Source organism: Schistocerca gregaria, chromosome 6 (assembly GCF_023897955.1).
Source record: "Schistocerca gregaria isolate iqSchGreg1 chromosome 6, iqSchGreg1.2, whole genome shotgun sequence".
Taxonomy (NCBI): Eukaryota; Metazoa; Arthropoda; class Insecta; order Orthoptera; family Acrididae; genus Schistocerca; species Schistocerca gregaria.
This window is the reverse complement of record NC_064925.1, coordinates 237747060-237819148: the sequence shown is the minus strand read 5'-3', so window position 1 is coordinate 237819148 and position 72089 is coordinate 237747060. Positions and strand designations below refer to the sequence as shown.

Genomic DNA, 72089 nt, shown 5'->3' with positions numbered 1-72089 from the left:
GATGTAATCTCTCCGGACTCTGCTCCACTGTTTTGAGTGTGTTGCATTCTGCAGTAATTGAAACACCAATATACAGGTCATCATCCCTATTTTTCAAAAAACATCGATATTTTTCGTCTTTCCTCGACTCTTTTGTATTGGCAACGGCAAAAAAGTGATTTTTACCCACGAACCAGTCTCCGAGGCAACTATATTCCACAACACCATCAAACGTTTCACTCATTCCGGCACATTTCTTGTATGTTATGTTAAATTTCTGATTTGTGATCAGAAACTGTGTACCAGCAGTCTGACAGGAACGGACCATAGCGTCTGGGTGGTTACATTCCCCTGTAAAACGAAATCGATTCTGATAACCAAACTGCCAAACGCCTTCTAAACTTGAACGGCAATTAACTGGTACATAATTTTCATCGAAAAGTGTTATCAGTTGTTGGTCGGGCTTCAAATCTTTGCAGACATTCTCCACAGTTGCCTCTGTTTCGAGAGGTACAGTAACACACGAAGTTTCCATCTTTTCCAAAACGTTAACTGTCCTGACCAATAATTTCACACAAGTATAGCAACTTGAACCCTCCTGCTTAAATATAAATGTATAATTAACATGATATTCTTCTTTCATGTCTATACAGTACCCTTTCCTTGACATGGAATCCGCATTTATCTCAGTCGTCGTACTTCTTCCATTTTCCCAGGAAAACCACGAACCGCGGATAACAAGAGGAATGTTGCAGTTTTGTTTAGAGTAGGTCGGAGTAATTATAAAAAATGTTAACACGACCATTAACCTTGCCATCTCTCTCTCTCTCCCAGCAACATCCATCCGAAGAGTCACGCCCACCTTTGCCACTATCCAAAAAAACCAACGCACTAGAGGAATACGTCGTCTGCTGCAGTCAAGGAGATTAGATGCATACTCTACCATGTAAATCTATGGAATGGGTATCGATACGCGCAAGAAAGGACCTTTTTGTCTCTACATACGTTAACTGCTAGATCACGAAAGGTTTACCTGTAACAATCCGCTGTATTTTAGATTTCCACTGCACTTTATCGTATTGCCAAATCCCTCATTTACATTGCGAAAGTTACAAACTGAAACACATCGAATGAGTAACTACAACACACGGCAAATAAGCGTGTCATACTTGTCAATTACGGATTTCAATTTTTCTTCTTTTAATAGGCCAACTCACAATAATATATTACATTTTATCGTATATATTTCATGCATTTTATGTGTAAATATCGACAAAATTATAGGAGAAAATATTTTGTAAAAATCTCAAAAGTTTAAGAATTGAACAGCAAAACAAATTTTGATGTATATACTGCGCAGCAGTTTTTCTAAGTTTATGGAGGGACTATGCTAACGGAGAAAGAGCAAATTAAATTGTACTCATGGATTTATATGACTGTACTGCTCTTTCGTTTGTCTTTGTTCGTCCAGAGTTTGGAAATGTTGAAAATAATAAACATCAAACAGTTTATGTGAGAAGCGAAAGCGTGTTTTCTACCAAATTTGAAGACACCGCCGCGATCAACTGAGTGAATTGCGACGCACTTTTGGACATCTAATATAAAACTTTTCCCACGAACTTTACTAAGCGCCTTTTAGCGTAGATTAGTAGAACCGGAACGACGCAAGGAGAAATCTTTTAATATTGTGGCGAAAGGAGAAATATCCGACTAAAGTGGAACTATTTAAGAGTATGTTATATCGTGTAACGCCGACTTGGATAGCGCAACAAGTTTACCCAAGCATTAGGTTTGGTACTCTTTTAAGTTTCTTTAGGACTCTTTTGGAACGTTGCGACGAATGCAACAAATTGGTAAATCTATAAATGGTAACGCGCTAGGCAAAAATCAAATAAAAATGTAACCTCTGCACCGATTAAAGTTATTTATTAAATCCTTATAAAAGCGAATTTCGCAAACAGTTCCAGAGGATGGAATAAATCTGAAATGTTTGTGGGAATTTTGTAATTAAATGCTGGCTAACTTGAAATAAATTTGTGATTAAATGAAGTCAGAAATATAACTGTGAGCAGTCTGCTATTATGGTACGAAAAATGAAATAACTGCCGAAAGTTATTTTTATTTATCCAACATTCACAAACGAGCAAGGAAAATTAATGACGATGTAGAACATAATGATTCCAATGAATAGGATGCAATACAAACGGTTAGTGAAGAAGGATGGAGTTTTCTGGAGAAGATAAAAGATTCAGAAACATGACAAAAGTGAAACAATTTTCATCATATTCATGGAATCAATGCTGAGTAAGTTCTACACAGCCCTGGTGCTCAAAAAATGGTTCAAATGGCTCTGAGCACTATGGGACTTTTAACATCTGAGGTCATCAGTCCCCTAGAATTTAGAACTCTTTAAACCTAACTAACCTAAGGAAATCATGCACATCCAGGCAGGATTCAAGCGTGTGACTGTAGCGGTCACGCGGTACCAGACTGTAGCGTCTAGAACTGCTCGGTCACTCCGTCCGGTCCTGGTGCTCAGCTAGGTCTCTACCAACACAAAGTGAACTAAAGAACAAAGCAAATGAAGTTATCACACATTGAGAAAAACAACTCTTATAAACATATCAATGTTGGTTTAGTAAAGGCTTTTTTCCCCATTACGTAATAGTCAAAAATGAAGCAACACACAGTGTATGTCTACAATAATCCTATGATAGAAAAATCCAGAGGAGAATGCCTCAAATTCCGTTCCACTGTACATCACCTATCTTCACCAATGTTTTGGAAATGAAGCATTATGTATACTTATGCTGCCAAACTGTGTGATGAAAATGTACATTTTATGAATGTATACCATTTGTTTTTCTGTCGAATCTTTAAAACAACTGTGCAATTGTAGAGATGTGAAGAAAATTATTGCTTTCCCTGTTTTTACATTGAATATCCATGAAACATGTTTAACTCATCAACTGTAAAATAACAAGTTTCTTGCCGAACACTATTATGAGAAGGAAAGTTGTTACCATATAGCAGAGATGCCGAGCACAACAAAAAGATTTTCACACTTAACGCTATTGGCCAATGGCCTTTGCCAACAACACACACACACACACACACACACACACACACACACACACACACACACACTCTGTAGTCTCAAGCAACTGGCGGTGTGGTTTCAGTTGCCTGAGACTGCAGAGAGAGAGAGAGAGAGAGAGAGAGAGAGAGAGAGAGAGAGAGAGAGAGAGAGAGAGAGAGTGTGTGTTTTTTGTTGACAAAGGCCATTGGCCAAAAGCTTTAAGTGTGAAAATCTTTTTGTTGTGCCTATCTGCAACTCAGCATCTCCGCTATATGGTAAGTAGCAACTTTTTTTCTCATAATTTTGTCACATTCCATCCTGGATTTGCCATTGTTTAAGTTTCTTATTTCATCTACAAAGTTCTTGTGTACACCTAATAATCCCTCCCCCAGAAAATTATTTGCAATGCCATATTTTCAGTTGCCTTTCCTTTTCCTGCTCTTAAAAAAAAACAGCCTTGACCCCATGGCCCATTAATTACCATTCTGCACCAACTGCACTCTGGAAACTGGGCTAAAATAAACAGCACACGCCTCATCTGACTTTCACCAAGAATGCTTTTTTTTTACAAACTCTTGACAATCTGAATCTCCCACTTCTGTCACTCATTTCTGGACAAGACCTGTATATACCACAAATATGGATGAAACCATTGACTCATATACACAGTACACTAATAAGAGGTTGCCTTAACTGCCAGATTTCCTAAACATGTAGCAACATGTGAATTATTCATAAAATAGGATTTAAACTACCATGATAATGTATGTTGTATTTATCATGGTTGCACTATCCAAATTAATACAAAAAATATCACCAACTTGTTTAAGTGAGCATATGTTGTTTACTTCAAAATTAACATTGGGCATTCCTTAATGTTTGTAGAAGTTGTGTGGACTGCAGAAGACATAATGTAAAAGGATTTAGATTATGGTTTGCTAGTGGTATAGAGAGAGCCAAGTAGCCATCAGACAGCTTTGTGCTGTCAATATGAAAGGCTCCAATCTAGACAAAAATCTAATTGGGAGTATCCAAATCAGGAGCTAGCAAGCCCATACATACAACTCCCAGAAAATCCACCATCACATGTGGAACAATGGGCTAAATTGGAGGAAATGGTTAAACATTACAGCAATTTTCCCGTTGAAGAACTAAGTGATCCGATACGAAACTTAAATTTAAACAAATCATCTGAACTGTCGGCATCTAGGTGAAAAGAAAATAACTGACAGCAGATGTTAAAAATCACAATTTACTGAGATAGAGAAAAGGAACTTCTTTCATACTTCAGTGTACATGCTGAAGTTCAGCACTGCAAGAATATCCCTTAACTAATCAAAATACCAGACTCAACAAGGTGCGTGTAGGTTATTTTTTTTGGGTGCGTGTAGATGTTACGTACATATGCAGACTATAGAGACAAATGAAAATTTGTACCAAGGCTGAGATTCGAACCCAGTTCTCCTGTTCACTAAGCAGATGGGCTAACCACTAGGCCATTATGGCACAGTGACTTTGCACGAGTGCACAGACTACCTTAGGATGCCTCCCTCCTCAATCAGTCTATGTATCTACATCATGTATGTGTGGCCTCTAGAACCATGTAGTTTCATTTGAGTTTTATAGATAGGTCCTCAGGAAGCTTGCAATATGTTCTATTACACAATGAGAACTACTATGAATCTATTTCAACAGCTCATTCAACAAAACTATGAGGTATGTGAAAATCTCAGGACGGTCCTGCACAAACTTATCAGCACAAACAGCTTATATGGCTAAAACGTTACTGACAAAATGGTTAACTTCTTGTTTGGCAACAAGATGCATATTTGAAGTACTTACATTTCATATGTAAGTGCAATATAAAACAACAGTATCATAGGTTAAAGATAACATAGTTACAACGGCAAACATGAAAATTGGCAGATCCAACATCAAATGCACCATTGGTTAACATGGAAAAAAATAGTACTGTCATTGCATATAAAATCAGGCATAATTATGCACTTTCTCATGGTCTTGCATAGAAATGGAAACTGATTCAGTTACATCTGCAAACCATTTCCTGGATACTGTTCAAACAACAAAGCAGGGACCTTAAATGATCCTCATATTCACAAGCACATCAATGATACCAATTTCACTTAATGTACTTAGTTGCCTGTTTTAAGGCACTTCTAGGGAAATCATAAAGCACACAGTCAGAAAGAACTGAGCTACAGGATATTAAACTTTCAGAATATGAGAATTAAGATGAACATGAGTGTATACTTTCTTCACGCCAGTCACGAAGATTTCATGAAAACCTTTGATTTTCCATCAGGGTGTAAAAATGATGGAGATAAGGCATAAAGATAGATGGTACACAAACATGATGACAGCCATGTGACAGACCCTGAAAGGTGACTCCTAGCAATCAGCAGATGAGAATGGGATTTCACATGCAAAAATTGTGAACTTTGTGTTCTAGACAGACTTGATGGTTCATACAAGATATTCAGTTTGTAATGATTTGGCAGGTTCATACAGAATATTCAGTTTGTAATAATTTTGCAATGCTTTTACATTTTTAGTAATGAGTTTTTTCATTTATCTATGGATTATCTATAATTACACATTTTCTTACAAATCAGAGCCAATCAAGTAAAACCGCAGACATTTGGCATCAACATCATGAAGGTATCCTGAAGAAACTTTAAAGCATCCTCCCACTCTTGTTCAAATTTAATCTGAGCACTTAACAGGTATGAGCTCATTGTTAATAACCTAGAAATACTGCTCTCCATATACAAAATCGACACATGAATGAACAGTAATGTGATGTGTCTTCTACTTATGAGATATTGTAAAGTAGGATAAGCTTCCATAGAGTGGCGGGAAATATAAGGCACTCTTGAACCATGTTTAAGTAATGCAAAACTTTGACCAATACAACCAAACCCGCTAACACATCCAGGAAGTACATTGTATCCTCTTCAATACCAAACTTGATGCAATGGAGATTTAGACTCCACATATGGTCTGTGCTCTATTTGTAAGAAGCATTTTAGTCACAGTTGTCACTCAGCACATTCGGGATCAGCAGATGTCTACAAGTTCTCAGCAGCTCAGACCTACCTTTTACTTGCTGTAATATGCATTCAAAGAAATAAATATACTATTAGCCAATGGCAATTTATCTGAATAAAGATTAAACTGAAGGCAGAACATAATTCACCGAAATGTGCTTATCTCAACTATGTATTTAGGCAAAGAATGAGTGAGCCCGTGGGAAATGACCATTGAAAGGTGATAAATTGCACATGGCTTCAGGATGAAAATTAATTGTAGAGACATTGAAATAACTTTATTATTCACTAAATAACAAGTTTACATGTGTCCTCCAAGGGATCAAATGAAGTACAGTGCCACAAATTACAAAAAAACAACAGAACAAAAGGAATCCCAATAATCTCAAATAACCACAGTTATATTGATCTGTTAACATGGAACAATTTCTCAATTGAAGAAATAGATTTACACTGTCATGAAGAACGGCTAAAAATCATATAAATAGAATATTATATCAAAGTGCACCAGCAGGCAACATTCTTCCCATAACTTATGTTCCAGTGTAAAAAATGGTCATCACAGTGAAATAAGACAATGGTGTACCACCCAAAATGGAATCATGAAAATTTCAGACAATAGCCTTGCAATAAAACATATGAATCTAGCTCCAGTGACCAGCAGAAGAATACTACTTGAATAGCATGCCTTGTCTCTGTCCACATGGATGACGTACCTCAAAATAAGCTTTTCAGCTTATTAGGAGAATATAATTAGATCACAGATACAAAGTACGAAAAAAATTTTATATCGTTCACTAAATTCAGTACTCAATGAACAGAAAATTAATAACCTATGTACCTCAACAGTCGCTGCAGTAAAATAACACAATATTTTTTTCAACTTTTCACTCAAGTACATTTTTGCACTGCAAGCACTTCACAGTAACAGGTTCTTCTGTGTATATTACAAACAGGTTTCTTGCACATTACACAACAGAATCTTGTTTTCCGATCTTTGTTTCTCTTGCAATCTTGACATCATTGTGGCGTTGGTAACTTTGAACACTGGGTCTGGATCACTGCTGCAGGAATTGCAATACCACAAGCTTTCAATGCATCTTGTACATCTTTATGAAGACTGTTTATACTTTTGGCTCTTTCTTCCATGTTGCTTTGCTGAGTCCAAATTCCAGTTCAGTTGTGAAGAATTTATGCCGGCTTCAGTTATTCTTCTGCCATTCAGGAAATCTTTGAGTGTACAGAATATATGCATTCGGTGCTGCAATATCTATCATTTCCATGAAGATTCTTAGTGGCCACCACCTCATTCCTCTAACACAACAGTATTCTCTTGTCATTTTGTCCCCATTTTCTACAGCACCTTTGGTTTTATTGTAGTGCAGTATGATTCCAGGTTTGTGTTCACTTTCTTCACCGCTCACCTGTCTCATTATACTGAGTAGAGAGTAGTATTACTGCATTTCCCTTCTTTGGAACATAGAAAACTAGGGTCAAGCCATTTGTGAAACAAAACATTGAAGAGTTAACTTCTCTCTTTCTGCTTGACAAGAATTCCTTCGTAACCTCTTTCTTATTGGAACGCAAGGGACCAACCAATGCATGTTTCGTTTTTAGTAGTTTAGCAGCCAGTGGAAAACTAGTGAAAAAATTATCAGTTGTTACACCATGACCGTTACTCAGAAATGGTTCCATCAGATCCAAAACAACCCTCTGTCCTTGATTCACTTCCTGAAGATTGTCCACCATTCCTGTGTAAATTTGGATCCATAATAAGTAAGATGTCTTCACATCAGCACAAACTCAAATTCTAATGCCATACTTGCCAGGCTTGCTCTTCATATAAACCCTAAAAGGGCAGTTTCCTCAGTACATTGCTAATCGTTCATCAATAGTCACGTATTCGTAAGGATAGAAGTTCTTGCACAAGTTAGACTGAAATTTGTTGAACACTACCCTGATGGCTTGTAGCTTGTCCCTGGTTTCTTTAATTCTCTGTGCTCTTGTGTCTCTGTTGTCAAATCGCAAGAATTTCAGTATAGACAAAAATCGGTTTCTTGACATGGCAGCAGAAAAGAATGGTTGCCAAATGGCAACATTAGCTCCCCACAGATCAGAAGCACTTGTGCGATGCCCATGAGTTTGACAAGCTCCTATTAGAATTGCTAATACAGAATACACTTCAGCATTTATATCTCTCCATGTCGTTTTGTTTGAAGAATAAGCTGTATTCCACAAAGAAATTACTTGTTTGGCTTTCCCTGTTTGTTTCTTCTAGAATAATGCCCACAATTTCCAGTAAAATAAATAATAAAATTGACTCTGTTATTGTTTTGATAGTTTTCCCATCATTCACTGGGCCAGGTGTTACTTTCAAAATGTTGCGATGTATATGCCGCCCACATTTTGGTGGTTCACTAGAAAATTTTAGTACACTTCTAGAAAAAACAAATCTCCAGTGTCGTCGTCTTCTTCTTCTAAACTACTACTACTACTACTACTACTACTACAACTAGTTCACGTGAATGTGTAGTGTCTTCTGATATTTCATGATCAGCTTCATCTGATGCTATGATATGATCTTTGTCAAGAGATTCCATATATTCATTCAGTTCATTATCAATGTCTCATTAATTTTCATCACCACTGACATCATAATTTTATAGAATTTTCACCATCTCTTCGCTAGAAAGTCCTTTGGACATCCTTACTTGCAGATGAAATACTCACTCGTGTAATGTCAGCTCAACAGTGAACATCAAATTCAACTCAACAATAGTAATCAGCAACAATAACAAACATTGGTTCTATGGCAAAATTCAACAAAGTAGGTGAATGACATATCTTTCCCAAAACCATCTTTTTCTATAAATAAGAAAATAAGACGTTTCATACCAAGTGGGGTAGTCTCACAGTCCCACCAATAAATGACCAGAATAACAATGGTAAAGCCAAAAAAGTACACAGTAGTAAGTGGGAATTCAACGTCAATCATTTTAGTACAAAGTCATGAAACCAAAGGCATGTGGCCCTTCAGATAACATTATTATAGGGAAAAATTCAACCTGTGGTAGTCAGAATACCCCGCTTGGAAATGCGAGGGTTAACAGAATTCATAAGGTGATGGAACTGTGAGATCATGATTTAAGCAGTTGCCACATTTCTAGTCTTCATACTGGAACACTTACATATAAAATTATGAAGCTTTAGCGTTGTTGTTGTTGTTTTCAGTCCTGAGAATGGTTTGATGCAGCTTTCCATGCTACTCTATCCTGTGCAAGCTTCTTCATCTCCCAGTACCTACTGCAACCTACATCCTTCTGAACCTCCTTAGTGTATTCATCTCTTGGTCTCCCTCTATGATTTTTACCCTCCACGTTGCCCTCCAATACTAAATTGGTGATCCCTTGATGCCTCAGAACATGTCCTACCAACCGATCCCTTCTTCTGGTCAAGTTGTGCCACAAACTTCTCTTCTCCCCAATTCTATTCAATACTTCCTCATTAGTTACGTGATCTACCCATCTAATCTTCAAGATTCTTCTGTAGCACCACATTTCGAAAGCTTCTATTCTCTTCTTGTCCAAACTATTTATCGTCCATGCTTCACTTCCATACATGGCTACACTCCATACAAATACTTTCAGAAATGGCTTCCTGACACTTAAATCTATACTCGATGTTAACAAATTTCTCTTCTTCAGAAACGCTTTCCTTGCCATTGCCAGTCTACATTTTATATCCTCTCTACTTCGACCATCATCAGTTATTTTACTTCCTAAATAGCAAAACTCCTTTACTACTTTAAGTGTCTCATTTCCTAATCTTATTCCCTCAGCATCACCCGACTTAATTCAACTACATTCCATTATCCTCGTTTTGCTTTTGTTTATGTTGTTCTTATATCCTCCTTTCAAGACACTGTCCATTCCGTTCAACTGCTCTTCCAAGTCCTTTGCTGTCTCTGACAGAATTACAATGTCATCGGCGAACCTCAAAGTTTTTATTCTTCTCCATGGATTTTAATACCTACTCCGAATTTTTCTTTCATTTCCTTTACTGCTTGCTCAATATACAGATTGAATAGCATCGGGGAGAGGCTACAACCCTGTCTCACTCCCTTCCCAACAACTGCTTCCCTTTCATGTCCCTCGACTCTTATAAATGCCATCTGGTTTCTGTACAAATTGTAAATAGCCTTTCGCTCCCTGTATTTTACCCCTGCCACCTTCAGAATTTGAAAGAGAGTATTCCAATCAACATTGTCAAAAGCTTTCTCTAAGTCTACAAATGCTAGAAACGTAGGTTTGCTTTTGCTTCATCTTTCTTCTAAGATAAGTCGTAAGGTCAGTATTGCCTCACATGTTCCAGTATTTCTACGGAATCCAAACTGATCTTCCCCGAGGTCGGCTTCTACTAGTTTTTCCATACGTCTGTAAAGAATTCGAGTTAGTATTTAGCAGCTGTGGCTTATTAAACTGATTGTTCGGTAATTTTCACATCTTTCAACACCTGCTTTCTTTGGGATTGGAATTATTATTTTCTTCTTGAAGTATGAGGGTATTTCGCCTGTTTCATACATCTTGCTCACCAGATGGTAGAGTTTTGTGAGGACTGGCCCTCCCAAGGCCGTCAGTAGTTCCAATGGAATGTTGTCTACTCCGGGGGCCTTGTTTCGACTCAGGTCTTTGAGTGCTCTGTCAAACTCTTCACGCAGTATCGTATCTCCCATTTCATCTTCATCTACATCCTCTTCCATTTCCATAATATTGTCCTCAAGTATATCGCCCTTGTATAGACCCTCTATATATTCCTTCCACCTTTCTGCTTTCCCTTCTTTGCTTAGAACAGAGTTTCCATCTGAGCTCTTGATGTTCATACAAGTGGTTCTCTTTTCTCCAAAGGTCTCTCTAATTTTCCTGTAGGCAGTATCTATCTTACCCCTAGTGAGATAAGCTTCTACATCCTTACATTTGTCCTCTAGCCATCCCTGCTTAGCCATTTTGCACTTCCTGTCGATCTCATTTTTGAGACGTTTGTATTCATCTTTTGCCTGGTTCATTTACTGCATTTTTATATTTTCTCCTTTCATCAATTAAATACAATATTTCTTCTGTTACCCAAGGATTTCTACTAGCCCTCGTCTTTTTACCTACTTGATCCTCTGCTGCCGTCACTACTTCATCCCTCAAAGCTACCCATTCATCTTCTTCTGTATTTCTTTAATGCCTTTTGTATTTAATGTATTTCTACCGATTCTTCTTCTACTGTATTTCTTTAATGCTTATTGTATTTAATGTATTTCTAATGCTTTAGCATTAGAGCTAACATTAACTGTAATTTATATGTTAATGCAAATTCACATATTTCAATATTTATTAATAGAGAGCTTTATTTTATGAAATTTAGAGTAGGAAAGCTTTGCAATTCATACAACAGTTAACTGAAAATATACTTCTATTTTCAGTTGAGAGTATTAAAAGAAATACTTTTCGACAAGCATTTTTCTTTCGTTGTAAATTATGTGAAGTATCAACTATAACAATGCTGTAAATGTGACACTTTGCCAAGATTCTTTACAAGGGTTGATGTTAAACCTGAAAGGGGAATTGTTAAAGTACTAGTTCAGCTGTTAAAATAAGAACTGTTGAGTTACTGTTAGAACATGTAATAAAGCTGAAAGTGGAAAACCTACCGATAAATAACACTGTGGAATTTATTTGCGAGAAGATTGCTTAAAAATTAAAATACTAATGATTATGTAAGAATGCAGAATAATATAAGAAGTTATCCAGGGACATATTCAGCGATCAAGAGTGATTTAGCAGATCAATGAATGACTCCTACCATCTCCAATTTATGAAGTCAAAGTATCTTTTCCGGTCCCAGAAACATTTTATCATTTACAAGTAGTTTTGTACAAAGAAGATATCATTGGAATTCATTAACTGAAACTTTCAATAAATTTGTGTCTTCTTAGTGAGCAGGAACATATGAAAATTTAATTGGATGGTTTCGATCAATCCGTAGTGCCTTGGCTACAGGACACAGGGCCAACTAGCACAGCTCAGACTTCTGGATTCACTGAAGAACTGTACTGGATTTTTGGCACTCCTTTTGTACTGGTTTTGAGAAAGGCACATTTTATTACATTAGAGAACAGCCACATTTTATCTGCTTGTTTAGTTCTGATACTATCATGGAACCACAACTTTAGTTGAATGACCCTGAATATGTACACAGTAAATTAACTACTTACGAAAAAAAAAAAAAAGTTACAACTCTTACTCCTGCACTTTTCAGCTGACATTTTTGCCTTAAAATGCAACCGAAGTATATGTGGATAATCTAAGCAAACTAACAGTTGTCTGGGAAATTACATCTAATGTGAACATTATTATAGATCAGAATTTACATCTTGTACCTCAAATATTTCTGATTCTTATGGGAGTGGTAAGTAATTTACTTCTTTACATTAGTTTTTAATCCACAGAGATTTCCAGTTTCTCTCCAATATCTTCCAGCAACCTGTTTCAGACTTAGTTTGTTACTAAGCCCTAGGTAGTCTCACACAGCCTATATATAGATTTTTATTTTTTTACTTGAAAAAGAGCTAGAGCTCAAAAGCTAGTGAACAATTTCCTGTTACATGTGTGCATACAACACACATCAGTCCACTATGCTTGAGTGGTTTCCTTTCCCTTATTTTAACTAAATGAAACATTTTTAATTCTAATACAGCATTTTGGTTGTGAATTTCAGTCCATCCAAATTCATCATTATTAAAAATGAATGTCATTACAGAGTAATTGTATTAGCACATAGGTGTAAGAATTCAGACACCACGTCTGTCTAATCGTGCCTTATCAATCCCCCTCTGCTTTTTCAGAAAGGAGCTAAAGTTCAAAAAGCAATATTAGTTCTTCCTTCTTTCATTTGTGTGTATTGGCAGTCCTAAGATTCCAAAATGAGATTTTCACTCTGCAGCGGAGTGTGCGCTGATATGAAACTTCCTGGCAGATTAAAACTGTGTGCCCGACCGAGACTCGAACTCGGGACCTTTGCCTTTCGCGGGCAAGTGCTCTACCATCTGAGCCACCGAAGCACGACTCACGCCCGGTACTCACAGCTTTACTTCTGCCAGTACCTCGTCTTCTACCTTCCAAACTTTACAGAAGCTCTTCTGCGAACCTTGCAGAACTAGCACTCCTGAAAGAAAGGGTATAGCGGAGACATGGCTTAGTCACAGCCTGGGGGATGTTTCCAGAATAATATTTTCACTCTGCAGCGGAGTGTGCGCTGATATGAAACTTGTCCTAAGATTGTTAACACTTGAAGATAATTACTGTCAATCATTTGATTGTATGCTTTTCTCAAGTGACTTTTCCTTTTTACACAAAACTCATTTGTTTCTCTTTTATCACTGGAGTAGTTAGGGAGTAATATGTATTTACACCTCAAGGACATAGAAAGCATTAAAAACTTGTTTTCAAGTAGCATATATTTATTTATATTTTGAGAGTGCAGTAATACTCCATATATATACATGACACACCTTCTAACATGCATAGTATTAACAATACAAATAATAGGTAATTACAGGACAGATAAGTCTTAAAAGAAATAAGAAGTAACCATGACACTGTTCAAATGGTGTTACTGTTGGACACCTAACTTTTTTAGCTTCTTGGTGCAAGTTAACATGAGACGTTCTACATCCTGCGCAAAATTGGCTTCGGCCTTGTCCTGAAAATTAAAAAAAATTCTTGATACTTCAAAAGGAGGCCACAAGACAATATATAACTGAAAAAAAAGTATTTTAACTTGTTAACCACCAATTTACAAGACAGGAAATTTCAGTGAAGGAACAAAACATTGAGTGAAAATGAGTTTTCTTATTTGACACTGAGAAATTAATTTTTTCTCCCTAAGTTCCATTTGAGTTACTGTCTTTTGAAATAAGGCGAAAGAATGTAAGAAACTATTTCTGAAACAAAGATTTATACATTAGAGAATTTAGTTCATTCACTAGAGTAGCTCCCAGTCGTGCACAAGTAGTAGTGGAGAATAAAAATAATTAAAAAGAGTAATGCATTTAGAAGAAAAGGGTGGTGGGGGTGGTAGTTCTGGAGTGTCTGTAGTACAAAATATTGCCTAATAATTGTCCATTTGGATTCCTGCATGCAGTGCAACAGCTCTTCCATTCAGTAAGTAGTCAATTTTCTCAAACATATTTACATTCTTTCCTGGATGTTCCATATGTGTAATATGTTATTGAGTTACACATACATTTTGTAAGTGTCGTCACCAACACAGTTTTTCCCTTGACTCTGAATATAATGCAGTAAGTAAAAAGTTGTGTTTATTACTGACTCATGTTCATCTGTTTTCCAAAATGGAGCAATTTCTTTCAGTATGGATGATCCAGGAATTATGTCTGATAACCAGTATGCTTTTTCCATTTTGTCACTTTACAATGGTTGGTCGATTCATTTAAAGGTGGGAGAAGGGACCAAACTAAGAAGTTATCAGTCCCTTGTTCCTAATAAAATAATGCCACAAGTGTGAGAATAAAACGGACGAAACATATAACACAAAACGGAAAGAAAGTAAAAACCACAAGAACAAAGGGACGCCAACAAACGCTACTAGAACAAAAGAGGACAAGAAAACAATGGAGATATGCTAGAAACAGAAGAGAGTAAAACATTAAAGCAGATTAAAATGGCTGGCCAACCATGCGAATAAACAGGGAAAGCCAGCTACTATGCAACACATTAAAACCTCCGACCTAAAAGCACTAGGGTGGAGGACAGAGAGCGACAAAGGACGTGCACTAAAACCTACATAGAAGTATAAAACCCACTCTCGCGGACAAAACGTAAAACTAAAGCTGCTGTGGAGGCACTGTCACCGAACACCGAAGGCAGGGTGCTGGGAAAGTTAAAAGAGTGCCGCAGAGTGGCTAAAAGTGGGCAGTCCAGCAAGAGGTGGACGATTGTCATTTGGGAACCACAATGACACTGAGGTGGGTCCTCACGACGGAGTAGGTAACCATGAGTTAGCCACGCCTGGCCAATGCGGAGCCGGCAGAGGACAACTGACTCCCTGTGAGAGGCCTGCATGGAAGACTTCCACACATTCATAGTCTCCTTAATGACACACAGTTTGTTGTGTGTGCTGTTACACTGCAGGGTTTTCTGGCTTTGGGAGACGGAACGGTGTAAGACAGAACACAGGTCAGCTTCAGGGATGCCTATCTCCAGAAGCTGTTTCCGTGTAACCTGTTTGGCCAGCCTGCAGCAAGTTTGTTGCCGGAGATTCCAATGTGTCCTGGGGTCCACACAGACACCATGGAACAGCAGGACTATTCCAAGGCATAGATGGGCTCCTGAATGGACACTACCAGAGGGTGGCAAGGGAAGCACAGGTCGATAGCTTGTAGGCTGCTAAATGAGTCAGTACACAGGAGAAATGACTCGCCAGGACATGAGCGGATGTACTCAAGACCACGAGATATGGCCGCCAGCGCTGCAGTGAAAACACTATAGGAAAAATGGCAAGGAGTGCTGCTCAATACGTCCTCCATGAACATATGAAGCCTACGTGACCATCAGCCATTGAGTCGTGCCGTCGGTGTAATCAACTTCAGAGCCCTGGAACATGTCAAGAATCGAGAGGAAGTGACAGTGGAGAGCGGAAGGGTTAACGGAGTCCTTAGGGCCATTCAAAAGGTCCAGACAAAGTTGCGGCCGAGGCATACATTATGGAGGTGTACGTGAACAGACCGCAAGTAGAGGTGGTAAAGGGAAGGACTCCAGTTTGGAGAGAAGGGACCGCACGCTAACCGCAATCATTAGCCTCGATCTGGACAGACAATGGGGGAGATGGACTGCCGTGGGCAGGAAAAGGAGCCGGTAATTCGGATGCTCAGGGGAACTATGAATGTGTGCTGCATAACGGGCGAGCAGTTGCACACGTCTGATCTGCAGTGGAGGGACACCAGCCTCCACCAGTATGCTGGTCACTGGACTCGTCCTAAAAGCTCCTGTCACTAATGGAACCCCAAAGTGGTGCACAGGGTCTAGTAAATGCAGTGCTGCAGGTGTAGCCGAACCATAAACCACACTCCCATGGTCAATTCAGGATTGGATAAGGGCTCTGTAGAGCTGCAACAGCGTAGAGTGGTCTGCACCCCAATTGGTGTTGCTCAGGCAACAAAGGACATTGAGGTGCTGCCAACACTGCTGAGAAAGATAAGGGAGCCAAGTCAATCAAGTGTAGAAAACCAGTCCTAGGAATTGATATGTCTCCACTACAGAGAGTGGATCGCCATTAAGGTAAAGTGCAGGTTCAGGATGAACAGTATGATACTGACAGTAGTGCATAACATGACTTTGCGGCTGAAAACCGGAAGTTGTGGGCTAGAACCACGAATGCGCCTTGTAGATGGCTCCCTGGAAGCGCCGCTCAGCAACAACAGCACTGGAACTGCAGTACAAAATGCAGAAGTCATCTGCATACAGACAAGGTGAGATAGAGGGCCCAACAGCTGCTGCTAGACCGTTAACGACCACTAAAAATAGAGACACACTCAATACATAGCCCTGTGGGTCACTATCCTCCTGGATATGGATGGAACTATGGGAGGCACCAACTTGGTCATGGAAAGTATGGAGCAACAGGAAGTTTTGGATAAAAATCGTGTTGTATGCTTCACGGAAGTCAAAAAAGATGGCAATAAGGTGTTGCCGTCTGAAAAGGCTGTTCAGATTCAGACTTGATGGACACAAGATTATCAGCATTAGAGCAAACCTGGCAAAGGTCGCCCTGACGTGACTTGAGGACCCAACCCAACAGTCGACATACGATATGTTACAGCAGCTTACAGAATACGTTGGCGAGGCTGACAGGCCGATAGCTACCCACATCAAGCAGGTTTTTAACAGGTTTGAGCACAACATTCACTAAAGCAAAACAAGGATAATGGAATGTAGTCGAATTAACTGAGGTGACGCTGAGGGAATTAGATTAGGAAATGAGACACTTAAAGTAGTAAAGGAGTTTTGCTATTTAGGGAGTAAAATAACTGATGATGGTCGAAGCAGAGAGGATATAAAATGTAGACTGGCAATGGCAAGGAAAGAGTTTCTGAAGAACACAAATTTGTTGACATCTAGTAGAGATTTAAGTGACAGCAAGTCGTTTCTGAAAGTATTTGATGGAGTACAGCCATGTATGGAAGTGAAACGTGGACAATAAATAGTTTGGACAAGAAGAGAATAGAAGCTTTTGAATTGTGGTGCTACAGAAAAATGCTGAAGATTAGATGGGTAGATAACATAACTAATGAGGAGGTACTGCATAGAATTAAGGAAAAAGATGAGTTTGTGGCACCACTTGACCAGAAGAAGGGATCAATGGTAGGACATGTTTAGAGGCATCAAGGGATCACCAAGTTAGTATTGGAGGGCAGTGTGGAGGGTAAAAATCATAGAGGGAGACCAAGAGATGAATAAACTAAGCAGGTTCGGAAGTATGTAGGTTGCAGTACGTACTGGGAGATGAAGCAGCTTGCACGGGATAGAGTAGCATGGAGAGCTGCATCAAATCAGTCTCAGGACTGAAAACCACAACAATGAGCACCAGAATGACGGTGATCCCCCACCATTGTAATGGAAACACGCCATCGCACCAGAGCCGGTTGAAGATGACGAGAAGATGTCGCTTGTAGTCAGATGAGATATGTTTAATGATCTGGCTGTGGATGCTATCAGGCCCACGAGGTGTGTCAGGGCAATGTGCAAGGGCACTGAGGAGCTCCCACTCTGTAAATGTGGCGTTATAGGATTCACTGCAGCGTGTAGCGAATGAGGGGACATTCCCTTCCAGCCGCCGTTTGAGTGTGCGAAACACTGGGGGGATAATTCTCTGACGCAGAGGCTCAAGCGAAGTGCTCGGCAATTCGATTTGTGTCGGTACATAACTCGACATTTATGGTAACACCAAATCCTGCTGTTGAGGCCTGGTACCCAAGAAGACGTTTGATCTTTGCCCAGACTTGGGGAAGGTGACAGGTGGCATCCAATGGTGGAAACTTATCTCTCCGAACACTCCTTCCATTGTTTGATAAGGTAGCGAACACGGGCATGGAGCTGTTTAAAGCCTATGAGGTGCTCCAGGAAAGGGTGCCGCTGTAGAGCTCCCCGACGCTCTATAATTGCTTCAGCAACCTCTGGCGACCACCAAGGGACTGCCTTACACCTCTGGCACCCTAAAGAGCGAGGGATCACGTTTTCTGCCGCAGAAACAATTGTGCTAGTCACCTGCTCAATCATCGCATCAATGTTACTGTGTGGGGGAGATTCAGTGGTGACAGCAGAGGTGAAAGTTCTTAGTCCGCCTTGTTCAAAGCCCATCTGGGCAGGCATCCGTGCCGTCATGTGCTCTCCAGTGGATAGATGAGAAAGTCCTGGACTGCAAATTGATAAATCAATGGCCAAGTAACTTCCATGAACCACAATGAAGTGTGTGGCAGCCCCATTATTTAAGAGGCAGAGGTCGAATTGTCACAAAGTTTCGACATCTCTGCCTCGGCCAGTAAGTATGGGACCACCCCACAAGGGGTTATGGGCATTAATCTCTCCCAGAACTAGGAAAGGTTTACAGAGTTGATCGATCAGTGCAGCTAATACATTCAGGGGTACTCCATCATCTGGAGGGAGATATACACTGCAGACAATTATTTCCTGTGTGGTCCTTATTCTGACAGCTACAGCTTCAAGAGGGGTTTGAGGGGACACATGTTCACTACAGACCAAGTTTACATAAATGCAAACTCCACCTGACACACTATTATAGTCACTACAGTTCCTGTATTATACCTTACAGCTGTGGAGCGAAGGTGTTTGCATTGCTGGGAACCAGGTTTCCTGAAGGGCAATGCAGAAAGCAGGTGTAAAGCTTAACAGCTGCCATAGCTCAGCCAGGTGGTGGAAAAAACCGCCGCAATTCCACTGGAGGACGATATCATCGTGAGACTGGGAAAGCATGGAACATTCAATGAGGCAGTTTACGCCTCAGAGTCACCTGCTGCCACTGATTTATTGCCTGAGCAATCTATGTCCATTGTGTCTGAGGGTCTGGCGAGATCTAGGCCCTCACCAGACACCAAAATAATCATCCCATCCTCAGCCGCAGAGCTTGTAGGTAGTGGTGGTGCGAGTGCCACCGCAATTCCCTTGGTCTTATGGGTTTTCTCTTTTGATTTCTCTCATTGCTCCTTGGGTTTCCCTGGCTGGGAGAACTTCACTGACCCAGTCTCCGGGACTGAGGATGAGCATGAAGCCCTACGACCAGCTGCTTTTGGGCTCTTCATACTCTGTCAGGTGTCACCTTTCCCCCTAGCAGAAACTTGGAAAGGGAGTGACCCGAGGGACCCCTTCCTAGGGAGAGGAGCCAAAGAAGCTTTACGCTTCTTTGGCTCAGAAGTGGTGATTGAAATCCCTGATGGTTGGGGAGGGGGTGTTGCTCCCGAAGTGGGTGGTGCAGGAGCAATAGGGAGGGAAGTGCCCCCCACCATCAAGCGGGCAGGTGTAGTCTTCTGGCTCTGAGAGGTGACCTGGGTTGGCGGAACTGATGGTGCCAGAACTGTTGTAGCGGTAGCATAAGACGATGTCATATACACAGAATCCAGTCGCTCAAATTTTCTCTTAGCCTCAGTATAGGTCAGTCGGTCCAGGGTCTTCTACAACAAAATTTTCCTTCCTTTCTGGAGAATCCTAGTCAAGCAAGGCGAATGGTGCCCTCTGCAGTTGACAAAGATGGGAGGCGGGGCACATGGAGTATTGAGATGTGATGGGCATCCACCATCTCGGCCTGTGACGCTGAAAGTACAGCGGGAAGACGTAAGACCGAACTTCCAGCACTTAAAGCACCGCATCGGAGGTGGGATATAGGGCTTTTCATCTCAACAGTAGAGCATCACCTTGACCACCTCGGGCAATGTATCACCGTCAAATGCCAAGATGAAGGCACTGGTGGCAACCCGATTATCCTTCGGACCCCAGTGGACACACCCGATGAAATGGACACCTCGCCGCTCTGAATTGGTGTGCAGCTCATCGTCGGACTGCAAAAGAAGGTCTCTGAAATATGATACTCTGAACCATATTTTTGCTCTTATTGGGCATGGTGGTTACAGCAACATCCCCCAGCTTGTCACAAGCAAGTAATCCCCATGACTGGGCAGAGGATGCTGTTTTGATTAAGACTGACCCAGATCTCAATTTTGACAAGCCCTCCACCTCCCCGAACTTGTCCTCTAAATGCTCAACAAAAAACTGAAGCTTCATCATGAAAGATTGCCCATCAGCTCTCGAACATACAAGGTACTGGGGCGAATAAGATCCGCTGTCATTCTTAGCCTGACATTCTTCCCATGGTTCTGCCAGTGAAATATTACTGTATGTCATTGCCCCATCAGAACTCCTCGGAGAGCATTAAAGATAAACACCAGTCCTAATTGCCTGACTTTAAAGTGGCCGGTTTCCAAATTACCTACAAAAATAACCACTATTTCAGTATACATATAATTCGAAAATGATGCTTTGCTGATTAACATTGTTCTTATGTGAAAAACACAATATAAATGTGAAATTAATATTGTAACTAATCTAAAGAAATGTAGCACATTGTCAGAATGTACCAGTAAACCTATCATTATAAAATTACTACAACAATTTAAATAGAACATATAAATAAAGAACGTTAATTGAATCTCCGATATATGTTAGCACTAAAATTCAGGTACTAGTTTATTAGTTATAAACAAATTTAGAAATGTAATTGTTACCTGTAACATAATTAGTCAGAAAATGTTATATTAACTCGTAACTAAGTTGAAAATAGGTTCACCTTGTTCAGCACTGGGATTGTAAAATTTTAGCAATGTGTATCTCATATTCGGTTTAACTTTTAATTGTGATTTTACATAAAATTATAATTTTCATTGTAGGTAACTTAACAAAAGTATAACTAGAGGTCACACAGGCACCTTGGGGCACTCATCTTTGGCTAGGGTTGCAAGCAAATGTATTGTAGGCTCACTCGTTTGTTGATTATTGTGAATTCTGTGTCAACTTTGGGTACATGTGATGTAACCGGTACAGTTCACCAGGCTCAGACACCAAAGTCCTGGAAATATATTGGTGTTAACACTGCACTGCACTGCACTGTACTGTACTGTACTTTGGAATTTATTTGGGAGTCTTCCGCAATCCTTTTCATAGGCTGTACAGCGACGAGACAAATCCAGGAATTTTACAACACCCAGAGAACTAAAAAACTCTCACTGTTGGTATAATTGACGTGAAAACAACAGCACATCGACTGGGCATTTCACTCAAAAGTCAAAACATTTGCAACGCGGAGGTGGGAAAATATAAACATCTCACCAGGGAGGGGAACGATTCGGGGTCTTTGTGCGTTGACTTGAGCTCATGATCGCTTAGACACTGCTGGTGTTTCACTACCAGCAAGAGTTGATGGACTATGCTTCATGGCGTGTGATCCACTCTGATGCCAGCCACTCCGGCAGGGACCTCCCCACGGGTGCCACCCAGCCGTAGCAAAAGGCCACCTGGTAGGCTGGCCATTGCCGGGAGTCCCGATGCCCCAGGGGGATGGGCATCTACCCCTTGGCATACATGGGGAGTTAATAGCACAGGCATCAGCAGAGTGATCCCTGTGTGGTCAGCCACACCACAACGGACTGGCCACCATGCTGGTTATCACATGCAAAGAAGTTAATGGTCATCTTCGACACATATCGACACTGCATAGTGCATGATGAAAAACGCACCCAGGAAGATGTCCTCGCCCAAGAGATGGAGAATAGGCAGGACTGCAATGAGACTACAACAAAGTGGGCTAAAGATCTCAATGCATGATGGACACGATGCACCTTGTAAGGTGCCCTTCCCCAATCAGCTCGCTATTCGGGAAAATTTTGAAGAATGGAGTTCAAACCCAACAGGTGACCACCACATAATGGCCAAAATATGTAAACCCCTTTTAGTCGCTTCTTACGACAGGCAGGAATACATCAGGCTTATCCTGACCCCTGGACACGCAGGGGGATCACTTTACAATGTAATGAAAAACTGCAGTCCATGAAACTTCTGAATTCTGAGGGGAAAATATGGATCAAGCAACACACATGTGTCTTTAGGTATGTGCTACTGCAATGGCATCAGAGCAATGGTATTACTGAACACTGAAACCAACAATGTGTCCAATATACTTGAGCAACATGCGAAATATTGTAGTGTACCATTGAGCTATTAACTAACCATGCTATGACATTTCCACTGCTGTATCGAGAAGACAGCAAGTATGCAAAATGCAAATACACTGTGATACTACAGTTGCTTAACAACAAAAGCAACATTTTTTACCTAATTAAACCATAAATTTCATGTAGTATGTGTATAGAGACTTGATGAAATTGAACGTTGCCTGGTTTATGCTTGTCGAGATGAAAATGCCAAACACTTTAAAAGTCAAGATACCACATGTGTGTATTAATGTAAGAATTCATTTGCACTGCAAACCATGTACAATGAAAGTACAACAATGCAAATTCTGAAGTTTGCTCTGGTAAATACAGAGCATCATCAATTATGCCCCAATTTCTGAGTATTACTACTTTTGAGCTTTTCAGAATTACTCACCAACTGTGCAAGAATGAAAGCTTGAATCAGATCACAGAATTCAACTGTTGTCAGCTGAGTTTCAATTTTCTTCTTTTGGGCATAATAACAAGTATTTCTATGCTTCAAATGTTCAGCCCTGTAAAATAAATAAATAAATGAGACCTCTATCATTCACCCACAAAACTTACACAATACATGAAAGAGAAACAGACTAATTACACAGAGAAAGGGCCATTATATAATTCTGAAAAGGAGAAAGCATTGAGAATAAGCAGGTTTTCAATTATTAAATCCCAAGCAGAATAAAAATTCTGCAAGGGCTCAGTCAAAGCACCAGAAACACTTTATACTGTATCTCATGAGGTGAGCATTCGGTTTGACTGCAGTAAGATGCAAACACCTGAAAGAAAAACAGCTTAAGAAGACTATGCTAACAATTTTGTGGTATCACGAGGAAAGGAATTTAAATTTTCATCCAACCATCTAAGATTATGTTTGCGTTCCTTTTGAAAGGACACAGTCATTACTTGGCCAACCTGAATTTGGCTCTCTCTAATGAAATCATTGTTGATGTGTCGAAGCCTAACCTCCTTTCTATCAGATGGTCTATGTGAAACTGGCTTTGTGAAATCATGCATCCTAACATATGTGGACTACTTTCGAGGAGCTAACATGTGAATTAAGCTGTCCAAGTTAGAAATGTAATGTCATTTGGATAAATGTTATTGTAGCCTTAGGAAGAGCTGAAGAGAGAAAATATTTATTCAAAGGGTAAAATAACGGGCTTGTTTACTTGCTTTCTGCTACACATGTAAGTAAATTGATACAAAAATCCCAGAGATACTGAATAGGCACTCACCTTACAAAGTAAGATTTTAAAGACAACTCTGGTAAAGTCTGTTCAGTACTTCACAGGCGCAGATTTAGCAGACAGACAACATTTCAAAAAAAAAATAACATACTTTTGAGCATCATGGTTACAACGTAAACTTTGTAATTGTAGACCATTTGAAAGAAAGTATAGGCTAATGGGCCTTTTTAGCTATCCACATCAAGTGGGTTTTTACCGGGTTTGAGCACCGAAACGACAATGCTCTCCTGCCATTGCAATGGAAGGACGTAATCGCATCAGATCCGGTTGAAGGTGACGAGGTGATGGCACTTGTAGTCAGATGAGAGATGTTTAATCATCTAACTGTGGATCTGATCCGGCACAGGAGCTGTGTCGGGGCAATGTGCAAGTGCGCTGAAGAGCTCCCACTCCATAAATGGGGCGTTACAGGATTCATGGTGGCATATAATGAACAAGGGGACTTTCCTTTTCATCCGCCGTTTGAGAATGCAAAAAGCTGGGAGGTAGTTCTTCGATGCAGAGGCTAGAGCATAGTGCTCAGCATCGTGCTTGGCAATCTCATTTGCATTGGTACCTAGCATGCCATTGGTGGTAACACCAGGGACACCTGTTGTGGGTCTGGTACCCAAAAAGACATCTGATCTTCGTCCAGACTTGGGAAGGTGATATATAGCACCAATGGTCGACACGTACCTCTCCCAACACTCCGGTATTCATCATTATATAAGCTGGCATACACAGGCACAGAGCCGCTTTAAGGCTATCAGATCCTCTAGAGAAGGGTGCCGCTTATGTTGCTGTACAGCTAGCCGACGCTCTGTAACTGCCTCAGCGACTTCCGGCAACCACCAAGGAACTGCCTGTCACCGGGGGCTCAGTTAAGAGCTAGGGATCGTGTTTAGTGACACATAAACAATTGTGGTGGTCACCCACTCACCCATCACATCAATGAAACCATGTGGGGGAGAGTCAACAGTGGCATCAGAAGTGAAAGTTTCCAGTCCGCCTTGTTTAAAGCCCACCTGGGCAGGCGGCCGTAGGCCTGATGCCGGGACAGTGATATGAAGACTGCAAATTGAAATATTTAAGAGGCAGAGGTCAAACTGAGACAGTAAAGATTCAGCATCTCTGCCTTTGTCAGTAAGCACTGCATCACCCCACAAGTGGGTTATGGGCATTAAAATCTCCCTAAATTACGAAAGGTTTAGGGAGTTGATCAATCACTGCAGTTAATACATTCAGGGGCACTCCAACACCTGGAAGAAGAAATACATTGCAGAGAGTTATTTCCTGCATCGTCCTTATTCAAACAGCTACAGCTTTAAGAGGGGGCACATGTTCACTACAGACTGAATTTACATAAACGCAAACTCCACCTGACACACTATTACAGTCACTACAGTTTCTGTAATATCCCTTATAGCTTTTTTTTTTTTTTTTGTGGTTTTAGGGCGCACAACTACAATGGTCATTAGCGCCCTGACTAATTTAGGAATGTACCGCGAGGCACAAGGTTAAAACAGCAACTAAAAGGGCGAACACTATAAAAGGCGTATTAACAGGCATATAAAACGAAGAACGCGAGCAGCAGCTCCTGGGTCATCTGCTAAAATGGCATTCAGAGTACATGGCAGGCCAAGATCAAGACGCAGCGTAGTAAAATCAGGACAGGACGTTAAAATGTGGCGGACCGTCAGCAATTGCCCACATGGACAGAACGGCACCGGCGCTGCCGTCGGCAGATGGTGATGGCTGAACTGGCAGTGTCCAATTCGTAGCTGGGCCAAAACGACCTCCTCCCACCGAGAAGGACGTGAGGACGACGTCCAAGCTGCGGGAAGAGGTTTCAAGGCCCGAAGCTTGTTGTCCCTAAGTGCAGCCCAATCGGCATGCCACAGCGATAAAATGCGCCGACAAATGACCGTGCTACAATCTGATGAAGGGACACAACAAGAAGCCGTCCGAGGCTGGAGGACCGCAGCCTTGGCTGCGGCATCTGCAGCTTCATTCCCAGGGATACAGACATGGCCAGGAACCCACATGAAGCTAACTGGAGACGCGTCATCCACCAGCTGCTGAAGAGAGCGTTGGATCCGGTGCACGAAAGGGTGAACCGGATACTGATCACTGAGGCTCTGGATGGCACTCAGAGAATCGGAGCAGATGACATAAGCAGAATGTCGGTGGCGCCAGATGTAAAGAACAGCCTGGTAGAGGGCAAAGAGCTCAGCTGTGAAGACCGAACAATGGCCATGTAGCCAGTATTTGAAACTTTGTGCCCCGACAATAAAAGGTATAAATGAAGGTCATATTAATGAACTTCGAACGAAGTTCGACAAAACGAGAGTGGTATACTGAACCGGCGGTAACCTCCTTTGGGAGCGAGCGGAGGTCAAGGTGAACGCGAACCTGAGCCTGGAGCCAAGGTGGCGTGTGGCTCTCGCCCACTCTAAAGGTTGCAGGGAGTGAAAAATCAAGATGTTGAAGGAGGCGACGAAAGCGAACTCCAGGGGGTAGCAGGGCAGAGACATACAACCCGTATTGACGGTCGAGAGAGTCGTCAAAAAAGGAACGATACGATGGGTGGTCGGGCATTGACAGAAGCCGACAGGCGTAACGACAATGCAGTGTATCGCATCGGTAGGTGAGTGGCAATTCACCGGCTTCAGCATGAAGACTCTCGACGGGACTAGTATAAAACACTCCGATCGCAAGCCGTCAACCCCGATGTTGTATGGAGTTGAGGCGGCGTAAGACGGACGGCCGTGCAGAGGAGTATACAAAGCACCAATAATCTAGCTTGGAGCGGACGATCGACCGATATAGGCGAAGTACGACTGTTCGATCCACTCCCCACAACGTGCCATTGAGAATACGGAGGACATTTAGAGAACGGGTACAACGGGCAGCCAAATAGGACACATGTGGAGACCAACTAAGTTTCCTGTCATATGTAAGACCTAAAAATTTTGTTGTCTCCTCGAATGGGAGAGCAACGGGGCCGAGTCGTAAGGACCTTGGGAGAAACTCTTTGTAGCACCAGAAGTTAATACAGATAGTTTTCTCGGCAGAAAAACGGAAGCCATTGGCGACACTCCAGGAGTAAAGACGGTCAAGAGAACGCTGAAGACAGCGCTCCAGGAAACATGTACGCTGCGCGCTGCAATAGATGGTAAAATTGTCCACGAAAAGGGAGCCTGATACATCATCTGGGAGGCAATCCATTATTGGATTGATCGCTACGGCAAAGAGAGCGACGCTCAAAACGGAGCCCTGTGGCACCCCATTTTCCTTGCGAAAGGTGTCTGACAGCACAGAACCCACACGTACCCTGAACTGTCGATCCATTAAAAAGGAACGAATAAACAGAGGGAGGTGACCACGAAAGCCCCATGTATGCATGGTGCGGAGCATGCCCGCCCTCCAACAGGTGTCTTAAGCCTTCTCCAAATCAAAGAACACAGCTGCGGTCGGGCGCTTCCGCAAGAAGTTATTCATAATGAAGGTCGACAAGGTAACCAGATGGTCCACAGCAGAGCAGAACCTACGAAATCCACATTGTACATTGGTAAGTAGGCGTCGAGATTCGAGCAGCCAAACCAAACAAGAGTTAACCATTCGCTCCATCACCTTACAGACACAGCTGGTAAGCGAGATGGGTCGATAACTGGAAGGCAAGTGCTTGTCCTTCCCCAGCTTAGGAATCGGTACAACAATAGTCTCGCGCCAGCATGCGGGAACATGTCCCTCAATCCAGATTGGATTGAAAGTACGAAGAAGGAAACCTTTACCCGCAGGAGAAAGGTTCTTCACCATATGAATATGAATAGAATCAGGCCCCGGAGCGGAGGACCGTGACCGGGCAAGTGCATTTTCGAGTTCCCGCATGGTGAATGAGGCATTGTAGTTTTCACAATTCGAGGAGTGGAAATTAGGTGGCTGAGCCTCCTCTGCCTGTTTTCAGGGGAGGAAGGCAGGGGGTTAATGAGTGGAGCTCGAAACCTCTGCGAAAAAGCGGCCGAAGGCACTGGAGACATCCTCAGGGGCCACAAGGACGTCATTCGCGACCGTCAAGCCAGAAACTGGTGAGTGGACCTTGGTGCCAGATAGCCGGCGCAGGCTACCCCAGACAACAGAAGAAGGAGTAAAAATGTTGAAGGTGCTTGTGAAAGCAGCCCAGCTGGCTTTCTTGCTTTCTTTAAAAATACGACACTGTGCACGTAGTCATTTATAATTGATACAATTCGCCACAGCAGGGTGGCGTTTAAAGGTGCGTAAAGCACGTCGACGAGCACGTAAGGCGTCTCTACATGCTGTGGTCCACTAGGGGACCGGTACGCGGCGTGGAGAACAAGTAGTGTGAGGGATGGAATATTCAGCAGCAGTGAGAATGACTTCTGTGAGGTGTGCGGCCTGACTATCGCAGCTTGTGAAGGTTTGATCCTGTAAGGTCGCCCTGGAAGTGAAGAGCCCCCAGTCTGCTTTGGAGATGTTCCAACTAGTTGAGCACAGAGAGGGTGTATGATGCAGGAGATGGATAACACACGGGAAGTGGTCGCTCAAATATGTATCAGAAAGCGCATACAACTCAAACCGGCATGCAAGTTGGGTAGTACATACAGAGGTCTAAATGGGAATAGGTGTGTGAGGTGTCTGAAAGGAAAGCAGGGGCGCCAATATTGAGGCAGACAAGATTGAGCTGGTTGAAAACGTCTGCTAACAGGGAGCCCCTCTGACAGGATGCTGGAGAGCCCCAAAGAGGATGGTGAGCATTGAAGTCTCCAGTTAACTAAAATGGTGCAGGGAGCTGAGCAATAATTTGCAGAATGTCTGCCCTGGTAACGGCAGACGACGATGGAGTGTAAATGGTACAGATGGAAAATGTAAAAGTGGGGAGAGTAATGCGGACAGCAACTGCTTGCAGGCCGGTGTGCAATGTGATGGGATCATAGTAAATATCATCCCGGACCAGCAACATAACCCCTCCATGAGCCAGAATACCTGCCACAGGGGGTAAGTCAAAACGCTCAGAGGTGTAGTGTGCCACGGCAATTTGATCCCATGGGCATAGCTTCGTTTCCTGGAGGGCTACGTCGAGCGGACGGTGCGAGCGGAGCAGCAATTTCAAGTCATATTGGTTGGAACGAATGCTGTGAATATTCCAGTGAATAAGTGCCATCGTGAGAAGAAGAAGATGAAGGGGTCATCTCGAAGGCCGCTGAGGGCCCGGCTTCGAGCGAGCACTGCTGCCGCTAGCAGGAGGCGGACAGGCATCGTCCATTTGTTCTACAGGTTCATCAGCCTTCTTGTGAAGATGGCCGGGAGGGGGAGCTTCCTCCGCTGGTGAATGGCCAGATGTTCGGCTACCAGCGGTGTGGCCAGGCGAAAAGGAAGACGGCCTGGGGCGGCAACCGCTGGTTGGCGCAGGAGGAGAAATGCGCCGTGGCGGGGAAGGAGAACTGTGCTTCCTATGAGCCTTTTTGGAAGGTCGTTTTGTGGAAGGATTGGTTGATGGCTGAGGGTTCGAGGTACGTAGAAGGTCTGCACGAGACGGTTCCTTCTTGAAGGCCCGTGCCTCTGACTTCTGAGTCTTCGTCCTGGCACAAGCTGATAAAGGTGCTTGTGTCGGAGGGGCGACGGGAGGAAGAGGAGACGTCGACCGGGCGATCTTAACACTGGCCGAACGGACGACCGTAGTGCTGAAGGTCAGATCGCATGTCTGCGTCGCCACCTCCCTGGTAGTTCGAGGAGAGGCGAGGACAGTACTGTACTTCCCCGCTGGGAGCAACGTGGGCTTCCTACTAGCCAATAGCTTGCAAGCAGCCGAGGTGGAGACTTTCTCTTTGACCCGAATTTCTTGGATACAGCGTTCTTCCTTGTAGATGGGACAGTCGCGGGAGGACGCTGCATGGTCACCGTGACAGTTCACACAACGAGGAGACGGAGGTGGACAGTCACCCTAATGGGCATCCCTGCCACAAGTCACACATGTAGCCGCATTGGAACAAGACTGGCGAGTGTGATTAAAACGCTGACACTGGCAGCAGCGCGTAGGTGTCGGGACATAGGGGCGAACAGAAATAACCTCCTGGCCTGCTTTGATGCGCGACGGCAGCTGAACACTATCAAAGGTCAAGAAAAGTGTCCGGGTCGGTACAAGGTCATTGCTGACCTTTTTCATGACCCTATGGACAGCCGTCACGCCCTGCTCAGCGAGGAAAGACTGAATCTCCTCATCAGTCAATCTGTCGAGTGATGTAGTATATAGCACACCACGAGACGAATTCAAAGTGCGGTGAGCATCCACCCGGACAGGGAACATGTACAGGAGTGTGGCCCAAAGCAGTTTTTGTGCTTGAAAGGCGCTCTCAGCTGTGGAGGGCAGGGATCCGCACTGCTGGGAACCAGGTTTTCTGGAGGGCAATGCAGATAGCAAAAGCTTAACAGTTGCAGTAGCTTAGCCAGGTGGTGGAAAAAACCGCTGCAATTCCACTGGAGGATGATATCATCATGAGACTGGGAAGGCATGGAACATTCAATGAGGCAGTCTACACCTCAGGGTCACCTGCTGCCACCGAATGTTTGCCTGAGCAGTCTATATCCATTGAGTCTGACAGTCAGGCGAGATCCACGTCCTCAGCAGATGCCAAAAACTCCACCCCATTCTCAGACTCAGAGCCACCCCAAGTTCCTTATTCTTTGGGGTTCTTCTTTTTCGATTTCTTGCACTGTTCCTTGGGTTTCCATGGATGGAAGGACTTCACTCAATCAGCCTCCAGGACTGAGAATGAGCGTGATGCCCTACAACCAGCTGCTTTTGGGCTCTTCAGACACTGGCAGGTGTCACCTTTCCCCTAGCACAAACTAGGAAAGGGAGTGACCCAAGGGACCCCTTCCTAGGGAGAGGAGCCAAAGAAGCCTTACACTTCTATGGCTCAGAAGTGGGGATTGAAATCCCCCGATGGTTGGGAGGTGTTGCTCCCGAAGCAGGTGTTGCGGGAGCAACAGGGAGGGAAGTGCCCCCCACCATCAAGGGGGCAGGTGTAGTCTCCCAGTTCTGAGAGACTACAGGAACTGGAGCAACTGATGGGGCAACAACCATTCTCTTAGCAGCGGCATGTGAGGTGGTTGTAGCCACAGGATGTACGAGCTCAAATTTCCTCTTGGCCTCAGTGTAGGTCAGTCAGTCCAGGCTCTTATATTCCGTAATTTTCCTGTTTCTGTAAAATCCTACAGTCTAGCGAACAAGGTGAATGATGCTCTCCGGAATTGACACAGATAGGAGGCAGAACACAGTATTGGGATGCAATGGATGACCACAATCTCGACAGGTGGGGCTGGAAGTACAGCAGGAAGACAAGGCCAAACTTCCAGCACTTAAAGCACCACGTCGGAGGAGAGATATAGGACTTTGTATCACACCGGTAGACATCACCATGACCTTATCGGGCAATGTATCGCCCTCAAATGCCAAGATGAAGGCACTGGTGGCAACTGGTTATCCATTGGACCCCAATCAACACGCCACACCAATAGAAACACCTCGCAGCTCTGAATTGGCGCACAGCTCATTATCAGACTGCAAAAGAAGGTCCCTTTGGAATATGATACCCTGGACCATATTTAAGCTCTTATGATGCATGGTGGTAACAGAAACATCTCCCAATTTGCCGCAAGTGAGTAATGCCCATGACTGTGCAGAGGGTGCTGTTTTTATCAAAACTGATCCAGAGCACACTTTGGACAAGCCCTCCACTTCCCCAAACGTGTCCTCCAAATGCTCCACAAAAACAGACTTCATAGATATAGAAGATTCCCCATCAACTCTCGTACATACGAGGTACCGGGCCGAATAAGCTTCACTGCCATCCTTAGCCTGGCATTCCTCCCATGCTGTGGCCAGGGAGAGGAACGACTCGGGGTCATAATTCTTAGGACTGAAGTTACACTTTGCCCGCTTAGAGATTCCTGGCGGCGGATCACCAGCAAGAGATGACGTACTACACTTCATGTAGTGTCGTCCACCCTGATGCCACCCACACCGACCAGGGGCCCTTCCCACAGGTGCCACCCAGCCACAGCAAAGGCCACCTGGCAGGAGCGCCACTGCCGGGATTCCCAATGCCCCAGGGGCATACATGGGGAGTTAAAGATGCACGCATCAGCAGAGTGATCCCTGTGGTGTGAAGGGGCAACAACCAACAGGATACATGGCGGGCCCACAACAGACTTGCTATTGTACTGAATATGAGGTGCAAAGTCCATGGTCATCGTCAACGCAGAAAGTGACACTGCATAGTGCATCATGGAAAACACACAGAGGAAAGTGTCTTTGCCAAAGAGATGAAGAATGGGCAGGACTGCAATGTGACGATGAGAAAGTGGGCTAAAGATCTCAATGGACGATGGACACGATGTACCACGTAAGGAACTCTTCCCCAATTGGCTCGCTATTCGGGAAAATTTTGAAAAATGGAGATCAAACCCTACAGGGGACCATCACGCAAGGCCAAAACTTGTAAGACTCCTTTTAGTCACCTCTTATGACAGGCATGAATACCTCGGCCCTATTCTCTAATCCCCAGACCTGCAGTGGGTGTCCATAGATGCTCAAAGTTGTCAGTGCTGGAGATTATATTTTCATAGTGACATGTCAGGTAATCTCAAAACCTGACACATTTGCTAAACAGAAAGATCTTCCTGCCTTTCTTTGTATTCCTATTTACAGCTGTATTCAGAGATATTGTAACAGCCTTTTGATTAGCGATTCCCTGTTCTTAGCCGAGTCGAAAAGTTCAGAGCTGTTTGCCACCAGGAGATATTAGATGCTACCTTCAATGAGTCAGTTAACTGCTGAAGATAATTTTTGGATAAGGCATTTAGAACAATTTCACACTCCCTGTCCCTCTACACATCCTCATCACTCGAGTCTCCCAGACTATAGCTGCAAAGCGAAGATCTCTATCTGAAACTATAAAACTACCAGTAAATTTGAGCAAAATATCAATTGTTCTGTCACTACTTTTGCTAAGGCAGCGTGTCTATTAAAGCATCCTATAAGCATGTTTGATTCACTTCTCTCATCTTCATCCAAATTATTTAAGATTCTGAATCTGCATTAATCTCACTAGATATTATCCTATTTTTTATTGCTGTAAACACATCTCCATCACCAGGGTTTAACTTACCTTTGTGATGAACATTTCACTCTGAGTTTAGAATTTCACTGGTGTTAACCTCTGGTTTAAGCCCAGTTTCCTGTCCTAGTTGCCGTTTATAAGTGAGACCAGTTCCACAACCATTCCCCAGATGCTCCTGCAGTTAATAGTATATTAACACTTTCTTACTCCGATCTACTATGATGAACACTACTCTTATCGGAACTGTAGAAGGATTTCTCCATCCTTAAAAAACCCTAATGTACATACCACACACAATTGCTACCGTAGTAGCCATTTCCTGTGTGTAGTGCAGGCCTGACCTACATTTTCCACCACATAGCAGAAGTCTAGAAATCTGCAACCAGGATATTCACAGAATTGTCTGAGCTTCTGGTTTCAGCCTTCCACTTGGCTCTGAACCAGGAGGGCCATGATCAGCTCTGGAAATGATGCTACAAAGCAATAGATCTGCTTTCATCACGCAAATGAGACGAGCTATCAGCACCAAGTCAGACAGCCACCTGCAGAAACCAAGGATGGCCTCTGAACCCTTGTGGCAGGTGTCATTGGTGCCAACATGACCCACAGTTTGCACTCAGCGGTCTTAACCACTGCCGGCAGCAACACCACAACATCTCTGACGAGACCCATGGCATGCAAACATAGTGGACACTTGTCTTTCCCGACCTCATTTCCCACAGGGGCTCCATCACCCACCTAACATCAGACGTCCTAACGAAAAGCAACCACACACTCTGCACTTTTCCAGATCTCTCAGGTAGATCAGCTATTGTCCCTACAGCTGAGGGACCCCATCCAGGTTTAGATGTACTTTCGATAGTGACCATAAGGAGACAGCCACACAGCCAGTACCCACTTTCGCCTTATACCCAGAAATTTGTGATTCTCTCAGTTTATCATTTAGGATCAGGTAACTGCTGACTAGCCTGGACATAAGAATTTGACAGTGCAGCAGCAACAGCGATTCCAAAAGGATGATATAGTCTCCAGAGGTGACAATTCACCTCAGGTGCCGCAACACTATTGTTGCTTAGGGTAACAAACTGAAGCCTGTCAACTGGCCCACACAGCTTCCAGCTGTTTCTGGACAATTCTTCCTGCTTCTGTACACAACAGCCACAGTCCCTATCCATCTTTAATCAATAAAATATTTTGCACTTTAAAATCTGGTTTGGAAATCTGTTTTTATATAATCAATCTAAAACGTTACCATGTCTCCGGCACTTTGACACACCCAACATTCTTATATAATTCGTGAACTAAGCATTAGTGGTGAATTAATTATGCTCTGTGCAGAATCCTCCTTGCCAGTTTCATTTTTTTTTTCCTTATCCACGTTTGATTCTTCCTTTCTGTACCATCTAATTCCAATACCCCAGTACTGATTTTTGCAGGGTTTAAAGGAGTGTACGTGGACAAAGAAAAACAATCCAAGATTTTTCTTGGGCAAAAATGCATTTTTCCAGGCTGAAAATTTACTTTTTCCACATCAAGTGACAGCTTACTTTCCCTCAGAGCTGTAAAACTATCAGTCCTTGGAATGGTAATGGTTTCACACACCAGCATAGAGCTTCCCGGTACAGTGGGAAATGAAACATAGAAAAGTGTTTTGCTAAGATCTTTGATGCACAGCAACATGCACACTGCATTATTACTAAAGTATAAAAAAAATTCCATCAATACAGCACATTAGGTTCCAATGCACTGAAACCGAGATTGTGATGTGCTTTTGTCAGCCAGCCATAGCTCATGTAACGTAATCTCACCAGCCAATGACAGCAGATATTCAGAGATTAGGACAAGATATGTAGTCAGCCAATAGCAACTTAAGTAGCTTGAGCACACAAATAGGAAAAGATAATGGTTTATAGTATAGCTACAATCAAAGCTAAGCTTCACATATAATATTGGTCCTTTTCTGCGAGTGTTGTCCTTTAAGATACATCAAACAAATGTGTCTCTAAAATTTTAAATAATGGCTTGTCTTCTGGGCCCAAATTTTTGGTTGGCTGGTTTGTTTGGAGTGAAAGGGACTAAACTGTAAGGTCATTAGTCTCATCATCCATTAAGTGGCAAACCAAGAGTGGCCATCAAAGGAATGAAGCAAGTCAAATCCTGGAAAGCCTAAATGTAACAAAAAATATAAATAATAATAATAATAATAATAATAAAAGCAGATCTAAGCCCACAAAAACACAGCACAGACAAATCATTAAAAGGTCCAGACAAGGCATTAAAAATAAGAAATGAAAAATAATGAAAATATGAAAGGACAGAGGCCAGACTGGGCCACCAAAAGCAAGGGACAACAAGGTACCTATGGGGAGGTATCCCACCAACCCAATCTCAGGTAGTCAATGAGCACGGAAGTCCTACCTTACAGGCATGAATAGAAACCAGTTTTGCAGGCAAAATACCAGATCAACTGCTATGGCATTGTCTACTAGCACCAGAGGTGGTAGTACATCAGAAAGATTGCAATGCATCTCAAAGCAGCCAAATTAGGGCAGGCCACAGCCAGTGGTTTACAGCATATAATCGACCCTATGCCATTCTGGGGTGCCCATTTCCAGAATCAGCATCCTGATGATCATCTTAGCCAACAAGTCAGTTCGTTCATTTCCCAAAATCCCATCATGACAGTGTCCAAATGGAAACAATTGGCTGTTCAGCTTGATGGATGGTCAGAGACAAGATCCTGGATAGCTGTAAGCAGTGAGTGAGGAGAGTAGCACTGGTCAATGGCCTGAAGGCTGCGAAGGGCGTCACTACAGATTAGGATACTCTTGCCAGAGCAAAAACAAACATGGCCATCAATTCAGCAGTGAAGACATTGTACCCATGTGGCAGAGTGTGGAGTTCACTGCACCAGGCATGTATGTATGCAAAGCCTGTTTGTCCGTCAACTGTTGAGCCACTAGTGAATATCACTTCCGAAACCAGATATGTCTCGAGAACAGCCAAGAAAAGGCAGCAAACTAATGTGGGTCAGCCACCAGGGGCGTGAAGCAATTGTAAACCCAGTTCCGGGTCGCTGTTGTGGGAGGTGGAGTTCCCTTCCAGGGAAAGTACTTGGTAGATGGGATGTTCACCAAAGCCACACATGCATATAGCAAAATTCACCAGCTGTTGGTGGCTGCCTTATAGGTAATGGAGAGACCCCTCCCTCGACTAGTTGGCTGTTCACAGGGCTAGTACAAAAGGCTCCTGTCACAATTCGGACCCTACAATGATACATGAGGTCCAATAACTGCAATACTGAGGGTGTTACTGAACTATACACAAAAAATGGAACAAACTCAGACTCTGGGCTTTGTAGAGCCACAAAAGGGTAGAGCAATCAGCATCCCGTGCTGGGTTTGGGGCGTGTAACAACAACAGGAAGAAAGGATGTCAGAGTGGAAGGGCACAGGGGTGGAGCATACACCGTAGTGGGCAACCTTCTCTGCACAACGTGCACTTCTGTAAAATTTTGAGAAGATGACAGGTCAAATACAATAATGGGAACACTATAACCATTAATGGAAGGTGAAGATAGCACCGAGAGTGAAACTAGAAATCAAGACTAAAATCATGAACCAAGTCCAGGAAGGGTCTGTACTAGAAGGACCATTCGTCAGAAAATCAGAGGAATAAGAGATATCGAAGTGTTGGTTTGCAGCCCAGAAAGAAGTAGTAGTGCTGCAAAGACTGGGGCTCCGTGGTAGCCAAGCATGTACTCACCAAAGGGGAGTGATTTTGCTAAGTGGCTGGCGCTAAAAGTTTTTAGTTTTGAATGAGAGTCAAATGCTCCGATTTACAAAATTCGTCACACATTCTCACATGCAACATAGTTCATATTGCATTAAAGGAAATTTACTTTGAAATTAACGCTTCTCAAACCATCATTCGCCATATTTGTGGGGAAGGCGAGCCAAAGGTTGCGTTTCATTGGCAGGACACTTAGAAGATGCAAAAAGTCCACTAAAGAGACAGCTTACACTACACTCGTTCGTCCTCTATGGAATATTGCTGCGCGATGTGGGATCCTTACCAGGTGGGATTGACGGAGGACATCAAAAGGGTGCAAAAAAGGGCCGCTCGTTTTGTATTATCACGTAATAGAGAAGAGAGTGTGGCAGATATGATACACGAGTTGGGATGGAAGTCATTACAGCAAAGACGTTTTTCGTCGCGGCGAGACCTTTTTACGAAATTTCAGTCACCAACTTTCTCTTCCGAATGCGAAAATATTCTGTTGAGCCCAACCTACATAGGTAGGAATGATCATCAAAATAAAATAAGAGAAATCAGAGCTCGAACAGAAAGGTTTAGGTGTTCGTTTTCCCGCGTGCTGTTCGGGAGTGGAATAGTAGAGAGATAGTATGATTGTGGTTCGATGAACCCTCTGCCAAGCACTTAAATGTGAATTGCAGAGTAGTCATGTAGATGTAGATATTTTCCCTCGATCTGTTAGAAATAGGTTCTTTAGTTCACTTTCCAGAGAGACCAGAAAATGGGGCATTCCTACACATGCACAGCTACAATGATGTAGGAAGCTCTTGCTCATCATTTGCTCTACTCATATAACCTTTCGTTGCATTTATGTTTGGAACTTTGTGCATACTGTAGCACCACATGACAATGTGCAGCATCACATGTTGCTTGGAGAGGGCATACTTGGTTATTGTATTTAAGGCAACTGTCTTATCATATCCTACTAAGATAAGGAATGCTAAGTAAGAAAGCAGTCCTTGGCATAATATCCAAGTTCAAAACTAGACTCTACATGTCAAAGTACCCTAATATTTTTCTATGTGGTGACTAACACAGATTTTTATAAATTTTTTTGTACTTTGAAATACTGTTATCTGACATTTCCAACCAGGTTTACATCCACACAGCACTGAAAAAAATGTGGTAAGAATGAATACAAATTTCTTGCAAAATTAAAAGAACATTTTTGTATACACCAGCACTAAGGACATTACGTTTTTCGTGACTTTACAAATAGTATAAAAAATTAACTAAATCATCTGTGAATCCAAGTAACTGTATAACTGGCAGTTTATATTCTACTCCAGGAGTAAATTGAACCCTTTGGGGTGTTACAATGATAAAACACAGTATGCTGCCCATTTGTAATTTACTGAAGAATGGTGTTCTGTAAATTTAAGATGTAAACAACACAAATTAAGAAATACTGTCAAAGGCTAGAGGTGGTACAAGGCATTTCTTGTGATCAAAAGACTGGCCCACAGAGGCTGATTTGAAAAATTCTGCTACAGCTATCAATATTTCAAACAAATGTTTTATTAAATACTACTGACCAAATTTATTTGCTTATTCGTCTGCAAGTGAACATTTACATATGTTCATGTGTATATAGCATTATGTTAAGTAGAATATTCAGAATTCTCCAAGAGTATCGGCATTTCGTAAACCACACTAAAATTTGTAATTCTGTTTGAAGCACACATTCGTATGTCCCGATTCACACGGAAGTAGGCCCACACCTACTAAGCTTTTCAATGTAGTTCTTTGAATACCATTACTATATTATCTCATGTTTGGTTCTTTACTGTGGCATTACACCACGTGCCAGAAGATGAAAATGTGCACTAAAAATTCAGTGAATAGCTTGAACTAGCCAGTGCTGTGGAATGAAACATGGTTTCAAATAAATAAATTGGCTGCCAGAAGAGAAGGCAAATTTCTTTAGCAAACCAGTAAAAATGACTTCATTGTTCCTCAAGTCTATTAATGCTAGATTGCCAATGAAGTGGAAACAATAAAATCATAGAACAAGCTAATAATACAGTTTAGTCTTTCACTATTATGTGAAAGTATTTTAATTCACTCGATAGCTCCCAGTCACAGAAATTGTTTTGGTTTCATTTGATGCGAGAACTGTAAACAAAGAGAAAACAGCAAACTCATTATATGCAAACACTGATCACATGGAGACTACCACCTCCCCACTCTGCAACAACTCTCACTGCTCTGCACATGTGTGAACCTGGAAGCTTGAGCATGCTAGATTTTTTTTTTTTTTATATTGCTAGTATCTGGCTGCTGACTGCTTGCTGCTGGTGCTTATACACTTCAAGTAACCAGAGGGTGGATGAGACACTGCTCATACACAGCTTCACCTCTGCTTGTGGGTGAGCCCACTGCCAACTGATCAAACGAAACTAAAGTAAACAGTTGTGACCTCACACTCACCAAAAGCACTTTGTTGTTACAAAGTATTGCACTGTTTTCATCGTAAAGCCTTTAATACATTTTGCTGTCAGCAAACACTTGTGTGCACTATGTTTTGTTGTAAATGGTACATTTTCTTTCCAATTTAAGTTTCGTTTTGGTGTTTTTCTCACTTCTGTGTTACACTGCTGCAGTATTATTCTGTAGTAACAGGCTAAAGTAAAATTCTTTGTTCATTATCAGTTCTTATGAGTAAAAAAAAAATTAACTGAAAACTAAAACAATGCAAAATTCCCATAATTAAAAAACTTCCCGAGTCACTCCCAGTTTTTTCCAGATAAAGTTCCCGGGGCATATATACCCTGTTTCATCTCCCATAACTACCTGAATAATTTTCTTCGTGTTACATATTTTTTCAATCTCTTTATCTGTAGAGCTAGCTGGCATATGAACTTTCACTACTCAAATTTGTATTGGTTTCATGTTTATCTTTGCTCCAAAAATGTGTTCACCATGGTGTTCATAGTAGCTTACCTGATTACTTATTTTCATATTATGCTGAGCTCTGCAGTGTGCTTTTTTGATTTTGTATTTATAATTCTCTACTCATCTGACTAAAGCCGCATCTTCTGGCCACTTCACTTCTAAAACTCCCTCCATACCTTCAATTATCCACCCAATTCCTTTTTTGAATTCTCAAACCTACATGCCAGATTAAGGGATCTAATAAAACTGGACTGATATAAAATCTATTTGCCATGCGGCAGCAGGAGAAACCTCGCACAAAGGTTAAGGAAATGTCTAAGCTTTCAGAGCCAATGTCTTCTCCTGGCAGAAGGGTTGAAGGCGAAAGAAGAGGGATAAAGACAGGCGACCAGTGAGGTTTAGGAACTGAAGAGAATTATGAAACAGTTGCCGAGGACCCCATGTCAGGGGAGACTTACGAGATGGGATGAGAAGATAACACTAACATTCCATGCTCTGAGCCACATAATATGAGTCTTGTTTCTCCTAATAACATCCAAGAATATCAGTTTTGTTTCTCCTAATGACATCCTCCTGGGTAGTCCATAATTGGATATTCACATGGGGGACTAATTTACCTCTGGAATATTTGACACAAGAGGATGTCAATTAGCCATACAGCTGAAGTGCATGTACATGAGAAAAAAAATAACAGCTTTAGCTTCCCCCAATTGTGGCCCTGCGCATACTGAAAATGCTGCTGTCCCTCTTTGGAAACCATAGATTGGTCTGGTCTCTCCACAGATAATTCTCCGTTGTGGTTTCACCTACAGAATGGCTATCTGTATCACTGAACCACAGAAGTCAACCTACCTCAGCAAGGTACATTATTCACTAGAATACAGGTTTACAAAAAAGATGTGCTAATGTTCTTTTCACAAATCCTAAATAACATGGAAACTAATTACCATACAGGTACCGGACTTGGTAGCATTAATGTCCAGAGTATGGGGTGCATGATTTCCATGCATCATAGCACCACCGTCCAGTTCCAACCATGGCCACCAGGTGCCGTGATCAATCATTGTCATTCAGAGTCTCTCACACCTGACCAGTTGCAGTGCACTTATTGACGTGTTAACATTAGCTTGGACAAAAGGAGCACGGCATTATTGGTGAAGCTCTATTATCAAAATGACAGTAATGCTGCAGTTGCATGTCAAGATTATCAGCAGTTGAAAGGATTACAGAAGGGTCCTCTTTCTCCACGTGCTGTGCGTGGCATGATGAAGTTTGAATCAATTGGAGAACTAGGCATTGCTCCAGAAAGAGGCCAATGACCGGTTGCACAACAGGTGGTTGATGAAATCACTGTTGCTATGGCAGACGACACTGAGCAATTCCCAATCATCATCAGGCACTGCGAGTGCTATGCCTTGACACATTGAACATCCCATGATCCTCTGTGCAGAAGGTGCTTTGAACCATTCTCAAGTGATATTCGTACAAGATCCATAACATACAGGAGCTTGCACCACAGGATGCACAACGGCATATCGACTTTGCTCTCCACTTTCTTGCAAGGATTGAAGTTGATGAGGGCTGGCCCTGGACAATCTTATGGGCAGACAAAGCTCATTTTTATCTGACGCGTGAGTTGAACACACAGAATTGCCGAGTATGGGGATCTTCACCTCCAGTCACTGTGCAGGAAGTTCCTCCGTATGGTGAAGTGTCACCATATGATGTGACTTCATGTCAACATTCAACATTGGCCTATTCTTTTTTGAACAGGTTGTCACTAGACGTGCAGTGTGACTGGCCAGTGTTACTGCGACATGCTTCGCCAGCATATCATGTCTGCCCTACAGGAAAGAGTCATATTGAACGCAACAGTTTTCATGCAAGATGGGGCCCCACCACACATCGCTCATGAAGTTTGCTTCTCCGAAAAAAATTTGGAAACAATTGAATTATCAGCTAATCGGTTCCAACTGCTCAGCCGGCATGGTCACCTGATCTCACTTCCTACAATTTTTGGTTGCAGGGCTACCTGAAGACAGGGTTTACCAAGGGAACATTTACACATGTGCTGATCTGAAGTGCAGCATATGAAGAGAGGTAGTCAGCATACCTACAGACACGCTTCATTCTGTTGTGCAGAACGCAATCCTGTGCCTTCAGACTGTTCTGGTCACTGATGGGCCCCATATTGAGGCCCTTTTGTAGCAGTAATGGTACCAGTATGTGATGGTACAATGTACTGTAGCAGTATTGTGTGTTTCAATTGAATTGATTCTGCATTATTTCTCTTCCCCAAGTCCTCAACATTAAAGCTACCAAGCTTGGTACTCATGTGGTAATTAGTTTCTGTGTTATAGTGTGTTAAATAGGGAAAGTTTAATTATAACCACCCAGTACATTGAAGCATGTAAGAAAACTCTTGGGCTATTGTAGCTACACAAACAGAATCAATTTTACAGCAAAAACACTCATCAGATTACTACACAGAAGGATGAAGTCCATTTTATGTAACTATCACTTTATCTGTTATTAATAAACCCTTGACCATGCTCAACAAGCTGAACTCAGTACCCATTTTTGCACTGGCCCCATGCTTGACAAACGAGGCACTCTCATATGCAGTCTGCCACAACAGACTGGCTCTACAAAATTTATTTTGATGTCTATCGGCTGTCATCCTACCTAGTTTAAAGGTCTTCAAACAGACGTCACTGGTGTTCTGTTGTGTGACTCAGTTATTTCATTAGGCAGCAGTCATTGACTCACCTCACCACATGTTGCCCGCAGTTGGCAATGAAATGTCAGGAAGAATTTCTACTGTTCAACCACAGCCTCTTAGCCCAGAAGTTTTAATTAATGACAACAGTGCTTATTCCAAAGACAGTGGTATTCCTACTAAATTGTACAAATTAGATCCTGTCAGTAATCTACAAGGGAAGAAAAAACTGAACATGAATTATACATTGATGAACCACTGTTACTGTGGAAAGGCAGTAGACACCAGTGAACCAGACTCGCTTCGATATAAAATCATTTTTCTTGTGTTAGGCAAGTAGGGGATATTTAAGTCACTTTATAACACACAATGTGAAGTACACTGTATTGTAGCCACAATATAGCCAACATCGTCTAGCATCTGAAGTCGTTTTGTCTGTGCTTCGTGGATATTTTAACAAGGCGTATACGGTGTTTACGGACATGTTTTATACTAGCCTCAGCTTTTCCATTTTCTCATTTTTGAAATCAATGACTGCATTGGAACTTACAATTAATAGGACCAATGCAAACAGCTTTGAACGAGGCAAAACTTGAGAAACAAGACATTTCATACAGAGAAATTGGCAGAAATTCAATGGCGAGAAAGATATGTACTCACCTTCCAGTGTTTAGTGATGAGCTATAGCACACTGAGAAGACAAAAAAATAGTGCAAACGAAACCTGAAGTAATACTGAAATTAAATGAGCAGCCATTTGGCCTTAGAGAGACGTCTTAGAAAATACATGAAACAATTTTGCCATTTCATGGGTGTAGAATCTGAATTTGTACCTGTTTTACAAGAAACTTTGGGAAAATTCAGGTGACTGACTTCTAAGTTGGTCCCATTGAAAGTTTGCTAGAAAAACGCAGTGTAGATGTCAATTCATCCTCTCAGCATAGGAAAGCTGTATGAACTTGCCACTTACAAGCCTTAACACAGAAGGTGGGACAACATTTTCCGAAACATAGTCCGTTTGAGAACAAGTAGGCACTTACACAAAAATGCCACATGTGTTGCAGTGAGAAAGACACCAACAGGAATGAGTAAGAAGAGAAATGTGTACTTGTGAAATACCATGCTTTGAATTGTACCATACAAAAACTAGTTTCTACTAAATTTGTTCAAGTAAACTATATGTATTGGCTCCACCAATAAAATCCTGTCTCAGAATATGGAAACAAATACAAAATAATTTTATTTCCATAAAAACATTGTTGTGAAAAGCTTTGAACTTATCTAATTACATGCACAACAATCACTTGATCCGAAAACCTCGTGCCAAAAGTGCCAACACACATGGCACAGCAAGTAAGTGGCACGAGGTGAATATCATTACTATGTAGGAATAGTTATAAGCAGGCTCAACTCCCCAAGTCAATAGCCGCCAACTCCAGCTCGGCACCAGCCGCTTATCATCACAAACAGCAGTCAAGAGGTTAATCAAATAAAAATCAATTATTTTTCCTAAAATACCCATCAATGAAGCAGGAGCAATGGTCACCAACAAATCATTTAGGCTCCTGGTCTTTATTGGTAGCTGAGCTTTTTATGGCTGCTGGCAAAGCTGGAAAATTATTGAAGATTTACATTCCTGAACAAAAAACTTATGGCTGGACCAAAGAGACAAAATCTTAACACAAATTATTCTTACTTTTAACACTGATTCCACAAACTGAGCTGTTGGCTTGAAAGAGCCATTAAAGAACAATTTTATGACCACCATATAAATTCTGAACCTGCAATTAGTATCCTCAGTTCCTGTACCAAACTTTTGCAGAATGTTTTCTAGTTAATATAATAAGCAATTTGTATTATACACTTGTAGACTCTAAACTTAAGCTTGGCTTGATGAGTTCCCCCAAATAATGGAACTCTATAAGGACGTGAAGTATGATAGGTCTTAATTTTTGTTAATTACACATGCCTAAATGTATCCACGCTGCAAATCCTTGTAACTAAATTTATCATCAAAATGTAGCCCAAAAATATAACATTGTTGCCTCTTCTATCTGACTAATATTTTACATGTATACTGTATACTGGGGAGAAGCCTCTCCCGAGTTCTGAACTACTTATAGTACTTTTTCGAAGATTAGTTTTGCTTAGTGGCGCAAAAACAGGGGTCATATGCATCCAAGTCAAAACTATAGAACAGAGAGAGAGAGAGAGAGAGAGAGAGAGAGTCAAACGACTATACGTCAATCCCAACGTGCATAATAGAAGGCAGCTAAAAGCAGGCACAGGGAGAAAGGGCTAAAAAAGACACCTCACGGAAACGGAGGTATAAAACAGAAAATTAAATGGCTTTCACCACACTGCTTTCGAAGATAAAAAATAAAACACGGTCGGCAGCCCCCGCATCATTGGCTAATACAGCAGATAACTCAGGTGGCAAACCCGAACAGAAATGTATAAGATCATAAGATGGACAGTCCATCAGGAGGTGGCGGACAGTTAAAACTTGACTGCAATGTGCACGAAGTGGTGGGGTAGCACCACTTAGCAAATGACGATGGCTAAAAAGCCATTGCCCAATATGCTGCAGAGTTAAATAAGCTCCTCCAGCACGAAGGCCCAGAGGTGGTCATCCACGGTGCTGGGAGAGGCTTGATAAGCAGAACCTTACTCCTGTGAGGGGAAGACCATTGGTGATGCCAAAGGGACACCACCTCCTGACAGTCAACAATGCGGAGATCATCGGAGGGAATACAGGTACTTAAAGGCTGAGGTACGAGGACAGCAGCCTTGGAAGTAGCATCATCAGCCTCATTTCCTTGCAGACCAACATGACCAGGAACCCACAGAAACATGACTGGCTACAAGTGTGAGCCAGTGACAGTTTTCCTGGACCCACTGCACTAAGGGATGGGCAGTGTTCAGCACCAGATACTTTGGAGGGCACTGAGCAAATCTGAGCAGAGGACAATTGCCGGATGTACTCCGTGGCCTGATACAAGATGAAGAGCTCGTCTGTAGTACTGAGGAGTATGCCGGAACCTGAGATCGAAAGACATGGGTGCCAATGACGAAGGCACACCTGACCCCACAGTCAGTCAAGAGCCATCAGTCTATACAAAGGTAGCTAGAAGGGAGGTTTTTGTCCTAACCAGGCTTAAGTATGGGAATGACTGGCTTCAAGCCAGTGACCAGGAAATGTGCCCTCACCCAGATGTGGTTGTACGTGTTAAACAGAAAGTGCTTGTTCGCAAGAAAAAGGTGCTGCATCTGAATGTGGACGGCATTTGGCCCAGCGGCGGAGGATCGGGATGAAGTGAGAGCATGATCTAGCTCCTCATAGTAAAGGCACCATTCTAGCACTCACGATTCAGAGAGAAGAAGAGACGGGTATCGCCCGAGCCTCCTCCACTAGTTTCCGATAGAGGAATGCAGAGTGATAGTGAGAAGAGCTCAAAAGTCCGCAAAATGGCGGCCCAAGGTGTTGGAGATAGCAATAGGGTCAACGATGACATCAGAGACTGTCAGGCCGAAAATTGGGGAATGGATCTTTGTTCCAGAGAGCTGTTAGAGGCTGATCCACATTACAGAGGAAGGAGTGTAACTGTTAAAAGAACTAGTGAAGGAAAGTCAGCTAGCTCTTTTGCTATCCCGAAGAGCGCAACAACACTTTGCACAGATCTGTTTATAATGAATGCAGTTGGCCAGCATAGGGTGGCAGTTAAAAACGCACAGAGCATGTCTCAGTGCGCGAACTGTGTCGCAGCATGCCTCAGTCCACCAAGGGGCTGGGACATGACATGGCAAAGAGGAAGTGCGGGGGATGGAACATTCTGCAGCAGTAAGGATAACATTGGTGAGATTTTCGAACATGTCATACCTGTCATCACAACTGGGGAAATCTTGTACTTTGAGGATTGTCAGGGACGAGTAAAGGTGCCAGTCAGCCTTAGGAAATGCACGTGGATGGGGGTAGTAGTCAGCAGATGGATAGCACACGGAAAATGGTCACTCAAGTAGGTGTCAGAAAGAATGGACCATTCAAGACAACAGGCAAGCTGGGCAGTGCAGAAGGATAGGTCCAAATGGGAATAGGTGTGCGAGGAGTCGGACAGGAAAGTGGGTGCCCCAGTATCAAGGCAGAAGACGCTAAGTTGGTTAAGAAGGTCAGCCAAGAGGGCACCTCTCAGAGGTCCTGAAAGAACCCTAACGAGGATGGTGCACATTAAAGTCACCAAGTAACAAAAATGGGGGAGGTGTCTGCCCAATAAGTTGAAGGAAGTCTGCCTTGGTGACTGAATGATGGAGGGACACACATGGTACAGAGGCAGTCAGTCAGCTGGGGAAGGAAAGGGCAAACTGCAACAGCTTGAAAATTGGTAGTCAGCGAGATGGGCTGACTATGAATGTCATCCCGTATGAGCACCATGACACCCCAAGAGAGGAAATGCCAACATCGGGAGGGGGTGGGGTGGGGTGGGGTGGGGTGGGGGTGGGGGTGGGGTGGGAGAGGGATCAAAACTAAGAAATGTGGAAGCTCAAAGTTGTCGTGAGGGTGCAATTTTGTTTCCTGAAGGCACGGTACAGAGGGACACTGTGACGCTAAAAGCAGCCGTAATTTCTCTGTGGGACCAAAGGCCACGATCATTCCATTGGAGCAGAGTCATGATGATGAAACGTAGGGGTGTAATCTCGGTGGCTGCAAAGTGACAGCTGGGGAAGAAGCACTACTACAGGGCACAGAAGCAGGAGGATGCTGCTCCATGGGGTCCACAGAACCATAAGCTTTCTTTTCCTGTCAGTCTGTGGAGTTCAATGCCAAAAAACGGTTGTTGGTGCGCACCAGTGACACGGAGGCTAGCCGAGCTAAGGTATCACAAGCCAACACCATTGAAGACGATCTTCGAGGCCGTGAAGGAGAAGACTGTTTGCTTTTGGTGGACTTAGAGCCTTTCTGGTTAGATGAAGACTTGGGTGTTTGGCTGGAGGGACAGAGAAAGTCTTCACGGGAGTACTCCTCATGTCCTTTCCAGCCTGCCAGTTGTGTAGCTGATGGTTTCGCCCCTTGAGGTGAGAGTTTGATGGCTTGTTGCTCAACTTGACAGGAGGATGGCGATATGACCTTGACACTGGGCAACTTCACAACCTCAGAGCTGAATTGGAGATTGCATGCCTGCGTCACCATGTCCACAGAGTGAGGGGTAACAAGAACAGAACTACAGGTACAAGAGAGGAGAATGCAGAGTTTGCGACTAGCCAGCAACTGGACAAGGCACCTTTTCCTTTACCTGGATGTCTTGAACAGCCCGCTCATCAAGATACACTGGAAACTCCAGAAAGGAGGCAGCATGGGCGCCATTGCAGTTGATACTGTGGAGAGAAGTAGGTGGACAATCACAGTCGTGCGCATCCCTACCACAGGTGACACATTTGGCAGTGTGTTGACAAGACTTTGTGGTTGAAATGATGACACTGGTAGCAGCACATCGGGTTCAGAATATACAGCCAGACGGTGCAAATTTAATAGCACACCTTGAGCTTACACACCTTTAGCTTGGACGGAAGCACCACTCGATCACAGGTGATAAAGAGAGTGCAGGTGGGCATTAAGGACAAATCTACCTGCTTCATTACACGATGAACAGCAATGACACCATGATCAGAGAGGTAAGGTGGTATTTCGGCCTCGGTTAGACCGTCAAGCAGCCTGGTGTAAATTACACCACGGAAAGAACTGAAAATCCTATGGGCTTCGACATGAACAGGGTAATCGTGGAGAAGCAAAGCAGCAAGCAGTTGTGCTTGATAATTAGAAATGGTCTCCAAAAGCGAAGTGCCACTCCGTAAACGAGAGGATTTCGCAGGGCCAGCAACTGCATCTACACCTTTCTGAATAATAAATGGATTGATCGTGGCAAAGCAGAGTATGTGAGATGAGGAACCGAGGTGTTGCGGGAAGGGTCTTCGAATCATCAACCCCATTGCATTTATGTTTTGTAGACGTTGAGTGGGAAGGTGACTGACTCATCACTTGGAAATCCCCACGATTGCCACCATCTCCAATGGCGTGCTCTTTCTTCTAACTGGAGGCCTCCTTCACAAGGGGACACACCCGCCTTAGGTGAATGTTCACACCTCGGGTCACACTTCCCAAACACCTGATGGAGGGACCAATCGGCAATTTGGGAAGGTTACAGCTCAGGCAATCATCCCTCCCTTGGTCTGGCCTGTACTAGGGAGTTACCTGTGAACCCTACCCGTCGACCTGGGGCTGGGATTTACACATTACTCAGTCACCTGTTACACATCATACACATGGGTCGGCCTTCAGGAGTGCACTGGGAGGAAAAAGGGAAAGAGGAAACTCAAACGCCAAAGTGGAGCAGCAAGAGAAGGGAAACAGAGAAAGGAAAAGGGGGTGAAAAACAAACGGGAGGCTGTCACACATCAGTGACAGAATGCAGAACATTCCCAATAATACCCCAGACATATTCCCCAAGGAAGGGGAAAAAGAATAGCGAGAGGATAGACATGCAACACGGAAGGGAAAAAATGCTGCAAAGGCTGGGGCTCCACAGTAGCCAAGCAGGAACCCACGAAAGAGTGGCGAGCCCCCTGGGGGGTCAAAGTTTAATGATGAAGAATTAGCTAGCAACGATTTATTTATGTCTATGAAAATATCAACAAAAATGTTTGACTGTAGTCAGCACATCACTTTTCTTTATTTTCGAAGTACCAGTTTATGCCAGCAGCCCATCTTCAGATCATCTGTTACAGTTACGAAGTAAGCTGTCACAACAGACATTCAAGTTCACTGTCACGTGAGATGTAACAATGAAACTGCAGTTCTGTATCAACAAATTACTAACCACAACAAATGATTTGAGATGGGCAGCTGGCCCAAAACCTGTTAATTGGTAATAAAGAAAAGCAATTTGTAGACTGAAATAAAACATCTGTGTGCCAATGAAGATCGTGGACAATCCCAAATAAAACATATCTGCTTTTGATAAAAAATGTCATTAACTGTGTGTCATTTATGAAACATAAATAACAAATTAAGCCATAAAACAGTGCAGTAGTGCTATGTATTCACAGTAGGTATTCTTACCATGGATCATCCTCTTCCTCCCAACTATCAAGCTCCTTGTTGCATAGGAAACACTTCACCACATCCGAATTTCTTGGTCCACAGAAGTAAAATCCAGCTTCAGCCAACTGAATAGAGAAGAACATTTTTTCTCATTCATCTTTCGAAGTTTTTCTTATATTGAAGTATTCTACCTTTACAATGTTAGTAACAGTTACCAACAATAGCGAAAGAGTAATTGCAATTCCAATTAGTATGTGATGCCTTTTTCCATACATGCAAACATTTTCCACTAATTACCTAAGGAGCTGATTGTTCATAAACATCCTAATGTGAACAAAGGTACTGTATACTTTCTTTATATGCCTGCAACATTTGAGATCTGGGCCGAATTCTTAGCAGAATCTGGAAACTGGTTTCCAAGTGCAGTCACTGTTAATGTCTACTCACTTTATTACAGTATCAACCATTTCTCCAACACAATCACTTGCTCCCTCTTCACTAACACTCATGTTCTGAATTTTGCACATAGGTAAATCTGTTTACCACTTATTTATTGCTTAATATCACTGAAGGTAGTTATTTACTGCTTAATATCACTGAAGGTAGATGTGGATAGAAAGTATGTTTACAGATTTACTACCGGTGTTAAGTTTAGTGCATTCAAAAAAATGACACTCATTTTGCACGCAACGACTGTTCCATTGCATGTCTTTATGACATTACCTTCCTCATACTGAAGAACTTTTAGTGGAATAAGTTAGTAGCTGCAACAAACTTCCCCTGCAAACTTCTGAACAACTGTTACACCATAGCATTGAAATAATAACCAATTAAAATGAATTGCTGACAACTCATCACGAAAAATATCAAACAATTCAGTATAAACCAGTCAGTAACCACAAAAAACCTAAGAGTGCTATGGGACAACATGCTTTTAAGGGTCAATGCTCTCATTTTCAGGCAACTGGAGTAGCTGAGAGCAAGGATGGCAAGTAAGGAAGAGGAGTGGGGGTTGAAAAGGACAGCAGAGACTTAACAATGCCGTATCTCATATATATTCTGTAACTTACCAAATGAAAGTGTTGGTACATTGATAGAGACAATAACAAACACAAACACACACAAATTTCATTTGTAAGTGTGTGTGCATGTGTTTTGGGGGGAGGGGGGGGGGTGTTGCTGTAAAACTTTTCAATCCTTTGAATGGTTTAAGATTTACCCATCAGCGAGGAACTTCCCGACACTTTAGGAAATGAAACCCAGAAAAAAACAACATATTTAGGAAACACATAATGGGTGGAAAGAGGTGCACTGCTTTTTTTGGTATTATTAAAGTATAAATACAAGCTCCACCAAATATAGCACAGTAGCATCCAAATCACGGATATCAACATTCTGATGTGCTTTCATCAGCCAGTCTTAGCTCACATCACATGATATTGGAAGTCACTGTCAGCAGATAATTAGGGCATAGGACAAGTGACGTTAGCCAATAGCGATATGACTTATGCAGTATGAAGACACAAATGGAAAAGTTAATGGTTTAAACTAAAATGCTTACAGCACAGCTACAAGAAAAGCTGAACTTTCACATATAACACTGCTCATCAAAAATTTCTGCAGCTTTCTCCGAGGGTTTGGTTAGGCATGGCCCTACAAGTACAGTCTAAATTGCAGCAGCTGAATATTCCTGACAGGCACAATTATAAATGTCACTTCTGTGCAACATTTTGTGGGGTGCCTGCCTGAATACATGTTCCCTCAACCACCTCAACTTTTCTACAGAAAAGCCAATTACATATCACATTGCCGAAGAACTCACCTTTTTTTTCTGAAGGATAATTATACTTGTTGCTACTGTTACTGCACAATCTGTAATCTATGAAAGAACTAAAATAAATGAGAATTGCTTAAGATGTATCAAACACATATGTGCTAGTAAAATTTTAAATACCAATGTAAATGGCTGGTCTTTGAGACTGAAATTTTTTTAAGTGGCTCATCGTCAAAGTATTAAGTTCTGAATTACAGTCAAATGACCCATGATTTAAGAAATTCATCACACATTCTCATATGTAATGTAATTCATCTTGCATAAAATGAAATTTACTTTGAAATTAACATTTCTCTCACCCCATCCACAATATTTTCATGCAACCTGTTAGACATGTAAACACAGTGGAACTGAGATTTTGTTTTTCACCATTCTACACCATAAATTCGTAACCGCTGTGAAAAACTTGAGATCGATCCTAAAAGTTCCCAGTTTTCACGTTTCTTCCTAGTAAAATTTACTCAATTCTACGTTCTCACTCAATATCTCGCTTGACTTCATCCCGTTTTCTTCCTATTGACATTTGATTTGACTAAACAAATTATAAATGGTACAAAAGACAGTTTGCACTGTGGGTGGTGGCAGATTAAGGGAATATTTTGGACCTACACTGAGAGGGGAAGCTTGAAAGAGGAAATGCTGATGTAATCCACTATAGGCATTGCCAACGCAAATTGCAACATTTAGCTTCACCAGGCAATGATGGGTTGACTATGTTTCACACTACTTTTTGCAAGAACTGACATAACCATAATGTGGTGACACTGTGAGAATCACAAAGAATGAGCCTATCGATTTGTCCATCGCTACAACATCAAGTTGATGTTTATGGACGTGTCAGTGGCAGGAGACTAGGTTGTAGAAAGAACTTTTTAGGGTAATATGTTGGCAGTAGCAGAATGTGCGAAATATTTGTGACAAGAAAGAATATGAATGTTCTGCTCATTTCACTTGCAGCGATTTAAAGTGTCATGTTCCTGCCTAACCACACACTCTGAAATTGCCGCATATTTGGAAATATACAGTGAAGTATTTGTGACAAAGAACCATTTGAATTTTACTGCTCCTCGTTTCACTCACAGGAATGTATATTGTCCTCTTCGGTTTCTGTCTAACCTAACACTCTAATAACCACACATTCGGAAATAAACAGGCCAATGTTTATTTCACCCTTCATTCTCTAACCAGACAAATGTTTAACATTAAATATCGCAGAACATATAGCATTACAATCTTAACACTAAGTTGGGGAAAAATAATGGCATGCAGCGAGTTACTAACCTATAACCTCGAAATCAGCTAACCATGACATCCATTATGCTATTAATTTCTGTCCTGAATTTTCTATTGTGCATAATTTATCATAAAATTCTAATCTTTAGATCATTGATGCTTTAACATTTAACGGTAAGTGTGACGTATTTGTGATATATTTTCAATGCACTGTTGCTTTGAAATGGCTTACTGCACACACACACACACACACACACACACACACACACACACACACACACATCTCACACTACGAATAACGTGAATAATCTAAATGCACACAATTCAGACAGAGATTGTTCAGAAGCACAAACTCCATAGTCGAAAGAAGCCCACTAGTAACGCCACAGCTGCAAAAAGTACTCTGAAGCTGTGTCCACGCTGCCATTGAAAACATGTTTCTGTTTGAAACATTATTTCCTGAAATGTATCGCACCCATTTCCAACAGTTTCTTATCTCTGTTTCTGTCCACACTGTCAGTAAACCTTTCACAGTGTATTCGCACTGTCTGAAACACTATTTGTTGCATTGTTTTCATATTGTCTGCCACGTCATGTCTAGAAACAGGGAAACTGTAATATCTGTTGCTGCGTTATTAATATTTGAAGGTTCACAGAAACACAAAGACATTGACGTTGTTTATACTTTATTTATCATGACTCATGGCCTGAAGGCCATAAGATCCTTCAGTATTTGTTAGTTTTACAGAATAAGGTTGTATTTATCAAAGAATTTTGTAATTGGTTTTAAAACTACGACATTATTTTGACGGAGTTTGTACAGTAGTTGGTAATGGTCGATAAAATCTGATTAGTTGTACAAAATTGATTTGTTGGTTTGGAAACAGTTGTCTTTGGAGAGGGAAAATATAATGTAGAGTAACTAGTCGTGAAAACTTGCTACGTATGGGAACTGTGTATGGGACAGTGTTCTAGTTTCTAAGTCATTCCATGTCAAATCACACAGGTCATATCACCCATCATCTCTAATTTTCATGAAACTTTGCGCATTTGCTTATATTTGTAACATAAGAAGTTGCGTAAAATCTTTTGCTCTCAGACAAACTGTTTTTTATATTGAATTGTAAATGTAGTGATATTCTGATGACTGGTCTCTAAGAATGTCAATGCAAAATGGTATTTATGTACATAAATGTCCGTAACTCAGGTGTTTATGAAGCTTTTGATTTGGGGCTGCTTTTTTTGTTTAAGTTAAGAGAAGCAGATACTTAAGAGAGAATTATTTAAACAGTGAAGTTACAAAGAACAGTACAAACAAATTTAATGTGTGTCAGTTTCCAGTTCCCAGAGAAAGCAAAGACATGCCGAAATATGCTATCAAATTTCTCCAACCTGGTGGGAACTTATAATTGGTCTTAAATAATTCCAAAAACAGTACACACTGTAATAAAATTATTAATGGGTTTTCCGCAGATGAACACACAAGTCTGAAATCTCAGTACTTTGTGTTGTGATGAAGAAAATTCTAAGTAAGATCATCCATACCTGACACCCACTGCTTCAGATTGTCATGAAACTTTTTCTACTTGTTACTTTCTGCATGGTGATAGTCAGTGGAAAATTTCTCATACTTCATGTAGTTTGAGGACGGAAATGGAAATTTTCTTTAGACACGTAAATGCCACAACTGATGTTTGTCATTTGGAATATATTTCTTCAGACAATAATAATAATAATAATAATAATAATAATAATAATAATAATAATAACAATAACAACAACAGTAAGTATCATTTTCTACACTCACTGTCATTTTCCCCCAGATGTCACAGAAGACATGTATCTTTATTGGAAAAAAATTAATAGCTATTCTTGACTTACGGGAATATAGAAAATCAACTGAAGCAGTTATGGTCCAAACAATGATTTTTAAATATGCAAAACACTTACTGACAGCTAATACAAGATTTATTTTTATCGAAACATTATTTAAAAAAGAAAAAATAAACAAGTTTTGATAGATACTGGACATTCGTTTAACATATAACACATAATTGTTCAGAAGATCATTCAAATCAAGATTATGTAAACTGACAACCTATAGTACGGCTGCCTTACAAAAGTACAGAGCCAAAAACTGTAAATTTAATTGAAACATTTTTGTAACATGGATTAACTTTATTTAGGGTGCATCATCTGCCTAGTTGAAGACTAACTACTCAATAGACATCTTATAGTTCCTCCCAACCATCGCACACAGATTTCCCATGGCTAGTAGCAGCATAACAGAAAAATCTGTTCTGTGCCCGTACAAATTTTTAAAGCTTTTTCTATTCTTATATTGAGCAACATATCAATCAGTGAAATAACGCACTTTCTTCACTTGGGGGTAATGCTCCGCCAGCCACTTAACCATTTCCTTCTGCACAGCATTTACAAATCCTATGTCATGTTCCATAACACTTACAAAGCAGTGGTTTACTATTACAAATTTACTTTCTTTGTGTACTACATAAACACACATGGGATGGATTATACAGCTGCTCTTTTTGGGTTAGATTTTGTTCCAATTTCTTCAATGATTTTGTCTGACAGATAAATGAGTGTGGTTTTTAAGTCCCTGTAATTTTGTTAACAAATCTATGCATTCACCAACGCTTCACCAATTCTGCCTGATCTGTGTTTATCCACTGGCTGAACTGTTTCATCATCAGCATCTTTGTAAGCTAATTTGTTTTAATAATTCTGACAGTATGTCATCACAGTGATTAATCATGCAGTATTAGTTTTCAGAGTCACACAAAAACTATTCTTGCTTTGTAACTTCATTGATGCACTGTCCTCTCAATGCCAACTGGTGTGCACAATGCAGACTGTGTGTTTATAACAGTGTTCATGCATAAATCATATCTGTACATGCAATGCTTTGGAAAATATAGAGCTTTGAAAGTGAATACATTAGCTCTTTATAAAATGATGATTAACTCTCCTTGGTAAACAGTTATTCTAGTACACCCAAGTTCTAACTGTTAGATCAAAGTGTGGGATTCAAATCGTGATAAACAATTCATGTCTACTTTTGGATTTAACAAAATCCGATTTTTGAGTGCAGGTATCTGATAAATTACAAGAAGGAATGAAACCAAATCTATACTATCCACAAATAAAAAGAAAACACTATTTCCTTAATGCATCCAAGAACTTTTACATACACACATAAAGTAGTACATACTGTGACACTAAATACATAAACTTAAGAATACACAGTTTAAAAATATACTGATTTAAGAAATATCACCTTCTTTGCAGAGCAGTTTGCATTGTCTGGAAACTTCCATTTCTTAAAAGTTTGCAACCGATCCTTTAAATTTAGCATGGGAATGCCAACATCCAAAACAACCTCCTGAAATAAAGCATACAGAATGAATATTTCATATAGCATTTCTAGTTACAAGGTTGCCACAAGTTCCCCCAAGCACAATTCCATAATTTCTAGGCAAGTTTTAGCACTTCTCCCTGAAAACTTAAGATATCTAGGGTAAGTAAAGACCTAAGTTAACCAAACAATGTAAGTAATTCTGTATTTGTCCCTCACTTCAGCAAAAATCTTAAGTACTAACATCAACATATTTTGTAATTAACTGTTTTTGTAGAAAGCAAGCCAAATAGTGTGTGTTTCAAAAGACCTCCTAAGTTATTTTATTTCAACAAAACAAAACATTTAGTGATCAACATTCACAATTCCTTGGAGTCACAAGACAGATTTATAATACTTTCACTGATTTCAGAAATACCACCAGAAAAAAGTAGGGCTCTTGAAATAAGTATAAGGGAGGTAAGAGTAGTGTAAACCGACACTATAAGTGACCACCAATAAAATGTTGGTGCAACTAGGCCTATGTGAGTTATTGTCTCTTATGGGTCGTGTCATGTCTATTATTTTACAGGTATTGCGAGATTTTTCTTTTGAGAAATATGAGTACACAGCATACAAACTGTCAGTGACTGCTCCAATATTCTTCTTATTGTCCATACTTTCTAATATATAATTTAATTTTCAAAGTACCAAATTGTACTAGAATAAATAAAATGTTTATAAAACATCACACTGTACAATGTGCTTGCAGCGAGACAATCGCAATTCCTAAAAATGATTGCCTATGGTCTCTGGCCTGCCGAGGAGCAGAGCAGTCCTGGGTCATTGGATAAACCACGAAAATCCACCGCATTATGCCACACACAAACTCGCCCAGCCTGTGGGCAGATTGGTGGCACTAGATTCAACGGGCAGGGCCTGAACATTAGGGGGAACTGATGGGCTTCAGATCAGTATGCCTGATCTGTTAGAGGTACCTGCAGAAACTGCCTGCAGTTTTGGCCCATCACGGAAGTCCAGTCTTGTGGCCAGCTATTCACATGTCACAGACACTATGTTGATGAAATAAGGTAGCAACTGGTTGGTTGGTTTACGGGGGTTAAAGGGACCAGACTGCTATGGTCATCGGTCCCTTTTTCCAAATACTAAAAACACCCACAGAGAATAAAAACGATCAACAGACGATAAGACAGACGACACAGAACAAGAAAAACGTAGACAAAGACCAGACAAGACGAACTAAAACCACACAGAGTGTGACAGTGGTTGGCCGACCATACAAACAAAAAGGGAAAAAGCCAACCACCAAGAAACACATGGGGGGAAAAAAAAAAAAAATCAAGACAAATCGTAGGCCACAGGCCAGAATCAACACAAAAACTCACACACTTAAATTAAGTGATAAAATCCCCCTGCCCGAATAAAACGCAGCACTACGTCTGCTATGGAAGAGTCGTCAGATAAAAGCGCAGGCAGCGCAAATGTCTACCTGAGCACAGTTAAAAGGGCGCACTCCAACAGAATATGGACCACCATCAATGACGCCCCACAATGACAAAGAGGGGGATCCTCACGACACAGTAAATATCTGTGCGTGAGTCGGGTGAGGCCAATGCGGAGCCGACAAAGAACGACTGATTCCCTGCGGTTGGCTCGCATGGATGACCGCCACACAGTAGTCGTCTCCTTGATACGGCGGAGTTCGTTTGGCACGGGCAGGTTGCGCCAATCAGTGTCCCATAAATCGAAAACTTTGCGGCGTAATAGTGCCCACAAATCAGTCGCCGGGAGGCCAATCTCCAGAGATGGTGCACTAGTGGCCTCTTTCGCCAGGCGGTCAACAGTTTCATTTCCGGGTATCCCAACATGGCCTGGGGTCCAAACAAAGACCACAGATCTGCCGCAACGGGCAAGAGTATGCAGGGACTCCTGGATAGCCATCACCAGACGATAACGAGGGAAACACTGGCCGAGAGCTCGTAAACCGCTCAGGGAATCACTACAGATAACGAAGGACTCACCTGAGCAGGAGCGGATATACTCTAGGGCACGAAAGATGGCGACCAGCTCAGCTGTGCATACACTGCAGCCAGCCGGCAACGAACGTTGTTCAGAATGGTCCCCTAGAGTTAGTGCATAACCGACACGACCAGCAACCATCGAACCGTCGGTATAGACAACGCCAGAGCCCTGATACGTGGCCAGGATGGAATAAAAGCGGCGTCAGAAGGCCTCCGGAGGGACTGAGTCCTTTGGGCCCTGTGCCAAGTCGAGCTATGGAACTCCACCACTGTAAGAAGTTCGCCGTCAAGATACAGCCGCGGCTCCGAGTGAACAGTGCGTCGCCAGCAGAAATGCATAACGCAGGTCTTGGCTGCCGAAAACTGAAAACCGTGCGCTACAGCCCAAGACAGCGCCTGCCAATAGAGCTGTAGTAAAGGCAGAAGTAGTCAGCATACAGGGAAGCGGAGACAGAATTTCCCACGGCCGCAGCGAGCCCGTTAATGGCTATTAAAAACAAGACACTTAGAACAGAACCCTGTGCAACACCGTTCTCCTGGACTTGGGGGGAACTATATGAGGCCGCGACGTGCTCGCGGAAGGTACGATACGACAGAAAATTGCGGCTATAGATCGGTAGAGGGCCCCGAAGGCCCCATCCATGAAGCGTAGAAAGGATGTGATGACGCCATGTCGTATCATACGCCTTCCGCATGTCGAAAAAGACAGCGACCAGATGTTGACGGCGGGCAAAGGCAGTACGGATGGCCAACTCCAGGCTCACCAGATTGTCGGCAGCAGAGCGGCCTTTACGGAACCCACCCTGAGACGGAGCCAGAAGGCCCCGAGACTCCAGTACCCAATTCAAGCGCCGGCTCACCATCCGTTCAAGCAACTTGAGAAGAACGTTGGTGAGGCTAATGGGACAGTAGCTGTCCACCTCCAAAGGGTTCTTCCCCGGTTTCAGAATGGGAACAACAAGACTTTCCCGCCATTGCGACGTAAACTTACCCTTGACCCAAATGCGGTTGTAAAGGTAGAGGAGGTGTCGCTGGCAGTCCACTGAAAGGTGTTTCAGCATCTGAGAGTGGATGCTATCTGGGCCAGGAGCGGTATCAGGACAAGCGGCGAGGGCACTGCGGAATTCCCACTCACTGAATGGAACATTGTACAATTCAGGATGGTGGGTGCAAAAAGAAAGACTCCAACGTTCTATCCGCTCTTTAATGGAGCGGAAGCCCAAGGGGTAGTTGGCAGAAACGAAATTCCGAGCAAAGTGCTCTGCCAAGCGGTTTGCAATGACGTCGGAGTCAGTACAAACTGCTCCATTCAGTGAGAGCGCAGGGACGCTTGCAGGAGTCCGATAGCCAGAGACGGCGAATCTTGGCCCAGACCTGCGATGGAGCGACATGGAGGCCAATGGTGGACACATACCGCTCCCAGCACTCCTGCTTGCATTGGCGGATAATGAGGCGGGCTCGCGCACGCAGCCGTTTGACGGCGATAAGGTGTTCGATTGAGGGATGTCGCTTCTAATGCTGGAGCACGCGCTGGCGAGCTTTAATCGCTTCAGCGATCTCAGGCGACCACCAAGGCACAGTCCGCCGCCGAGGGGACCCAGAAGAACGGGGAATGGCAGATTCGGCAGCAGTTACGATGCCGGTGGTGACCGATTGACCCACTGCATCAATGTCATCGTTAGAGAGAGGCTCAATAGCGGCAGTGGAGGAGAACAAGTCCCAGTCAGCCTTATTCAGAGCCCATCTGCTAGGGTGCCCAGAAGACTGACACTGTGGTAGTGACAGAAAGATCGGAAAGTGGTCACTACCACAAAGGTCGTCATGCACTCTCCATTGGACAGGCGGTAAGAGGCTAGGGCTACAGATCGATAGGTCAATGGCAGAGTATGTGCCATGCACCACACTGAAGTGTGTGAAGGCACCATCATTTAATATCGAGAGATCGAGCTGCGCCAATAAATGCTCAACGATGGCGCCTCGACCTGTTGCCACCGACCCACACCACAGATGGTTATGGGCGTTAAAGTCACCCAGTAACAAGAAAGGTGGTGGCAATTGTGCTATCAGAGCAGCCAGGACATGCTGTGCGACATCACAATCCGGTGGAAGGTAAAGACTGCCGACAGTAACAGCCTTTGGCGTCCACACCCGAACAGCGACAGCCTCTAAAGGGGTTTGGAGAGGGACAGACTCGCTGTGAAGAGAGTTCAGGACATATATGCAGACACCACCAGACACCCTTTCATAAGCTGCCCAGTTCTTATAATAACCCCGGTAGCCACGGAGGGCGGGGGCTCGCACTGCCGGGAACCAAGTTTCCTGCAGAGCAATGCAGAGGAAAGGGTGAAGGCTGATAAGTTGGCGGAGCTCAGCTAGATGGTGGAAGAAACCCCTGCAGTTCCACTGGAGGATGGTGTTGTCCATGGCTGAGAAAGGCGTGACGGGACTGGGAAGGGAGATTACGCCGTTGGGTCACCTGCTGCCTCCGATTTAGCACCTGTGATAGTGCTTTCCATGGCGTCTGATGGACCGGCGAGATTGAGGTCCTCAGCGGACGCCAGAATCTCCACCACATCCTCAGATGCAGAGCTGGAAGGTTGCGGTAGGATGGCTGCCACCGTGAATTCCTTGGGCTGAGAGCTCTTCTTGGGTTTCTCACGCCATTCCTTGGGTCGCACCGACTGGGAGGGCTTCACAGATTCAGTCTCCAGGACAGAGGAGGATCGTGAAGCCCTATGATCAGCTGATTGCGGGCACTTACGCCACTGTCGGTCGTCAGCCTTCTCGCTGGCGGAAACCTGGGAAGGGAGGGACCCAAGCGACCCCTTGCGAGCGTGAGAAGCCGAAGAAGTTGGACACTTCTCCGGCCTAGAAGTGGGGACGGACATCCCCGATGGGTGGGATGGTGTTGCTGCTGAGGTAGGTGGCGCAGGAGCAACCCGGTGGGTAGAGCCCCCCACTGGCGAGGGGGGAAGGAGGAGTTGTACTACTCGTCGATCCGGCCATAATTGGAGAAACAGACGGGGCTAGCACAGGTGTTGTAGCAGCAGCGTAGGAAGATGTCATTCTCACAGGATGGAGTCGGTCGTATTTCCTTTTGGCCTCAGTATAGATTAGTCGGTCCAGGGTCTTGTATTCCATGATTTTACGCGCTTTCTGGAAAATTTGGCAGTCTGGAGAGCAAGGTGAATGGTGCTCCCCGCAGTTGACACAGATGGGAGGCGGGGCACATGGAGTATTGGGATGTGATGGGCGTCCGCAATCTCGACACGTGAGGCTGGAAATGCAGCGAGAAGACAGATGGCCGAACTTCCAGCACGTAAAGCACCGCATCGGGGGAGGGATATAGGGATTGACGTCACATCGATAGACCATCACCTTGACCTTTTCCGGTAATGTATCCCCTTCGAAGGCCAAGATGAAGGCACCGATAGCAATCTGATTTTCCTTCGGACCCCGATGAACGCCCGCGGATGAAATGTACACCTCGGCGCTCTAAACTGGTGCGCAGCTCTTCAACAGACTGCAAAAGAAGATCCCTATGGTAAATAACTCCCTGGACCATATTTAAACTCTTATGGGGTGTGATCGTAACGGCAACATCCCCCAACTTGTCACAAGCGAGCAACCGTCGTGACTGGGCAGAGGATGCTGTTTGTATCAGGACTGACCCAGTGCGCATTTTTGTCAAGCCCTCAACCTCCCCAAACTTGTCCTCTAAATGCTCGACGAAGAACTGAGGTTTTGTGGAGAGAAAAGACTCCCCACCAGCCCTCGTACAAACTAAGAAGCGAGACGAATAGCTGCTACTGCCATCCTGAGACTTACATTCCTCCCACGGTGTGGTCAGGGAGGGGAACGTTTTCGGATTGTACTTCTCAGCGTTAAACTGAGCCCGAGAACGCTTAAGAGACTGCTCGCGGCTCACCACCAGCGAGAGACGATGTACCACGCTTCATTGCGGGTCATCCGCCCTGATGCCACCTACTCCAACCAAGGGACCTCCCCACGGGCGCCACCCAGCCACGGCAAGAGCCACCTGGCAGGATGGCCGTTGTCGGGAGTCTCGATACCTCAGGAGGATAGGCATCTACTCCTTGGCATACGTGGGGAGTTAACGGCGCAGGCATCAGTAGAGCGATCCCTGTGTTGTCAAGGGGCTACAACCAACAGGGTACATGGCGGCCCCACCACAACGGACCGGCTACCGTGCTGGATGTTAGGTAACATGTGGTTCACGGATGCCATCGGTGCAGAAAGAGGCACTGCACAGTGCAAGGTGTAATCTGCACGCAGAAACAGAGTCATGCCCAAGAGATGGAGAGCGGACAGGACTGCAGTTCAACGGTGTATAAGCTGGCGAAAGGTCTGATCGCAAGATGGACACAATGTAACAAGTAAGGCGCCCTTCCCCAATCGGCTTGCTCTTCGGAAAATTTTGAGAGATGGAGGTCAAACCCAGCAGGGGACCATCATATAAGGCCGAAAAGTTTGAGACTCCATTTAGTCACTTCTTACGACAGGCAGGAATACCGCGGGCCTATTCTAACCCCCGAACCTGCAGGGGGTTAAGGTAGCAACTCACCGTAAAGATTATCGCTGAGCCCGAGACAGGCACATAGAAGAGAAAAATCACAGTTTCACAACTAAATTTTTGGCCACAGCCTTTATCAGAAAACGAGAGTGCACACATATTCACACAATCACTCTGACACAACTCAAGCACACATTACTATTGTCTCCAGCCACTGCATCTACAGTCTCTTGGGAATCAGGTCCATACAAACCACTCCTCACACCCCACTGCCTCTCATCGGCAGATGCTAGATCAGTGGCAACAAGTGGTGGCAGAATGAAGGTATAGGAAGCAGTGCATGTACTCAGCTATGCCCAGCCAGTGACGATGCACGACATTGCAGTAAACAAACCATTTCATCTACTGAGACAAAAAAATTAAAAAATAAAAAAAATATTCAGTGTTCTTTCCAAATTTCCCCGATTTCCAGAACTTGTAGCAACCCAAGTTAAAAAGGTAATAACCCATTTTAAAATACAAATGTTACAAATACACAAATTTCAAGATCCACAAGGCAGTGGAATAAAGCAAACCACACCTATTACTGAACAATTAATTCTGTACAGCACTGCCAGTCTCCTTCCCATCCAAACGCAAATAATTCGGGACACTGAACTTATTGTATGCATTTAAAAAGAAATCTTATCACAACACATTTATTCTGCTTATTTATGTTAACCATATTTTAGGTAGGCTACTGAATTCACTCATTTTTTAACCTAATACATGACTTAACATTTTCCACAAAGATCTGATTACTTTCACACTTTTAGTACATGGAGTATTTCCTGCAATTTGGCTCCATTATATTTTCTACATTAACTTCCCTGACTTAGAACTGAAAACTCCATTAACTAAACTGCACACCAACAGGCCAGTCATTTAAGATACCACTGGCCGCATAAGCCATAATTGCATGGCCATTTGTAGAACCATCGGGTGACGTAGTCATCTCCTGAACTTGAGTTGGCCTTCGAAATCCAAGCTACTACAATACTATCTGTGGCTTCTGAATTGTCTTAATGAGAAAGAACCAATTTACAACCATCTCACTAACAAACTTACAAGGGGACCACAAACAATCTGATTTTTAGTAATTTTTATATTTACATGATGTTCAGAACTCAAATATCAATATGTCAAAGCAGTTCCGATGCAAAACTAAAAAATTTGAGACAATCTATGAAGTTTTCCAAGCAGTCCTTAAACCAATGGTTCAGCTGGCACCACTCTATACTAGTAATCATTGGATCACTGGTTTGAGTCTGATTTTTTTTTTTCCAATTCTAATACATCACTTAAATATAAGATCTATCATATATATGCTAATTAACGCGTATTTAATTACAATTTTTTCTGAAAAATGCTAGTGAGTTTAGGAGAAATGTGACACACTGGTGCCTCTATATAGAGAGTTAACAGACCTTATGGATAAGTGTTCACTAACTGCACAGTATGCATTTTACTCTTAGGTGACAATGACAATTTCCTTTACTTGTTCACTTTATGAAGGGTTAAAGCGCAACGAATGACAGGAGTATCTGTGTAATATGAAATTAGGAATAAGAAGTCCTGCATTTTTCCAAAATATAAAAATCAGATGCTTATTACTTAGAACATATTTGATTTACAATATTATGAAAAGGAAAGTTGCTACCCACCATATATCAAAGATGCTGAGTCACACACAGGCACAACAAAAGGACTGCCACAATGTGAGCTTTCAGTCAACAAGGCCTTTGGCAAAAGTAAACAAACACACGCACAACTGCGGCCTCTGGCAGCTGAAACCACACTGCTACTTCCTTTTCATAAACTGTTATATTCTACCCTGATTTTCCTTTGTCAGCACAGATTTCAAGATGCTCCTCCTCCTGTCACCCTGCCTTCCTTGATGAGAAACAAGCAGAGGAGGCTCAGGCGATACCCTTCTCTTCCCAGAACTGTGGGTGCTACAATACCGCCTTTACTACGAGGAAGCTAAATCACGCTTTCACTTCATCCCAATCCTCTGCCCCAGGGCGAGACGATGTTAACATTCAGATGTTACAGCACCTTTCTCTTGCAGGCAGGCACTTTCTACTTCATACATACAAATGCGTCTGGACAGAGGGCACGTTCCCCAGATGTTGGTGTGAAGCCACTGTCATACCCATACCTAACCCCGATAAGATCAAACACCTTCCTTCAAGCAACTGCTCCACTTCTCTCACCAGATGTGTTTGCAAGATGATGGAATATATTATTTATGCCCAGCTGGTACGGTGACTAGTCTCGCAATTTACTAACCACTGCAAAATGTGGATTTCAAGCACAACATTCTGCAATTGCTCATCCTGTCACTTTCTCCACCCATATCAACAGTGGTTTTCTGTGCAAATACCTGACCATGGCTGTTTTTCTCAATTTGGAGAAAGCCTTAGAAACCTGCCGGAGGACTGGTACAGTGGTTTTCTGTGGAAATACCTGACTGTGGCTCTGTATCTCAATTTTGAGAAAGCCTAAAACACCTGCTGGAGGACTGGTATTCTCTATTCTCTACATGTTGGGCTTCCATTGCTGCATGTCCCATATCCTTCAGGAATAAGACCAGAGTTTTCAAAGTACATGTTGGTTCTGCCTTGCTTGATACCTTTATCCAGAAAACTGCGTGCCTCATGGTTTCGTGCTAAGCGTTGTTCTCGTTGCTATAGTCATTAACCCTACAATGACCTGTTTCCCACCAGGCATCCTCGGCTCCCTTTTTGTTGTTGATTTTGCGCTCTATTGCAGTCTTCCACGGACTTGTCTCCTAGAGCGACATCTTCATCTTCAGCGATGTGTCTACCATCTTTCTCGTGGAGCATTGACAAATATATTCCTGTCTTAGTCTCTTCCACACGTGGTTCTGAGCCGTAGCTCCTCTGAGATTACGTAGTTAAAACACTCAATTTCAATATCTGGATTTTTCTTAAAGAATCCTTCCTTCACTATTTTGTTCAAGAAAAATCTTTGCAGGCTAACTCTTTCCCCCATCATGGGGGTGTACAATAGATTTGACATCCTCCGTAACAGATGTTTTGTTTCTGATATTAATACTTGTGAAAAAACTTCTGTATTTTGAACATACTACCTGTAAATTTATGGGCAAAGTTTTCTCATCTCTATGAAAATCTGCTTTTCTACCTTTTAATGCAGGCTATCCCATACAAGCTTCTTTTATGACTGCTGGAGGGAAGGACGTCAACTGAGAAAGCTTTTCTGAGGGACTCAAGACATTTGTACGATTCTACATGGAAGGCACAGGTCTCCAACTCTCCTTCAATTGGGACAGGTTTAGCTTAAGCATGTACTTTCCAATTCTTTCAGCTTCCATCTTGTAATGTTCAACTACAACTTTTTCACGAGACACCTTACCTTCATGTTTTCCCGTTTTCTATCTCATTCTCTTTCTTGTGGGGTATTATCTGATGGCACCATTTGCAACTTTCCTTAGAATTTCCTTATACGCTCTGCTGAACATCAATTTCTGAATAAACAACATTTTAATACTATTGTAAACCATTACGGCACTTATTACACCAACCAACATAACATTAACGGAAGTGATTCGAATTCAGTAATAATGCATAAAACTCCCTCAGGTGGGATACCATTATCTTAGATATTTGTCATTTACATACTGAACTCTGATTTATGGGTCACTGGTTTTCCTCACATCATACCTAAATTGGACAGAACTGCTGTAATTTTTCCATAGTTTGTGTCACTGGCAGGACACTATATACATTAATAGTTTCATGAATCAGCAGCATGTTTAATATCCTTCCTTTCTTTGAAAACTAAATCCGCAGCAAGATAAATATCTGCTCTTTAAAGTTGACTGAAACAAGTTTTCCTGCAAACTTACTTGAAATAGCTGACAATTGTAACAGCCGACATTTTTCCTCTCCATTGTTATATACAAGAATAACATTCATTTAATTGTATTTCCTCGACTAATTTTGTAACTTTGATAGTTGTAAACAATTCCATAATGTAACTGTAGAAGACAAAGCGTTTATGAAGAGAGAAAAAATTGTTCGGTGAACAATGGAGGGAGATGTTCGGAATAATTAGGAGCAGCAGCTAAACCAACTTATGAGGAAACGGACTGCTATGGAATACATGATTTTGTAAAATTACACTAAAACTTGGGTAGCTTCGCCAAAGGACACATCTTGGTTCGGGGAGTTCTTTTGCTCGACACCAGGGCTGCGGATGGCAGGCAACATGGATGAATTTCCTTTCAGTTGTATAAATCCTTTTATTTTCTGCGAGTACGAAACGAATAGATTATTGGATGAAACTTTACTACACTGCCAGGCACTCAATTGTGAATACGTGAGTAATCACTTAGATGTCGGCACTCTTTAACAATAGCCAACAATATTAGACATACTGAAAGGCGATGGAAGATTCCACACTCAAAGATTTTACTATTCAAAAACTTATCCAGCAGTGATTATCAAATTCTTCTCAAAAGTTCCAGAGTTTACCTTATTTTCATTCTAAACCGTGAACTTCACCTCCGCAACGACGTACGTAAAACATTTCGCCTCTCTCAAACATAGTTTCTACCGACAAAAATACAGTTCCTAACAAACTACACACATGAAAACACCAGTATCAGTAATAATTGTCAGCTATACTAACCGCTTCCTCAACGTTTGCAGCCACCATGGTCAAACACGACTTATACTCTTATTGTATTTCTATAAATACACAGCACATAGCAACATTCACATACAAACGACCCACCAAAATTCAAACTTTCCAACGACGTTAGCTCTACACAAAGACCCTCATACACAGAGACGTAACCAACCAGAGTACCTCGCGCCAGTAAAATGTTTGGCTGTACTGACGTTCTGAACCAGAAATTGACAACACGTGGCCATGCTTATCCGACTTTAAAAGAACACCTAGTTGCGCATTTTCTACTGTTCTAAAAGTAGCTACTGGACGTGTGCTACGCTTGCCTATTCCCGCATAGCTTCTTGTTTCGTCTGCTTTCTTTGTTATCTTTTGTTTTTGATTCTCTTTCTTATTTGCTAATTTTTTATGTGATTATGTTATTAACCCACTGTCTTACTAATATTTTTCCCAATAGTCGACCCTATATTTACTAACATATTCCGCCTTACAAACTTTTCTCAAACTCATATAATTTTTGGTAGGATTTTTTTTAAATATCGTGACTATTCACTGAATTTGAGAGAAGTGAAGATAATACTGTTTTTTGAGTTTTCATTGGTATGGTATACCAAAAAAATACAGGTATGTGTAACACCTCTAGACATTTCTCTCAATCATATCATATATCACTTTTCTTCTTCCTCGCTTTGCACACTACACAATTCCCGGAGGATGTTTTCTTGATCGGATTGGGAGAGATAAACCTAACAAAACCTGAAAACAATTGCTTATGACTCGCAAAATATCGAAAGAAATCGAGTGCGTTGTGCAACACTAGGGTCCGATTGTATAAACATCGCTCACTAGCGATCAAATTTGTCGTTATATCAGAAAACGAACCATGTTGAGGACTCAGCTCTATAGTATTAAGCTAAACTTGGATCCACCGAAGCAGGTTCAGATTTTATCTTAGGTAGCACATAATATGCTTGGCAAAACGGCTAAAATCGGCTATTGACACAATTATTGCGCTTCGATCGTGGAGTATGGAGTGAGTATAGCCTACTGCGCGTGTTCTCGACATCAGACCGGTCTAGTCACGTGGTACTGGGACGTCGCTGCTTGTCTGCAATTTTTGGTAACAGATAAACTTTAATATTACACGTATTCACCTGTGTTTACATACGTTTCTACACGTTTTAGTAGTAGATGAAAGGAGGGCCAATTACTTCTTCATAGGTATGTACAACAAATCTCTAATAGTGAAAATCACATTGATGTGTCTTGTATTGTAGAGCAGATTTCTGCGATTTTTTTTTGCCCATATGTTTACAAGAGAAATACTAGATAAATTTGCAACTGCATTTAAGCTGTCAGTCATTGTTTACGCATTTGCGCTATGTTCGTCTGCAGATAAAATTTGTATAAGACAGTGTGATTAATTTCCTCCAGTTTATTCAGGTCCTCAGAACCTTGTGTGTATCTAAGTACTTCTGCATGAGACAGTTTACAGCATTATATAATTTTTGTATTCTAGTTTCCCGAAATATGAACGAAGAGTCAAAATATTTCATTGCTACAAATGCGTCCCCTCCCCCCCCCCCCCTTCCAGCCACGAAAAAAATCCTGTGATGCATCGACGCCCAATACAGTGTCACTGTGACGTAATTAATTATAATGGAGATTGGACAACATGATTAAGTGCAATAGAAAACCTATTAAGGTATTGTTGGCTGCCACTTCTTTTCCCTCACCTAAAAAAAATGTAAGTATAGTTGGAACTGAACTATGATACTGTGGCGGAAAAGCACAATATCCTTGCTCTTCACAGCTTTAAATCTATTTCAGTTCCAGGTATATAATTGTTAAGATGTCCATAAGTCGCATATACATAGATTCAGAGTATTGCTGATGGTGATCTATCTGCTCTAGCAAAGAAATAACACTCTAAATACACTAAGGGCTATACGGACTAAATGAGCTGTCCAGTACCACGTGACTTGAGCAGCAGAAGATGTTGTGGACAGATTTCTCGTTCAGCGCATCCGAATGCTCACTCCATAGCTATTTATAATCTATGGCTTCGACCACAAAAACTTATCGTACGTCGTAGATACACAGTGTTTATTATCGAAGGTGTTGTGCTATAACCATAGGAGCAAGTAAAAAGAAAAAGGAGCGATCGGATCGTCATACGCTTCTCAATACGAGAAAGATTTGCTGCTGGAAATTGTGTTGAGCCAGTACAAAAATATAATCGAGAAAAAGAAAAAAACAGATAAAGGCACTGTGGCCAACAAGATGAAAACGTGGTGGGAAGTTGCTGTTGAGTTTAATTCTCTCGTAGGACCGATACCTTATGGACAGCTCGCAATCTGTTGCCATGTCTGTTTTAATCAGACCACCATACTATTATTTGAATGGTTCCTTAAGGTTAACAGTAACACACACATTGCAGTCAGTGTTTTTTTTATTTCTGTCAGTTGGTTTGATTAGATAGCCTCTGAACTTTTGTTCCAACTATTCTACAGCACTTTTCTATAAACGAAATCTCAGGTTAAATGACTTGTTATTTAACTCCAAGTGTGGATTCAACCTGTCACAGAACCTGTGGGGAGCTCGTTGGATCTTGTCATCATCGTGCTCTGTGGAAACATCTTAATTCTCATATAGCTGTTAAGTAAATGAAAGGAACCAACGTAATTCCCATCATGTAGGGTTATTGCACACAGAATTTTGCCCAATAGTGGTCCACAACGGTCGGAAAGCGGAGTGTGTGGCATGGAATGGCATGGTAATGTTACAACTATCTTCACAATCAATAATGTAGAGAAAATAGTAACAAATCGAAAAAAATTCAGGACCTTATATGGTTTCGAACTTGCGATGTTCTGCACTGCAGTCCACAATACCCCTTTTTTATCATTCATCAACATGTATCACAAAACTTTTACATTGACTTTAAATTAAATGTATAAATGGAAAGAACTTCTCTCTTGTCTATTCACTATTCAGTATTTCTTGCTTCTCGTTCTTCGAGTGTTGTTTCAGGTCATATATAGACACTCCTCCCTAATTGAAGATGTTACAAAAGAAACGTTTTTGGTTAACCCAAGATGTGTAGCGAGCAGTGAACTCCATATTCACCCATGTTACGTATGGCAAGTTACAATTTAATATCCAGTATCCTCTGCCAGTTATTTTGGGACAAGGTAGACCTTTTGTTTTAACAATTACAGCATGATAGTCAGATAAGCTGATAGGGACAACTTCATAATCTTGCACAGTTACCCCCATTGTGATACAGACTCTGTCAAACCTTGACGCTGATACTGCTGAGACATAAGTGTAATGGGTACGTGTAATGGCAAGCCACTCAACTACATCTTGCATATTCAAACCTCCAGTCATATTTTGGAGGGTACGGTAGAAGGGTGTTGTGCAGTTTGAGTCTGTCGCCCTTAAAATGCAAATGAGATGATAATGTCACCTTTGTCTATCTCATAAAGGTACTTTATCACCGAAAATCCTTTCCACTGCAGCTCTGTTGTTTGATCTGGAGGTAGTGTAGAGGTTTAAAAAGATTACCCAATTCAGGAAGCATTTGACAATGTGTCCTGCTGGCTCTTTTTCTACATCCTTTAATTCTAATCAATTTGTGATTAAAATAAAGCAAGCTCTTCAACTATAACTAAAATTGTCGTATGTCTGATAGAAATCTACCTCTTTAAAGACGACTTCTTGCAAGAAGGCAATATCAGTATCATTTGTTCTAAGAAATGTCACCAAAATGTTCATCTCTTTCTCGTTTCTAATTCCATATTATAAAGGTGATCAGTCTTCCACTTTCCATGCTGTTAACTGTTAATATTTTCTAACTTCATGTTTTTTCTGTTAGAATTCAGATTCTGTTTGTTCATTTTCCATATCAATCTTTTCTGTGCTCTTTTGTTGTACATTATCCTCTTCATTTTCCATTTTACGACGTTTTTCACAGTTCAGTCTCGTTTGACCTTCACCTTTGATGATTTTGCTCCACTTTCATGTTTGAGAGATTTATGATTTCCAGTGAGTTTCTCTGTTTCCCTAGCAGTGCGCTCAGCTTATTCGTCAGTGACAGTGAGATTGTTTTTCAAAGAGTATTTAACTTTGTTTACTTGCTTGTTGCTTTGATTTTCATTTTCAACTCTTAAACTCTCAGTCAATCATTTCTGCATTGTAGCCTGTTGTGTTTCTTAGTCTATCAATTGTTGTTTACTTTCTCGTCGGGCTACACTCAGGTGGTCTATTATATCTGATTGATGTGACTGATGTATGACAGTTTGCACTTCATTTTTTTCTTCCATCTCAAACTTGGTCAGTAAATTCATTGTTTTATTATACATTGACTTCCTTGGTGTCTCTAATGGTTTCTGTTGTGGTTGGCAGGAGAGCCAACCGTATGGTTAAAGGAGGCCGATATGCAAGCATTTTAGCTCACGCAGTCTGGCGTGAGGTCTGGAACATGACAAGGGAATTAGAAGTGAGAAAAACGGACGTAGCTGGTGGAATACTTAACTGTAATCCATTAATGACAAACGTCGCTCTTTATGGTACATGATTCATAATATCAACAGTATGGATACTGGCGCCTTGCTAGGTCGTAGCAAATAACGTAGCTGAAGGCTATGCTAACTATCGTCTCGGCAAATGAGAGCGTAATTTGTCAGTGAATCATCGCTAGCAAAGTCGGCTGTACAACTGGGGCGAGTGCTAGGAAGTCTCTCTAGACCTCCCGTGTGGCGGCGCTCGGTCTGCAATCAATTGATAGTGGCGACAAGCGGGTCCGACGTATAATACCGGACCGCGGCCGATTTAAAGGCTACCACCTAGCAAGTGTGGTGTCTGGCGGTGACACCACAGTTTCCCATCATCTTCTTTTTCTGAGTTCGAGCTTTCCTTTTCCTGTTGAAAATCAGTACTCTTTCCGCTTACCATGCTACCTGTCTGTTCATCCAAGGATGATTTACTCACTTCTTTAATCAAAGGAGGGTAGTC

At 42.3% G+C, this 72089-nt stretch overlaps 2 protein-coding genes across 3 annotated transcripts in view; both read right to left on the bottom strand.

The window, feature by feature from the left end:
- Positions 1-914, bottom strand: part of LOC126278345 (uncharacterized) — a 3824-nt gene extending 2910 nt beyond the window's left edge. The window contains exon 1 of the mRNA XM_049978385.1: positions 1-914. This exon is cut by the window's left edge and continues 2910 nt beyond it. Within this exon, the coding sequence (XP_049834342.1) occupies positions 1-823 (823 nt within the window). The 5' untranslated portion in view covers positions 824-914.
- Positions 915-13609: 12695 nt separating this feature from the next.
- On the bottom strand, positions 13610-67218 carry LOC126278346 (baculoviral IAP repeat-containing protein 5.2-B). 2 transcript variants are annotated; one of them, XM_049978386.1, is made up of 5 exons: positions 67071-67218; positions 55722-55826; positions 49375-49481; positions 22860-22977; positions 13610-13872 (listed from the first exon to the last, which is right to left on the bottom strand). In XM_049978386.1, exons 1-5 carry the CDS (start codon positions 67095-67097, stop codon positions 13783-13785), a joined length of 447 nt encoding a protein of 148 aa, XP_049834343.1. In that variant the 5' UTR covers positions 67098-67218; the 3' UTR covers positions 13610-13782. The 2 variants fall into 2 exon arrangements, with proteins under 2 accessions (XP_049834343.1, XP_049834344.1); XM_049978387.1 differs by having other exon boundaries at positions 13616-13872; positions 67176-67195.
- Between the last annotated feature and the right edge of the window lie 4871 nt (positions 67219-72089).

Coding starts and splice junctions, on each gene's coding strand:
- LOC126278346 (XM_049978386.1), bottom strand. CDS start 67,097: ATGGTGGCTGCAAACGTTGAGGAAGCG. Junction 49,482..55,721: donor CAAACTGCTCTGCAAAGAAG/GTGATATTTCTT, acceptor TTCTCTATTCAG/TTGGCTGAAGCTGGATTTTA. Junction 22,978..49,374: donor GAGGAAGAGGATGATCCATG/GTAAGAATACCT, acceptor TTTATTTTACAG/GGCTGAACATTTGAAGCATA.